The sequence below is a fragment of the Lycorma delicatula genome, chromosome 10 (genome assembly GCF_047948215.1).
Source record: "Lycorma delicatula isolate Av1 chromosome 10, ASM4794821v1, whole genome shotgun sequence".
In the NCBI taxonomy this organism is placed as follows: Eukaryota; Metazoa; Arthropoda; class Insecta; order Hemiptera; family Fulgoridae; genus Lycorma; species Lycorma delicatula.
In genome coordinates this window covers 48,662,057-48,734,145 of record NC_134464.1, presented here as the reverse complement: position 1 = coordinate 48,734,145, position 72,089 = coordinate 48,662,057, and positions in this window count along the sequence as shown.

Genomic DNA, 72,089 nt, shown 5'->3' with positions numbered 1-72,089 from the left:
TAATAACACTGTTGATTTTTGCTGATTGGAAGGAAGTTTTAAATGTGAATGTAATAATACTAATATATATATATATATATATATATATATATATACACGTAAAGTGAAAAGAAGAAATATGATAAAGGAAGCTATGGCGGATTACATGACGTGTTATTTTATGTAAATTTTATTTTAATAATAATATAGTGGTAAATGTAAATATATGAACATTTGTTTAAGTCGCTCATTTAGTTTAAATTATTAACAGCATTAAAGTTTTAAAAAATATTAACAGAATAAAAATACACAGGAACTAGTTAGTTAATAAATGAACGAAATATTGTCTGTTTTATATATGTATACATGCATACATATATACACATACGAGTATCTATTTTTTTAAACGTTTAACAGAATAATATTACCTTTTAAAAACAACTTAACTGATTACCGTGTAAACTGAATATATATTTTTCATTTAAGCTTTTTTTAATGAGGTTAAAAGAAATAAAATTAATATCTAATGCACCTATTTGTGTTTGCGCGCGTGTGTGTGTTATAAACACTAACAGCAAAACCTTACACACACATATATATATATATATATATATATATATATATATAAATTTATGCTTTTTATAAGTAATTTCAATTGCTTTATAATAATAAAGAAAAGTTAATGATGTCAATACATTAAAATATTCATTTAATTTTAATTGTTTATAATGCTACAAACAAATTAACGTAATTTCCGGTTTGAAATCTTAACTAATTTTATGTTATTTTAACAAATCCAGAATTAAATTAAAAAAAAAAAAAAAAAAATTATTTGTAAGGAATGAAGTAAGTTAATTAAAGGTAACAGCAAATATATATATATATATATATTATTTGTTATCTTTTTTTATTATTCACTTCACATGAACATTTATTAGATATAAATCAATTATAACCCTGCTGAGATTTTATAAAAGAATATAATGTAACGTATATAAAGTTAACTTTAAATAAATAATCTATTTGTTACTATAGCGATTTGTATATAGAAGATGCAATGAAAATAAAATTTAATTTAAATGCATAACTTGTTTCCCTTTGATTATAATACGTATTACTTGTTTACGTTATTTTAATATTCAATCCCACCGGATGGTTTCTTTAATTACCAAAATAAACGATACTCTACCAGGTTTAAGAAATATATATCGAATGTTTCGTAATTCAATTGTTTATTTTTTTTACTGTATTTCATACATATTTCATAAAGATCATATCTTTACCGATAAAAATATTAGTTTTTCTGACTATAAAAATAATTACTAGGAAAATGGCTAATCAGCGAAAACTATCAACTAATCAACACTGCCCTTAAAATGTAGTAACAATATAAAAAGGATTAATATTCAGTTAACAGAATATATTTTTAGACCATTTGTACGCTTCTTGATGTCTAAAATATAAAGAAGGAACGATTTCAACTTTTAGCACACACACACACACATATATATATATATATATATATATATATATAATTCGCATAACAATTGTAGTCGTTAGTGACATAACAGTGTAATGTAACTGTTCTGGTAAACCTAAAGTCTTGAAAAGGCCGAACTGAGACTTACTGAGACTTGTGGTTAACCCAACCACCAAAGTAAGACTCAAGAAAAGTAAGACCGTGGTCCCGGTGAGGGAACACTTTGGGGTTCCTCATTAGAGATGTGGCGTAAAGACCGGAGTTCCGGTGGAGAGATCCCTTTGGAGGTCTGCTTATTAGAGACATAAAAGACCGAGTCCTGGCTATCTGGGGAAACATTAGTTCTCGTCTAGGTAGTTTGAGGCGATGGTACCCACTGGAACTGTGTAAATGCTTAGTATTGGTCCGGATCCAGGGCGGGGGGATAACAAATTATGAACTCAAAAAAAAAACAACACCAAAGAACATCGGTTTCCACGATCTAGTAATCAAATCCGAATATAATCACCGAGTTACTTTTTTACACTTTAAATATTATTCATTTAATTAATTATACCGCTCACCTGTGACTTCACAACATAGTAAACGACTACAACATCATTTTTGCGTGTGGGGGTGCGATTTTGCAACAAACATTTTTTGCAGTTATTTCATTTTCAATTGTTAACAAATGAGCCTCAGAAAAATATGACTATAATTAGGCGAAATCTTTGAGCTACTGAGGGTGATCTTGCTCTAAAACCTCACTCCGTTGACCTTTTAAGTTGAAAATTTAATGGCATCAAGCTCCATATGTAGAAGTAATCTGACCAAGTTTGGTCAAAATCGGTCCAATAGTCTGGATATATAAGGTGACCAGAGGCCATCACCGAACACACACACGTACATAAGAACTTTAACATCCAAAAAATTTCAACGGTTTTTTTGTTTTTTGAGTTCTTAGGTGTCAAAACAACAAGATCCAGTGAAAACCCATATGCCAAAATTGGACCGATTACAATACTTTCCCTTCTAGAACTATAGCTCTGCTTGTAGCACTATCTAGATAGGAAAGTAAAAAATGTGGAAAGAGTTTTCTTTTAATTAATTTGTGTGTGTATATATATACACACACGAATTATATTTGGAATCAACTTGATTTATATAGATCTTCTTTTTTTTTTAAATAAAGAACTAAAATATTTTCTCTGTTATTTGAACCTATAAAGCAGTCATATGAACCTACAACCGACTTATTCATCAACCACCAACAAAAATATTGATGACAAAATGATAAAAATTTGTATTCATGTTTTTCTTACCGTGTCAGTGCACGGTATGAAAGGATTACGTTAAATTTGTAGTTTAAAGTGTTAAAATGGATTTTGAATTTGTTGTGTAATTGGGCTATATTTTTAATTTCTAGGTAAAAAATGAAGCTTTCAACTTGATTTTTGGTATGTTTAATTTTCATGTAAATATCTAAAAACTTATTTCTACATTTTTCGAACGAAAAACACATTTTAACAATGATATCGAATCGTTCTTATTTCCGACTATACTAAAGGAGATGTTCACTAGATTTGGGCTTGCAAATACTACGCATACAAATTATTTTTGGGTTTTTTGAATGTCGATTTTTTTAAGGGATGTGACGTTGTATAGCGCGGCGCCTCAACAATACAGCCACTTCCACTATTGTATGTGCAACATGACTGGCTGCACCTGCATCCGGTTACTTGACTAAAAAATATAACCTACGGGAAATGCATATAACCACATTGTGCGGACGAAGCCGCAACGGTGCTCATGTATAATATTTAATTGTTTATATTTAATACTTTTTACTTTTTTCCAATATTCCTTCATTATTTCAATGTGCTATTTATTTCTTCTTTCGGTTACTGAATCTTAATTTACAGTTTCTTGATTTTGGTTTGAAAATCTTCCAGTTTTTTGAAATGTTAGAAAACGTTTCCCACTGATGGATTTCCACTTCAAAGATCTGTTATCTTTCAACTGTTTTCTGATAACCAAATTAGTCCAGTTATTCTGGTATTAAAAATTTCGAAAACTTTTTTTTTATTTTTGTCTATTTTTGAAATATCTCCCATAAAACAATAACATTTTTTACTTTCCTGGTAATTATAGCTGTAGAGTTATGATGCAAGAAGTAATAATGTCAGTTACGGTTTTTTTTTGCGTTTCTCGACGTTTTATAACAGGAACCTCGAAAAAAAAGGGAATAGTATTGATACCTACGTACATACGTGGGTTTTAATGCTTAATAACATTTAATTGGATAAACTGATTTTCATAAATTTTATACAGAGACTCATGTATGTAGGGAAATTTGTTGGTAACATTTTAATGTCAATATCTCCAGGAGATGAGGGGTGTATTTCTGGGGGTCGATTTTACTATATTTTTGCCAACATAACCCCATTTACATTAAGCTCAGTACATGCATGCATGCTTATCTTACCATTTCTATAAACATTTTGCTTCAAAATTTCCCCTTCCCCAAAAATCGTTGAACAGTTTTTTATTTATTCCATACTTTTTAACCAAATTTATTTTAATATCGTCCTTGACGTAGTAGTAGTGTAAGTGGCCCCCCCCAAAAAAAAAATATTGGGGGAATTTCAACTTCCTAATATCGTTAAAAATTTAAATAATATACTTTTTAGTAATAATATTAGAATAAAATTTCGTGATAGTTCACCCCCACTCTCAAGAAAAACTTACGTAACTTTTTTCTGTAGTATATTTTTTAGTTAAAAATAAATTCTTCTATTTAACATAAGTAATGTAGAAAAATCAAAAGTACGTTTTGGAAGGTGAATTTGGAGTTGCCGACACAGAAATAAAAACAAATACAATTTTTTTTTTTAATTTTAAAACTTTTTTTGTTTATTTTAACATATAAGTTTTAAATAAAATTTCATCATAAGTTACCCCAATCCAAAAAAAAATCTTAAGTAACTTTTTCATATATAATTATTTTCCTGTATATAATAATAAATAACCAATGCCAGGACAGTATTAAAACTTTGTTGTCAGATTTTCCTAGAGTCGTTTGTCTCATTGATTATTAAACCATCTTTGTATATACATAAAATAAAATTTGTTTAAAAGATATAATTTAATATTACTTGGGTATTTGGAATTTTCTTTTGTTCTGGGAAATAAATTTGATATTACAAGTCAAAGAAATATCGGAAGACACAAATATTTTATATAAAAATTTATTACTTTCGTTTAAAAGCAGTTATTTTATAATAAATTTAAATGTATTATTTATACATATTACTGTTCATTTTAAACTAGGAGATTTTACCCTAAGGTTTAATCCATTATAATTCTATTACTATTATAATTAACAAGAAGTCTTATATTACATGTTAATTTTCTGGAGTAAGAAAATAATTTAAATAATAAAAATCATTTAACGTAAAACAAAAAATAAACGCTTATTATATAAATATATTTATATAGTTTTCTTATTTAAGTGTCGGATCTTTTAATATTAAAACTACTAAATAACAATCCACTAAACTACAACAACCACGGCCACATAATTATAACATAGACTATAGTACTACGAAGACTGTAGTTATTCTATTCCGCCACTTCAAACTGAGTTATGTTCAGTTATAACGTATAGACTAAGTATGAGTTTTAAAAAAAGATAAAGTAGAAATTAATATTATAATAAATTGAAATAAAATGAAGCTTACAAGTTTTTAACAGTATACTTACTTATCTTATCCAGTTTATTAATGTTCAATAATAATTAATATACAGTTATCGAATTATCTCTTATAGTAACTTCAGTTATTAAACTCCATTAGCAGAGTAATAGAGCTGTCAATTCATCATTGCAAACTTAAATTAATGGATTCTATATCGTGTATTATCTTTTAGAATCCTTAAGGTTACGATACAAATCTAAGGAATTTACACATCACCATAATATCTATATATACTATATTTTATAAAGGTATTATATACTAATTTTTTTCTCTGATTATCCTTAGTTTTCTAATAAGCAGTCGTTATTAAATAATAATAATTTGCAATAATATGTTATATGGAAGCTATAAAGTTGTAAAAAAAAAGTTGTGATACATATAATATTATTTAAATATATCTATGTATGTTTATCTTATTAAAAAATCGGAAACAGCGTTGTTAAATTTTCCCAGTGAATATTTTTTAATTTTCATTAACATAGAAATATTTCAGCGTAAATTTAATATATTTTGATTTAATGTCTTTAATATTTTTCATTCCAACTGTTAGTCATTTTGAGATATTTTTAGGTATTTATATTAACCACAATAAAGATTTTATGTATACATGAACAATTGTTCTATGATATAGAACAATGTTTATATCTCCGTTTGTCTTTTATTCAGATTTATAGTTTTAATTAATTCATTTTAACAAAATTAAATTATGCCGGGTAACCGAGATAGTATTCTACAAAAATAAAGGGATTGAAAATTGTTATAAATTTATAAATAATATTTTAAATGAAAAAGAGTAGATTCAAATAAATAAAAAAATAATATGTGGACATCACATGACTTTCTTGTACGCCTATTAAATTACATATACAAATTTTTAAAAGTACATAAAATTTTATTTCCTTAATAACTTTTTAATTTTTTTATTGTAATTATTGAATTATTATTTATCGTAAAATTCTTTTTTACAATCAGAGGTTAATAATCATTAATAAATCAATATATTTAAATTAGAAAAAAATATTAAAAAAAGAAGGAAGAAAGGAGGAAGTCTGCTTCAAACCGGTGTACCTTCCCCTTGTAAGATTCAAAAATTTCAATAATTAAAATTTGATTTTAACTCTGGAACCAATGAAAATAAGTACTACTTATGACATATCGTTGAAAATCTCTCAATTAAAAAAAAAGGTAAAAAAAGGAGATGAAGTCTGATTTAACCGATGTGCCTTCCCCTTACAAATCAGCGGGCAGGATATAGCCGGTAGGCGAGGAGGCCTGTTTGAGTATATGGACAATCTCCTGGGTTGCGTTGTACTTAATTGTCCAGCCCTAGGGACATGGGAGAAAAAAAATAATTTTCATTAAATTTTCACATGCACACAACTTCAAATAGGCTACTACAGCATTTCTGAATTTCAATGAAATTGAATAGTGTTGGAGCCACAAAATGTAACATATATGTACATGTGTATATAAATAAACATATATGTTTTATATGACGGATATATGACATGAAATGACATTTATATATGTATAAGGAAACCCGAATTTCAGTGAATGATATTTTCGTACTCATACATCAAAACGTAAAGAAAATGCATTTTCATCCCCCAAACCCACTGTGCGACCGAAAGTAATACCGTACTTTTCTTAAAACCCCCAGTAAAAATGTATGATTTCAAACACTGAATTTTGGAGTACTTAAACGGTTAATGTGGTGAGTAAGTGAAGCAATGTCTTCTTTTTTTTATTTACTTATTATGCACCATGTTATAACTTTTACATTTCCTCATTCTGTTGTTTCATCTTTTCCTAATATTCCTTCATCATCTCACCTTGCCTTTTCTTTCTTTCTTCCGACCACTGGATCTCAGTTCGTGATGTTTTTTTATTTTGGCTTGGAAAAAATTTCAAATTTTTCAATTTGTTTTTTAAATTCCATTATATTGGATTTTCTCTTCAGTGGTCTGCTTTTCCCTTATTTTTTTTTTCATGAAAGTTAAACTAATTCAGTTAATTTATTTTTAAAGAACTGGAATACTTTTTTTTGTTCATTCTTGAATAGTATTTTTTTAATTTTTTTTTTTAATACTTTTATTTATAGTCGCATCAAAAATTAAAATTATTAGCGACTTATCAGTGAAATGTAACTATACCGTTAAATCTGTAGTCTAGAATAAACTCAGGTCGACTACTCCTGAGACGTGTAATTAATTGAAACCTAACCATCAAAGAACACCTACCGGGTTGGTCTAGGGGTGAACGCAAATCAGCTGATTTAGAAGAGTCGAGAGTTCTAAGGTTCAAATTCTAGTAAAGGCTTTACACGGCTTTTATACTGGTAAAGACTTTTATATGTATTTGAATAATAGATCGTGGATATTGGTGTTCTTTGGTGGTTGGGTTTCAATTAACCACACATCTCAGAAATGGTCCATCTGAGATTGTACAAGACTACACTCATATATATCATCCTCATTCATCTTCTGAAATATCCTGACGCTGGTTGCAGAGGCTAAACAGAAAAAGAAAACCACCAAAGAACAACGGTATCCACGATTTAGTATTCAAATCCGAATAAAAGTAACTTTATTAGGATTTGAACCTGAGAACCTCGTCTTTGAAATCAGCTGATTTACGACGACAAGTTTACTTCTAGACCAACCCCATGTGTTTCAAAGGTATTATTAGTTTTCTTTCTTATTGAATTTTCCGACATTCTTCTTATATTTTGGAATTACATTTTTATTCTCATTTTCTTTATCTTTTCTTATAATTTTTCTACTTCTTTTTTGCTGTTTAGGTTTAAAAATTCTGTTGCATAACGAAAGTTAATTTGTTTTAAAAAAAAGTACGATTTACAATTTTTTCATTGTTTGGTAGAAACACTCTTTTCTCATGTAAAACTAACCTAATTCCTTAATTTTAATTTCTTATAAGAAATAAAAATTATAAATAAAAAAAAAATGTCCAGCTTGTCTGGAATATAAACTCAGATCGTTTCAGATTAAAGGAAAAGATGACACCACTCTGTTGGAGTTATTATAATTATCCACATTTTATAATTAAAAATATTTTTCAATATAATATTATAATAAGAGATTGATATAATTTTACATATACATATTATTTTGTTCATAAAATTAGTATAAGTTTGCAATACTTTAATTTGTAGTTGCATTTTTACACTAAACTTTTGGTAAAATATTTTAGAAAATGTAACTAAAATTAAGTAATGTTTTTTTCGGTGAGATGCCGTTTTTAAAAAAAAGTTTTTTGTGTAATTTCATCCGTAAAAATCCGTTTCTCAAAGTAATAGAAATATTTTGGGATAAGACTGAACATAAATATAAGTTTAATTTTTTTTTTTTAATTACTGAACGGGAATATAGTAAGTAAAATAAAATTTTAATTATTATTAGGTTAATTAAAGCGATGTTTTAATTACTGAACGGAATAAAAGTTATCGAATAAAAAATGATAAAAATGTATGTAAGACAATATATCATTACACACAATTCTCCAACTGTGTAGTAAAATAAGGGGATGTGAGAAATTATATAAAGAGAGAGATATAACAAAGTGAATGGATTGGATGGGTAATGGTTGACATAAAATCTGCTAGTCTGGCGCCAGACAAGCTTTCTTCTTTGCTCACTGCCTCTTTCTCTAACTCATTTTCTGAATCACACTCTCTTACTTTTTATCATTCATTTACTATCTTTATCATTTATTATTATTATTTCTTTCATTCTTTTTGTCTCCCGCGCGAACATGTAACTTCCTGGGACAATATATCCTATCTACCCAACAGATAAATAAATCTCAAGTCTCGACAGATGCTGACTTGAGAAGTAAAAGAAAAAGTAGATATAATATTTACACGTGAAAGCCCCTTCAATACATATATCCAGTAGATCACGTAATATTGTGTGTTGTCGTCTGATGACATTTATTGAATTCCAATAACTTTTTTAAGCGATTCGTACTTTCAATAGAGAAATTATTTCTTATGTTACATGGAAATCAATTTTCGTAGTTCCTTTTTATTAGTATTATGTTATTGAAGTTTAAAAATTGAAATATGTTATACATTAATTACGTACAACATTGATTAAAGTATTTGATTTCTACGATTTCTTTTTAGTATTTTAAATAACTTAAGAGCTAAATTCTCATGAGCATAAAAATATTACCTCAATAACGAGAAAAACTTAAAAAGTCTGCTTTTTATCTCCTCTTAATTAATGAAAAGCTACATTCATTATGGATAAAAAAAAACAAAATGTCTTTAAAATTTGACTATGAAGTTTCTCTCTGAATGAAAACAAAACAAAAAAAATAATAATAATTAAAGCATATCTTTGTGATATAAAATGAAAATGTTCCTATGTTAATTAATATTTTTATTTATTTATTTTTTTTTATAAAACATTCAACAAGAGTAGCTAACGTTTTTTTTTTCAATTCATACTCATAATGTACTAAAGAACTGAAATATTATAGAAAAACATTTTTAAACTTTTATGTTTACGAAAAATAATAAATAAAAATTATTCTCTCCGGCAAAAGATACGAGTAATATAACTTAACTTTTTTTTTCAAGTCGGTGAATAATTTCATTATTCATTCGTTATGCCGGCAGTTAAATAAACTAAATAAAACTTATAGTACATCATTTATATTTATTTAAGCTAATAACTTATTATCATTGCAATCTAAGATAATTTAATACGTAAAAGGAATTATTTTACAGTCTGAATATCATCTATGCATGCATACATAACAGTAGATAATTAAGATAGATTTGTTATCTTAACATGAAATCTTATCTATTTTATAAGATTATAAAGAGTCTATCTTAATTAAGATTGACTGTTAATATTTAATATAATATCATTCCTATAATAGATTCATTATTAAATACCACGTCTATTAAAATTAATAGAGAATAATAATTTATGAAAAATAATAAACATGAATAAATAAAATTATATTATAATGAATAATTAAATCGAAATAAAAAAATATTCAAGGGAAATATATTTTTGCTATCTTAAAAATAAATGATAATGATTTAGGAGAAGTCGGTAAATTAATTTATGTTCCGTGCAACAGATTGCAGAAATCAGAGTCAGTTGAGATGTTTTAATAAAGAAGGATTAACTATTTGAATTTAATAAGCTATCGTAAAATATACGCAGTTAAATATACTAAAATTATTTCTAATTGGTACGCAAAGAATATTTTTATTACGGTATTTATTTTTAAACGAAGCTAAAAATAGTTTTTACAATTATATTTTTATTAAATGAAAATATATAAAAAGAAATAAATATATATGTGTAAATGTAAATGTGTACATGTATAAATGCAATTAATTATCGTATGCAAATGCATTATTTCGCTTATAAATATTTTATTTTTTTGAATAATAAATTAGAGAAAGACGTGTGGTTAATTTTTTTTCTTTGATTTTCCATCGGAGGAAAAAGATGCCCGCAACCAGCATATATATATAACATTCATATATGTTGTGATCTAGAACGTTTCTACTGAACTATATTGGTGTAAACCACTTATTAATTTTACGAAAAATATTCTGAAAACAGTGATTTTGAGTTTTCCACATTTCACTATTATTTACCACTATTTCACTATTTTCTTTACATATTTTTATTTTTTTCCATTAATATAAACATTAAAAAATAATATTTTGTTTGTTATTCTGTAAGCTAAATCTTACATGGATTTCTTAAATATAATTCAATGCAAGTTATTTGAACAGTTAAAAAAATATAAAATCATATAATAAATTACGGAGTTAATGACTAACATCAAAGATTCTCCCTAAATAAAATACGTGAGCTGAAAGTTTGCCTCTCGCCAACTGCTACACTGTTATTCAGTTAGCTTGTAGAGTGAAAATAAAACAAACGTTGCGATTGTGTTAGTGATTAAGTCATGTATTTGCGAGTCATCCATTGCATCTTTTTTTTAATTTTCTGTTTAACCTCCGAAACCACCGTAAAGTATTACTTCAGATGATAAAGAGGATGATATGTATGAGTGTAAATGAAGTGTAGTCTCGTACAGTCTCAGGTCTATCATTTATGAGATGTGTGGTTAATTGAAACGCAACCACCAAAGAACACCGGTATCCACGATTTAGTATTCAAATCCGTATAAAAGTAACTGCCTTTACTAGGATTTGAACCTTAGAACTCTCGACTTCAAAATCAGCTGATTTGCAAAGAGGAGTTCACCACTAAACCAACCCAGTGGGTTCACGTCCCTTGTATTAGTTTCTTGTATCATTCAACAACGCGGCCGTATCTATATATACCACAATAATCATTACTCTCATTAGTCACTGTATAATTTATTTATTTAAATTGAAAATATATGAATAATTTTTATAAAATATAATAGCGCGTGTTTACTGAATATTACCGCGGGCGTAATTTCTTTTATATGCATCAGGATTTAAAGGAGATGCTTGTGAATCGGCTGCCAGAACACTCGTACGCGCACCTTTTTTATTTCATATCTACAAGTTAACTGAATTTGGTATAGTTATATTGTACTAGTATGTTGTGATTGCATTTTGTATACAAATGTGTCTTGTTATTAATAATCGGATGATGTCAACAGGTTAGATATTGCAACAAACCCCACTCGCCCATCCCGCTAAAGCCAGCCGACATTTCGGTTGACAAACACAGTGGCAAACTTTCAGCTCACTTATTGTACGAAAGAGGAAAAATTCAAGAAATTTAAATTTGGAAGAAATAATCTAAATCAATGTTTAGATAAAACAGTGAATCAAACAAGAACGAGAGAAATGGAACTGACCTGCCAACTCTCAAAAGATATTTGCAACAAACGAATATTTTAGTAAAAGTCAAAATCAGATATTACAACACACTAATAAAATTTAACCAAGAAGCCTGTATGCATCAGAATGCATCTTCAGTTAAAATCAGGTGAAATAAATATAATAGGAATAAAAGAAAGAAAAATCTTGAGATAAATGCTAGGAATAATAAAGATAAGTAAAAAGTAATTCTCGTGAATACTGGTGTTCTATGGTGGATTTTTTTTATTTTATTTGTTTAACCTCCGAGTCCACAAAGGATGAGATGAATGTTTTGTAGCGAATGTGAAAAATGCCATGCCTTACCGGGATTCGAACCCAGAAAGGTCGAGACGCTACTACTCGCGCCATGGAGGCCGGCATTCTATGGTGGTTGGAGTTTCAATTAACCACACATCTCAGGAATGGTCGACCTGAGACTGTACAAAACTACACTTCATTTACACTTATACATATTATCCTTATTCATCCTCCGACGTAATACCTGAAAGGTAATTCCCGGAGGCTAAACAGGAAAGATAAAAAGTAATTCAAATTTAGAAACAATAAATATCCTTTATAAGTACATTGAAAGAGATAAAATTATAGATTTAATCGGAAAAATAAGAGCCTCTTCGGCCAGGATTCGAACCCAGAACCTGGTGAAAGGTCGAGACGCTACTACTCGCGCCACGGAGGCCGGCATTCTATGGTGGTTGGAGTTTCAATTAACCACACATCTCAGGAATGGTCGACCTGAGACTGCACAAAACTACACTTCATTTACACTTATACATATTATCCTTATTCATCCTCCGAAGTAATACCTGAAAGGTAATTCCCGGAGGCTAAACAGGAAAGATGAAAAGTAATTCAAATTTAGAAACAATAAATATCCTTTATAAGTACATTGAAAGAGATAAAATTATAGATTTAATCGGAAAAATAAGAGCCTCTTCGGCCAGGATTCGAACCCAGAACCTGGTGAAAGGTCGAGACGCTACTACTCGCGCCACGGAGGCCGGCATTCTATGGTGGTTGGAGTTTCAATTAACCACACATCTCAGGAATGGTCGACCTGAGACTGCACAAAACTACACTTCATTTACACTTATACATATTATCCTTATTCATCCTCCGAAGTAATACCTGAAAGATAATTCCCGGAGGCTAAACAGGAAAGATAAAAAGTAATTCAAATTTAGAAACAATAAATATCCTTTATAAGTACATTGATGAGATAAAATTATAAATTTATAGATTTAATCGGAAAAATAAGAGCCAAATTCTTCGGCCACCTTATGAGATTGGATGACAGGCTTACAAAACAATTCTTCAACCATATTTAAAACAAAAAAAATGGAAATACATGGACCTCAGTGGTTTAAAAAGAACTATGAAAATGAAAATATCCGAAAAAACAGTTCGAGACAATGTTCAGAAAACTGAATATTTTCTATGTCTGTGACATATTTTACACCGTTGGTATAAAATTTCATGTGTTTCGATGAGAAGGAATAAAAAAAAAGTAACATCCGTTAAAAAGAGAGAAAGAATAAAACGAAGCGAAAGAATAAAGAACTACTGAAAGACCAGGGAAGAAAACGCTTACAAGAAAAATAAATAAATGGAAAATGATGTTGCAGGTGCTTCTCAGCCAGCTAAACTCAGGAATGATAATGATGTTTAGTTTTAGGAAAAAAAACAAACAATTTACTTTGTTAGTTGTATATGGTTTTAGCTGTATTTGTACATGTATCATGAATAATTTGTATTGTGTTTTGTACTGACTATTTAATGATCACATGTGAGAATATGTTTTGTGTTTGTAACTTAAGATCTGTACTTTAGTATGATATGACGTATGACTGTGTGTGTGTGGGCGATCTCCCCCTACCGGATGGAATACGTTATTAACTATGCCAGGAAGGGTGGATAGCCAGGGGTGGAGGTTTAGTCGGCAGTGCGCAGGTATACATACGCTCTTCCTAAAACCTAGCGGGACCTGTTAGCAACCCCGAAACTGCTTCGGCATCTATAAAATGGGTTCCCCATCTCTACAAAACAAAAACTAAACTCAGGAAAAAAGGAAAAAAACAATACTTTTAGCCCTTCAGTACTACATCTACTTCTCAAAGTAAAATCATGTACCATGATTTTAATGGAAATCGTGGTACCTTAGTGTTTTACCTTTTAAACCAGAAAAAGGGGGACCATTTTTAACTGGGTTGTAACATAAAAAAAAATTATGTAATAGTTCAAAAAATTTAAAGTCATTTGTTTAAAAGTCTTTACCGGTACCTTTTGTTATATCATAATCAAGATTTTACCCAATGATTTGAATAATATTATTATTTTAACAGAACAAAAATCTTCTTTCTTACTGTTTTAATCACATCTTTTTTTTTTCAATTTATTTTTTAAGTCAAGTTAGTATGCTAAACCTTGTGTTTCTTTTATAATTGATTTTGTTTATAACAATTATTCTTAGGGTTAAATTTTTGCAGTCGATGCCCGCAAATCTCATTAAAAAAAAAAAAAAAAAAAAAATAGATTTAGTCCTTCATAATTCGAATAGTTTTCTAAATTTAACTAATATTTTTCAGAAAATATGACAAAAAATTAATAATAAAAATTACTTAAAAAAAATTATATAATAAGTAGGAAATATACCAGAACTATTGCTGTTCCAAGTTATAAAAAATATAAATTAAAGTTCTGAATATTTTCAGAAGGAAGAATTAATATCAAACGCAGAAAAACAAATTGGTACGAGTATTGTTAAATAAATTTGGGAATATGAAATATTTTTTCTTTAAATCATAAAGTCGTTAAATTAAATAAATAAAAACTTTAGTTTTTGTATGAAGAATAACATCATGTGGGTGGGTGTGAAACATAAACAGCAGCAAAACCCAAATAAAGAGTATCCTTTTAAAATATAATAGCGCTGAAAAATCGTAGAAAAACCCACTTGTCGGATGAATTTTTTTGTTAGTAAATTATTTTTATTTACAATCAGTTCCGATTAATCATAACCGTAAGTAAATTTGATTACAAAAAATAAATGATATGAAAAGAAAGGTTTCCATTGAAATTTCACCCAGAATCACATACTTGTTTGCATATATATATATATGTATCTTATACAGTACACGTAAATATATAATAATAAAGATAGTACTACAAAGATGAGTCCGAAGAATACTGATCAACTCGAGAACATACAAAGAAGAAAACAAAGGAAACACCAAGAAATATTCCATTAAGTCATACAAAGAATCACAAAAACAAAGCAAAAGAGTGAAAAAAAAGAGCCAACAAAATTAAATCACGAAACGAAACATTTTGACGATTCATAACATCCTGTGGTAGCTGATTCACTACAACTCTCGAAGAACCTCATAGATCTAAAATGTACAGTTACTTTAAGCACTAACGTCCTAACTGGTATTCAGAAGCTTAACTGTGAGCCAGTTCACATGTCTGTTGACTCACTATTTCTGTTTAGTACCGAATTGCCGTATCTCCTGTTCAACGCTTGGTACTCACAGATAATCATGTATATCAATGTTTTTCACGAATCACGGGGCTTCTGGTATATATTTCAACAATTTGTTTTGGTAATCGCTGTACGATGTCAGTATTATTCTCGTTTGTTATTTCCTACAGCTGGATGCCGTAGGTCGGCTTCAGGATTTTTGTGTACAAGAATTGGTTATTGAATAATGGTAGTTGCAACTCGTTGCCTACCAACCAGTACATTTCCCTGAACTTAATGTTGAGCAGTTTTTGTAAGTATGCTGATGATCGAAGTAAAATGTTTTGTAAAAATTACAGAAAATAAAAGTTGTGATAAAATATAGTGAAAAGTTCGAGTTGAATTAGTTGAAAACTGATAAAAAGTAAAACACTGGAATACAGAAAATATTTACACGTAGTATACGAGTATTAAATATATATTGAAAGTAAATGGTTTGTTATAAGATAAAGTTGTTGAAAAAAATATTTTTTTAAACATTAAAATTACAGGTGAGAAATAAATAATGGCAATATAAAATGAATTTATATTGACTTGAATCCTCTTTCCATGAAAACCAATATTCTATTCGGAATTTTTAAACTATAACTAATGTTAAAACTTCAATTATTAAGAAAAAACTTAATCTTATATCGCATACGGTATATACGTTCAAAAATTGACGCTGGATTAAAAAACATTTATATAATTTCCACTTACCGACATTCATTAATAGTAACTATGTTCGAGCGCTTTCGGAGATTATTACTTTATTCTCAGGCACAATGATGTAATAAAATATCACATCACAACAATTGTAATAAAATAAATATAACAATTGATTGTCAAAGAGGTAAATTAAATTCAACGTTATACATCAAGTGAATAAGAAGATCACAATTATCTGATATGACGAATAACATCGACTTTATTTTACCTCTTTCACAATCAATTGTTATATTTATTTTAACATTTATTTTATTAAAATTATTGATACGTGAAGGAATTATTTATAATATATATTACATCATTGTTCCTGAGGATGGAGTAATATTCTCCGAAAGCGCTCGAACATAGTTACTATTAATGAATGTCGGTAAGTGGAAATTATATAAATAATTTATTTATTATTACCAACGGATTAAGTTTATCAAAATTTATTTATTTGTAAAGAAAACTATTTAGATGTACGGAAGTGAAATAGTTGGATGCCAAGCATACCCACGCTGGACGCGTTTTCCCAAATCAGCTGACTTGGAAGTCAAGATTTCCAGCGTCCAAGTCCTAGTGGACTTGGACCCCATGGAGAAACGGATCACCCAGTTCATGAAGGGACATGGGTGCTTCAATGGTTATCTCCATAAGGTGGGAAAAAGGAATGAGCCCACGTGCATGTACTGCGAAGAGAATGACGATTATGAACATACCTTTTTAATATGTAATAAATGGCTAAGGCAAAGACATGACGTGGGTATTCATAGTAAAACACCGAAAGAGGCTATGGACTTCATGCTTAGCAGTGAGGAAAACTGGAGGAAGGTTGCTGAATACATAAAGACAGTGTTAACACAAAAGAATGTAGATGAAAAAAGGTTTGGGTTATTAGTATGTTAGGTTGGGTGGACAGCCTCAGCGGTGAGAGCCAGCATGCTTAGGTCTGCCGGTTTCGATGATCCGCTGAGGACTCCATGGGGTATGTTGTTAGGATAAGAGAGTATTACAAAAGATCCAGGGGCCACATCACGACTTGTAGGTATGATGTGGTTCCGTAAAGGACAAAATAGTGAATAAAAAATCTCAAAAGAGCCACCGGTAGGCCTGACCTGCCATGCCGGTATATAGATGGTAGGTGGGAGGGCCTATTAGAGTAACGGACACTCCCCTGGGTGGCGTAATACCACCAAGTTGGTCCGGCCCAGGGGAGTAGAGATAAAAAAAAAAGAAGAAAAAAAAAGACCTTGTAAAGTCAGTTATTTTTACACAGATTTGAAACTAGATCAGAATACTGGTGTTCTTTGGTGGTTGGGTTTCAACTAACCACATATCTCAGTAATGGTCGAACTGAGACTGTGCAAGACTACACTCTTCATTTAGACTCATACATATCATCCTTAGTCATCCTCTGAAGTATTATTTGAATGGTAATTAATGAAGGCTAAACAGAAAAAAGAAAAGGCATACCCGCGCGCGATCACACACACACACACACACACACACACACACACACACACACACACACACACACACACACACACACACACACACACACACACACACACACACACACACACACACACACACACACACACACACACACACACACACATACACAAATACCAGTAACTATACCAGTTATTTTATATTAAAATTTTTTTAATGTATAAATTTTTTTAAATTTATATATTAAAAAATATATAATATTTTTTAATAACAAAAAAAAAAAATAATAAATTCTATAATTAAAACCAATAAGATACCACAAAATGAAATACACATTTCGAAAGGTTCATTTTAAAAATTCCGTCGACAATTTGAATGCACAACAAATGGCTGTCATTTTAAACCGCCAATCGTCAACTTTAAATGAAAATCAACATAAACTTTTGATATGAATAATAAAACACTCAAGATTTATTATGACGTCCTCAAAAGATAGCAAACAAGCTACTGAAGAGGAGACACATTAGATATTTTAATAAAACTACATAAAAATTTGTTTTACTTTTTCTTACACTAGTATAGAAAATTCTTTTTTGTGAAGTATCCTCGTTGTAAACCGCTCAAAAGATTTAGATTTTTGTTCACTTTTGCTAGTTATTAACAAACGTAATATACTAGTATCTAGTCAAATTAGACTATTTCAAAACGGAACTACTTTAACACAATCATTAACTACACTGCTGTGGAATGAACTGAATAATATTTCCGAAAAGATTTTCTGAAAGCGGGTTTCTTTGTTTAAAAGTTAAATATGATTTACTATAGTTTAATATTTTATAAAAAATCTAATTCTTTTTTTTATTTTTTGTAACTTTTGTTGAGCAAACATCCTGCTCCAATTATTATCAATATATCAATCAATTATTAATTATAAAATTCATCATTACTTAAAATAAATAATAAATAAAATAAATTATTCCACGAACAGATGAAGTTCGGCGCTGATTCGTATATAATTAGCCATAAGTTGATGTTATTATCAATTCTTTATTATATTTGAAAATAGTTTAATATTATGTAAATAATTCATTTAATATTTGAATCAAGGGAGCAGATAATGGATAAAATTGAAGGTACAACAGTGAAGGCAGATAGATGCGTGCGGCGAGTCCATTTGTTTATAAAGAACGTCGACGCCCATACCAAGGAGGAGGAATTGGTGAATGACATGCGAAAGATCTTTGGGAACTCAGTACCGATCGATGTCCTCTCCCTGAGGTCGTCCCTATGGAGAGACGAAGATGGTGACGGTGGCGGTTCCGCCTCTGTTGGCTGATAAGCCGCAAAGGTTGGGCGAATTCGCATGGGTTGAGTGTTCTGTCGAGTGTCGAAGAGATCTAACGAAGAGCAATGTTATCGATGTTGGGGTAGGGCACCCGGGTGGTTCCTGCAGTGGTCCCAACAAAATGGGTTATTTCTTTAACTGTAGGGCTGGGCGGCATCTTCGGAAAGACTGTCAAATTGAGGTTAAATGCTCCTTATGTAAGGTTCGAGGGCATTCATTTGGCCGTGGCTATAAGACCAGCAGTAAGAAATGAGAGACGTTCGCTTTTGCTTTTGGGGACAACATTGGGTTGAAACAGCTTCGTCCAGGAGGGGTGGGACTCTCAGGTGTCCCACTTTCGATGACTGGACGGGGACTCCGTTTGGAACTTCACGACAGGGAATAAAGTAAGACCGTAGTCCCGGTGGGGGATTCCTCTGGGGTTCCCCATTAGAGACGTGGCGTCAAGACAGGAGTCCCGGCGGGGATCCCCTTGGGTCCCCTAATTACAGGCATGGCGAAGGATTAAAGACCGAGTCCCGGCTACCTGGGAGGAAATCTTAATTCCTGCCGAGATAGTTTGAGGCGATGGCACTTTCTTGAGCTGTGTACCAACATAGTTGCGGATCCGGCTTCAAGGAGGGGGGATAAACAAAGGGAACGATAAAAATAAAAGAAATATTTCAAGTATATTAAACATTCAATTTATACTTTCAAAATTATTTTCAAATATAATAAAGAATTGATAAAAACATCTACTTTTGACATTAATTATTTAAGAATTGCGTCGAATTAATTCTGTTCGTAGATCAAATTTTTGAGCAGCCAAATGCATACGAAAGGAGCCGTGTGTTTTTTCAGGAGTCGAGTGATATGTAACGAGCTGCTGAATCGTCAGCAGCCGAATGTATACGAAAGGATCCGAGTGTACTGAAAATATCCGAATCAATCCGACCGAAGCCGAAAATATTAAAATGTAAAAATCATATTAAATACATTAAAGCTTCAACATTTAAACGATAATAACAAAATATAAATATGTAAAGAGTATTCAAAAATTAATGTAACCTAACTCCGAACAAATACTATTTACAAAATAATTCGTTAATTTTCATATTAATAATATCATACACGAGGTTTATATGGAGTATAAACTAACTCTTTTCTTTACCATTTATAAATGATTATCAAGTAAAGAAAAAAATGTTAATTAAGTAAATAAACTTAAAAGGAATTACACACAATTTATGTATTTAGGAAAATATTATTTTAGAATACTATAAAATTATAGCAAAAGAAGAGGCGACATTTTAGAAATTTATCATAATCCCATTTTCATGGTTACTTGTAAGTCTTAGCTTAATTATTTGATTTAAAGTAATGACAAAAATCAATTATTCTTTTCTTCAACATTTTTTTATCAAATTATGTTAATCGAGAAAAACGACGAAAAAAATTCGTCCTTAATTAATTATTTCTCATTTATATACCAAACCAGGATATTTTTCAACCAACTGTATTCCAATTGGCTATCTTTCAAGTGGAAGCCTATTTATCTTGTATCTTCATCTTTAAAATTACTTTAAAAAAAGTTATCGACTCTAAATAAAAGAAAGAAAAATCAGTGCAGATAAGTAGATGTCATATTAACAGATCATTTCAAAACAAATAAAAATAAAAACAAAAAAATATAAATGGCAAAGGGAATAGAAATAAAAGGTTATTATAGTAAAAGAGTATAGTAAAAGAGTAATAGTTGGAGATTGGAATGCAAGCATTGGAAAAGGCAAGGAAGGAAATATAGTGGGTGAATACGGGCCGGGCAAAAGGAATGAAAGAGGGGACCGACTTATAGACTTTTGCACGAAGTATAATTTAGTCATTGCCAACACCCAATTTAAAAATCATAATAGAAGAATATACACTTGGAAAAAGCCAGGCAATACTGCAAGGTATCAGATTGATTATATCATGGTTAAGCAAAGATTTAGAAATCAACTCGTGGACTGCAAAACTTACTCTGGATCAGACATTGATAGCGACCATAATTTGGTTATAATGAAATGTAGATTGGGGTTTAAAAACCTGAAGAAAAGGTGTCAGATGAATCGGTGGAATTTAGAGAAGCTTGAGGAAGAGGAGGTAAAGAAGATTTTTGAGGAGGACCTCGCAAGAGGTCTGGGTAAAAAAGATAAGGTAGAAAATTTAGATGAAGAATAGGAGAATGTTAAAAAGGAAATTCTTAAATCAGCAGAAGCAAACTTAGGCGGAATAAAAAGAACTGGTAGAAAGCAGGGGCAGATAAATGTGAAGAATACAGAACAATTAGTTTAACTAGTCATGCATCAAAAATCTTAACTAGAATTCTATACAGAAGAATTGAGAGGAGAGTGGAGGAAGTGTTAGGAGAAGACCAATTTGGTTTCAGGAAAAGTATAGGGACAAGAGAAGCAATTTTAGGCGTCAGATTAATAGTAGAAGGAAGATTAAAGAAAAACAAACCAACATATTTGGCGTTTATAGACCTAGAAAAGGCATTCGATAACGTAGACTGGAATAAAATGTTCAGCATTTTAAAAAAATTAGGGTTCAAATACAGAGATAGAAAAACAATTGCTAACATGTACAGGAACCAAACAGCAACAGTAACAATTGAAGAACATATGAAAGAAGCCGTAATAAGAAAGGGAGTCCGACAAGGATGTTCCCTATCTCCGTTCTTTTTAATCTTTACATGGAACTAGCAGTTAATGATGTTAAAGAACAATTTAGATTCGGAGTAACAGTACAAGATGAAAAGATAAAGATGCTACGATTTTCTGATGATATAGTAATTCTAGCCGAGAGTAAAAAGGATTTAGAAGAAACAATGAACGGCATAGATGAAGTCCTACGCAAGAACTGTCGCATGAAAATAAATAAGAACAAAACAAAAGTAATGAAATGTAGTAGAAATAACAAAGACGGACCACTGAATGTGAAAATAGGAGGAGAAAAGATTACGGAGGTAGAAGAATTTTGTTATTTGGGAAGTAGAATTACTAAAGATGGACGAAGCAGGAGCGATATAAAATGCCGAATAGCACGAGCTAAACGAGCCTTCAGTAAGAAATATAATTTGTTTACATCAAAAATTAATTTAAATGTCAGGAAAAGATTTTTGAAAGTGTACGTTTGGAGTGTCGCTTTATATGGAAGTGAAACTTGGACGATCGGAGTATCTGAGAAGAAACGATTAGAAGTTTTTGAAATGTGGTGCTATAGGAGAATGTTAAAAATTAGATGGGTGGATAAAGTGACAAATGAAGAGGTATTGCGGCAAATAGATAAAGTAAGAAGCATATGGAAAAATATAGTTAAAAGAAGAGACAGACTTATAGGCCACATACTAAGGCATCCTGGAATATTCGCTTTAATATTGGAAGGACAGGTAGAAGGGAAAAATTGTGTAGGCAGGCCACGTTTGGAATATGTAAAACAAATTGTTAGGGATGTAGGATGTAGAAGGTATACTGAAATGAAACGAGTAGCACTAGATAGGGAATCTTGGAGAGCTGCATCAAACCAATCAAATGAGTGTAGACAAAAATAAATAACAGTTGATAAACAAAAATGATTAATTTAATTAGAATTGCCAAGTTTTAAAAATACTATTAAGAACAACTGACGAAATCATTTGAGCCTTTTACAGGGACGACCATAGTTATCATTTTATTATATGTATAGATTTTATTTTGATACCATTATATACCTACATCTGTTTCCTTGAAATAATAAATAGATATGTTGAATATCAATAATTAATTTAAATGAGAGAAAGCCCAACAACAATTAACTCCTGTATATTCCGTTTTAGAGGGTATACTGAAATGAAACGAGTAGCACTAGATAGGGAATCTTGGAGAGCTGCATCAAACCAGTCAAATGACTGAAGACAAAAAAAAAAAAAATTATAGTAAAAAAGAATTAAACTTGAAAAATCAACTTGTCAATTATTACACTTGGAGGGTACTTTTTTGGATGTACGAGTAATACATGAGTACTAAAAAACAATAAAAACCTTATGTTACACGGTACGTTAAACACAAGGAATGGTAGAAATTCAATAAGATTAAATAGCTAAACCGAGTGAAAAACTAAACTAATGAGACGACAGAACGATTAGAAGTTTAATCAGAACAATTCGAACAATAATTGGATGGAATACGTTACCAACATGGGTTAAAACAGACTTTAGAAGCAAAACGGGAAATATCAGAAAATAGAAAATATTATAGAAGTTCTGAAAGGCGCAGGGAGATATCAGAAACTCAAAGGTTTAACCAAACATTAAGGAAAACAGAGATGGTAATAATGCGAGGGATCCACCTCAGGGTAGATAACCGTAAGGGTGAATGATCTATAATGTTAATTATGGTAGGCTGACAGATGTATACAAAAACATGTCTATTTATAGAAGCGTACCGAGCCAATTTAAACTATTTCTGTACTGTTAAAAACTTTTTCTTAGGTAAATTTTTCAATAATTATTAAATTTATCTGATTAAGCTGGAAAAATCTACTTGATTCCTTAATACTGAGGTATTTGTATAATGATCCCCCAATCCAGGAAACTAAAGACATTGTAAAAAACGTAAAATCTGTATATTTTTTCGTAGACTTTCTTAAAAAGTCAATTGAATCGGTAATAGTTGAAGCTTTCCAGTTCATTTATACAAAATTACATTTCTGTTATAAATTTTATGAATTTCCTTTTTTGTACATCAGTTAATCTTAACATTTCATCAAAACTCACATTCACTCTTATTCAGTGCTAGTCCAGTAGCAACCTTCTGTTCTATCACTTCCCCGATTCTTAAGAAGAATAAATACAAAAAAATAAATAAAATTGTAAATATAAAAAAATATTTCAATATTTATGAGTTATTGATTAGTAAATAATTATATAATATAAAAAATGGACACTAATATATAATAAAAAAAAGAAATTCATAATTTTAAACCAATAAAAAACAAAATAAAACTTAAAAACCAAAAATGAAATAATAAAATATCTAAAAAAAAAGTGGAAAAAGCGATCCACGTCCCTTTTTCTGGGAGGAAGGAATTACAGTCAGTTAGATTTAAAACTAACTAAAACTAACAGTTTTAGTTAGATTTCATAAGAAAGCTACCTATTTTAATGGGTACTATTATTCGGCTTCCGGAAAATTTCGACATATCTTCGCGTTTCACATCTCCCAGACCCCAAACCACCATCAGCTCAAAAGTTTATATATATATATATATATATATATATATTTCACTTTCTTGTGGACACGATAACTGCCGCAATTTTGCGTCATCACTTTCAAGTTGTTCCTGAAAATAACCCCTTCCAAAATTTTGGACGAGTGCGTTAATGGCCAAAATCGGTCCATGGGGGTAAAAATGGGAGGAGTTTTTTAGAAAAAAACAAAATATCACTATAACTTTCTTATTAAGTAAACTATCGAATTCGTTTAAAGTTCCTACTATTCTTTGGATAATGCCTCAAACTGTTGTGAGTAAAGTTTTTTGATATCACCAACCAGTGGCTCAGGGGGTGGAAAAAATTAGATTTCGAAGACAAAAAAAATCATACTTCCCTTAATAAGCAAACTATCGGAACGATTTAAAGTGGTTTTTAGTCCTCTAAACATTACCTAAAACTTTTGTCTGAATGATTTGATTTGAATGGTTGTTATGACCATCACTTACGGCAAAGGATGAACAAAATGATGCTGGAATTTTAAGAAGAAGTGGTCGTCTGCTAAAAATGTAGAACTTTTTTTTTATATGCAACTACTGTCGCAATGAGTAAATTTGAAATTTTTCTTAAGTTTAATGTAGAAATCTTTTTTAACCTTTACTTAGAACCGGTGAAATCTATCTCCGCCTTCCGGTGTGCAAAAGGAATTTTTCCGAGTCTGTTATTATATTTTCTTAAGGTACTATTTTGTAATTAATTATTAAATTTTTTATTTCATATTCTTCATGAAGTACAGCAACGCTCGAAATTAATATATTAGGAAGCGTATTCAAACCAACAAAAATTCACAATTGTAGAGAAATAATGTCTATGTTAATAGGTTTTTATTTGAGTTCTGGCTTAGTCATTTGGATCTGTTTTATATGGTACGGTAAAACCTACCATTATATTTAATTCCTTAGAAGTCTTCTTTATATTCCACTACGTTATCAATCTGTACTAGACTCAATCTGTAGATCTGTACTGATGGTGAGAATACTTCTTTTTCACTTTTCAACAATTTATGTTATTTTATAATCAAATACATGTATTAAATGCGAAAGTTTATAGACCGTTTCTCTGTTTGCAACAGCTTTAAGCGAGAACCACATGTCCGATTGATTTTAAGTGTTCAGGATATATTTTTGTTTTCCCAGGGAAGGTTTTAGTCATAGATCGAGGCCCTTGCCACCGACCTGTTGAAGTTGTAAACTTTTCCTCGTCAAAAGTCTATGTAATTAATTACTGTCTTTTTTAATTTAGTTTCTTTTTCAGGTATTTATAAAGAAAGATTTTCAAGGTTTGTTATTTATCAGTATTATTCTCACAACGATGAGGATAACGAAAACAGAGGGGTCCCCAGGGGTTGGAGTCTCCTGGCTGGACAAGGAGTGTAACAAGCCCTGACGGTTACTGATAATAAATAATAGATTTATTTTATTTAAATATCTCTGCATTCCAATTAACATTACAAAATAAGGATAATTTTTAATTATTGTAGATATGATTTAAATCAGTTTATAAAAACGAACAAAAAAAAAATTATTACTGATGAATCGATGTAAATGAGATTTAAACAATTAATGAAAAACTTTTGTTATAAAAACTGTATTCAACTAGGTAGCATAATTATTAGAAAAAGATTAATTATTTTGCATTAAGTGGGTATATTTTTAGAAATCTTTCGTGTGTTTCACATGGTTTAAAATTTAATTTACTTAAACAGTAAAAGGGATTAATTTCTTAATTTAAAAAAAGAAAAAAAAAACAAGAATTTCAATGATAAAAAAAAATTATAATAATTTGACAATTTATATAATAAAAATTATAATAAGTGCCGTAGCTTAATTTACTATATTTTTGGAACGAATTAAGTTTTAAATTTAAAAGAATATCGAGTCAAGTACATATTGACATGTTGTGGACTACAATGGAGACTTCTACGGAATGAAATGTAACGGTAGGTTCTATCGTATAAAACAAGAATCAAATGACTAAGCCAGTTAACTCGCATAAAATCCTTCAGGTTGCGCCACATTACAGTAAAGTTAACCTTGTAACTGATATGTAGCGCGATCTGCTCTACTTTCTTGTATACCAAATGTTTAAGATTAACCGCCAATAAAAATATCTTTTTAAATGTATATTTTTTATTAGTCATTTATTACAATACCTAACATTTATAAAATTATAAATTATGTTAATTGTGTTAGCAACTTTAGTGAAGATGAGTCTGCTAATAGTATTATTACATTATAACTACAAGACAGTGGCTTAGTAGTTTGTTGTTGTCCATGGCATATATACCTTATTTAGAATAAAATTTTATTATTTATTATTAACGGTTTTAAATTACTCAGTACAAAAATTTTTAAAAAAGAAAACATCAAAAATTTTTAATTACAAAAGTTTTTACAGTTTATTATCGTTCCTTTTTTTATTATTTATTTATTTTTTATAAGAGTTTAGCAGTACGATCTGTAGGGAATAAATTAAAATTTTATTTTCAAAACATAAAAAATGTACTAATAAAAAAAAAAAAAATATTACGTAATTATTTATTTTTTTATTTAAAAGAAAAGATACATATTTTTTTTAACAAGATCATTTGAATTTTGACAATAGAATTTTTCTGTATAAAGTTTGCTTTTAAGAAAAATAATTATTAAATGGTTATTTAATAATGTGAAAAATTAGAACAGATATATTTAGTCACGTTTTTTCCGTGCTTTAATAATTAAAAAACCTACGCATTTTGAAAAAATCTTTTCTTTTATATGGGTTACCAAGACTTTATCCGGAAACCATTTCTTTACTATATCATCAATAAATCTAAACATTTAATTTGTGCATCGTAGTTTCTATTATTCATATTTTTTTTTTAAGTACTTATAATAATTATAATTTGTTTACATCAAAAATTAATTTGAATGTCAGAAAATGATTTTTGAAAGTATATGTTTAGAGCTTCGCTTTATATGGAAGTGAAACTTGGACGATCGGAGTATCTGAGAAGAAAAGATTAGAAGCTTTTGAAATGTGGTGCTATAGGAGAATGTTAAAAATCAGATGTGTGGATAAAGTGACAAATGAAGAGATGTTGCGGCAAATCGATGAAGAAAGAAGCATTTGGAAAAATATAATTAAAAGAAGGGACAGACTTATAGGCCACATATTAAGAAATCCTGGAATAGTCGCTTTAATATTAGAGAGTTAGGTAGAAGGAAAAAAATTGTACAGGCAGGCAATGTATGGAATATGTAAAACAAATTGTTAGGGATGTAGGATGTAGGGGGTATACCGAAATGAAAAGACTAGCACTAGATAGGGAATATTAGAGAGCTGCATCAAAACAATCAAATGAGTGAAGACAAAAATAAATAACAGTTGATAAACAAAAATGATTAATTTAATTAGAATTGCCTAGTTTTTAAAATACTATTAAGAACAACTGACGAAATCATTTGAGCCTTTTACTGGGACGATCCTAGTTATCATTTTATTATGTATAGATTTTATTTTGATACCATTATATATCTACTTCTGTTTCCTTGAAATAATAAATAGATATGTTGAATATCAATAATTAATTTAAATGAGAGAAAGCCCAACAACAATTAACTCCTCTATATTCCGTTTTATCTTGGCTAGAAATCTATAGGAGCTGCCTACAGATCATGAAATGAATCTTTTGTAGCACCTGAGAAAAAGTTATGCCTGACCTGGATTCGAACACAGAAACTCCGGATAAGAGGCAGAAATTCTGCCACTACGTCACGGAGATCGGCACGCATTCTAATAAAACATGAAAATTTTTTATATAATTTTAATAGGACAGGTTAACACGTCTGCCACGGCCGCCAAAATGCATAGGTTTTTATTAGCCGTAGTTATTTACACGTACACTTACAAAAATTCAGAAATTTTCTTTTTATTTATGTAGTTTATATTTGATAACATATATATGAAATAAAAAACATTTCAAAGAAATAAAACTACAATCTTTGTTTTCTTTACTTTATTGCGTGTCCCCTATCGGGTACACGACGCGCCATTTTTATGATATAATTCCTGGGTGTCATGCACCCGCACGGGTACACGAGCTTTCTTATTCCTCTGGGCCTGCCGCTAGCCGCTCTACTAGTTGTATTTACTGTATTTCATTTTAAAACTTTAGAATTTTTATTACGCAAAGTTTGAAATATTTATCTGAATAAAATAATTATTTGTTAACTTGTATTATATACTCGTAGTTGTTTTCATGACACTTCTAATATGCCGTTGTATGATTCTAAACACCTACGGTATAGCTAGACTAAAAATAAATGCTATAAGATACCTGTGGAAACGTGTATCCCGTTAGAAGCACGCACTTCACTAATGTGCAGAGTGCACCCCTACAGTTGCACGACGTTATTTAAAAAAGAATTCGTGTACCCGTACGGGCAAACGACGTCGTGAACTTGTTACATTAAAAAAAAAATAAAATAATTTTCCTTGAAGTACATGATTCGTTAGAAAGAGAGATTAAATGTGAATACGAATGTCAAAATAAATTTTAAATTATCCACTAGCATTTTAGGCTTTTGCCAAATACGAATAAAACCTATTTCATGGTACGTAGAATTAAATATTATAAATCTTTCAACTACAAAAATATTTCATTCGAAATATAATCAACAGGTATATTAAAACATATATAAAAGTATGTTATAAATGTAACCGTGTACAGGTCATGTTTTTAAGTGCAGGTAATTTATTTACCGCCAGATTTGTCAGAAACCTTGAACGGACACAAAAGAATAATTTTAAAAATCATTTGCTGAAAAATATCAGCTTATATGTAAACTAATAAAAAGGTAACTGTAATTAATCAACGATGACTTAATCAGTACCGTGTTACTTTCATAAACTTAAATGTAGCCTGGTACCCAGTGGGATTCTGAATTGAATGGGAAACCGATTTTTTAGTTTTCATCAGTGAACGGTTACTGTTATCCTAATCCAGTTCTTCCAGAGAAAGAAACTTGATCTCTTACAATACAGTTATATTACTTTATCCTTAATCATTTATTCCCTTTCTTTCGTTTCTGTAGGTACAGATATGACTCTCCATTCTGAAGACGGAAAGACAACAAATAAATGTGCATCTTAAGTATGATCAAGTAAGGAAAAATGCCTGAATACGACGATTTTTATTTACTTTTCATGCCAGAACAATAAGCCTAACAGCTGAAGAATATGTCAAGTATAAAACTTTATTAATTTTTCATAAAATAAAAGTTTTCAACAAAATCAGAATTTTGAATTCAAGCGATGAATTTTTATATAAATTTTATCAAATACCAATTTTCTTTATTTTCTGAAAGTACATTTAAAAATTTTCCTTGAATTTTTATGTGATGAAAATTGCAGGAATATTTTTTAATATCAAGAAAATGAATAATTGAATGGAATGAAATTTCAATAACTCGGGGATGATTGATGGTAATATCTGAATATAAAAATTTCTGATTTGGATAGGAAAAAATTTACAGTATTTACAATTTCAACTGTTTCTATATAAAGTTTGGTTGAAGATACAAAATATCTGAGTTTCAATACCCGGTCTTTTGTTTAATATAATGTCCATGCTACATATCTATATTTATAGCAATACCAAATGCTGCATGATAAAAGAACATATTTGTTTTCTTACTTTTCTTTATTTAACGTCGCTTTTTTTGGTTGTTTATTACTTTGGTGATAATAGGCTTCTAATTAATCTAATGCACCATAATGCGTTCCCAATACTAACATATCTTACTGAATGAAATGTTTGTTCAATGCAGACAAAAGGATATCTCAAAAAAGAGAACTGTTATCAGACATAACAAATTTTCTACGTTATAGCAGAAAAAACATTTTAACTTCGTATATGAATTTAGTAATAAAGGGAACAGAATAAATAAATACGTTATACATTTAACTACACGAAATTACACTAGTTCTAAAAAAATATACAAAATATATATATTTTTTTTGTCTTCAGTTATTTGACTGATTTGATGCAGCTCTCCAAGATTCCCTATTTAGTGATAGTTGTTTAATTTCGGTATACCCGCCTACATCCTACATCCCTAACAATTTGTTTTACATATTCCAAACATTGCCTGCCTGCACAATTTTTTCCGTCTACCTTTCCCTCTAATATTAAAGCGATTATTCCAGGATGCCTTAATATGATGCCTATAACTCTGTCCCTTCTTTTAACTATATTTTTCCAAATGCTTCTTTCTTCATCAATTTGCTGCAACACCTCTTCATTTGTCAATTTATCCACCCATCTGATTTTCCTGTAGGACCACATTTCAAAAGCTTCTAATCTTTTCTTCTCAGGTACTTCGATCGTCCAAGTTTCACTTCTATATAAAACTACACTCCAAACATATACTTTCAAAAATATTTTCCTGAAGTTTAAATAAATTTTTTATGTAAACAAATTATATCTCTGACTGAAGGCTCGTTTCGATGTGCGGAACGGATCGCAAGAATGGCGGGAGTTTCAATATTTCTCCCTACAGATCGCAGAGCCTGGAGAATGTCCATTGCTGCTGTATCTTTCTATTATCGGGCGGATTTCATAGGTTATTTGGTGGCGGTTAAAAAATTTAAGTTTTATTTATGGACGGATTTGGTAATTTGCGTTCCTATCCGTATGGACCAGCGTAAAATTTATTTACTGGTTCTCACCGTGAGAGACTAAACTTTTGAGCCTAGTAATCCCGGCGTGATTCCCCTTCTCCATCCGCTCAAGTCATTTCGTTACCAGCACCTATGGGCTAACAGGAGTGCCCCTAACGGGGCCCTAGTTATTTGAAGGGAGAAATGCGCGCCGTTCTCCGGAGGGAGTCGCATTTGCTGATTAATGAAATTGTGGTCTCTTCGTGGGACGATGTGGGGTGTTGTCCAGCTTTTTATAGTTTTAACAAAATTTAATTGCGAAAACTGTCACTATCGCGGCGGGATTTTCGCGCGGTTTCCATTTATAGGTTACGCGATATAGAGGCTTCTAAGCCTGATTTATAATTTTTTTACTCTCGTACCGCCTCTTCGGTGGTTCGTTTAAAACGGCATGAGGCCGTTTTCTTATACCCTGTGGAGTGCGGTACTCTCGGCAGATGTCCCGGAGACGGCCGTGTTCGGACACGGCCACTCTCCCGAACAGTCTGCGTGCCTACGCCATCCGCACGTCGGATACGGTGTGTAGTCCTGCATCGTAGCGAAGCGTGACGTTTCTGACGAACTACGGTGCTCCAAATTTCGTCAGCAACGCTATGTTTTGGACGGCTTCTAATTTCTTTTGATGCGTGGAGTTCAACAAAGCTCCCCGTGCCGGGTGAGTATATGTTAGAATCGGCAGGACGTATAGCCGAAAAATGAGCAATTTGGTCGCCAGTGGATATGGGCTGGCACTGTTCAGTACTGGGTATAGTGAGGCCCTGACAGTCTTTGCCCTTCGGGTCACATATTTAACATGTCGTTTCGCCAGTGCTATTCGGCATTTTATATCGCTACTGCTTCGTCCATCTTTAGTAATTCTACTTCCCAAATAACAAAATCCTTCTTCTACCTTCATAATATTTTCTCTTCCTATTTTTACACTGAGAGGTTCATATTCGTTATTTCTACTACATTTCATACTTTCGTTTTGTTCTTTTTTATTTTCATGCGGTAGTTTTCGTGTAGGACTTCATCCATGCCGTACATTGTTTCTTCTAAATCTATTTTATTTTCTTCTAGAAAAATATACAAAATTTAGCCAAATAAAAAATTACAAAAAAAGAGAAATATTCAAATAAAATCTATAAAAAAGATTAATTTAAGAAAAAAAAGACTCCAAGCAAAAAAAAAATCTTTCATAAATCTATTAACTTATTTACTGTAACTTTGTATTGTTTACAAAATAAAAAATTCAATTATTTTTATAAAAAAATAATGGAACTAGTTTTTACGTATCTCAAGTATCTTAAAATTAAATAACATAAAAAAATTTTGTCTTTATAACAAAGGAGCATTAAAATATTCATGTCTTTATTTTAAAAATAAGAAAAAAAAATGAGACAATTTTTTTCAATAAATTTGAATTTTTATCCAATTTCTACAAATGTGTAAGGAACTTTATTTTTAAAAAAATAAAAGTCAAAAAATTAAAAGTCAAAGTTATTTTTAAATTAAATTCATCGAAATCCATGGAGTTGGTATGGCGACGGGTAAACTTGTCGCCATAAATCAACTGATTACGAAATCGAAAGCTGTAGCTCCAAATCCTAATAAAAGTAGTTACTTCTATTCGGATTTTAATACTAAATTGTGAATACTGATGTTATTTGGTGGTTGGGGTTCAATAAACATCTCATAATCATCTGTTCAATAAACATCATAAACATCTCATAAACATCTCATAAACATCTCATAATAATCTCATAAATATCTCTTCAATAAACATCTGAGACATCTCTCAGGAATGTTCAGCCTCATTTTGTTCAGAACTACATATTTACCGGAACAGTTACATTACATTGATAAGTCGCTAATGAATTGTTGATGCAACTATAAGCAAAGGTATTAAAAAAAATTAATTTCCAAAGCAATATAGTTAAAAAATCTCATGTAGACTGTACATGGCTTCCTTGTCCGCCTATTAAATTTTATATACACATTTTATGCTGCACTTCACTTAAAGTTATCTCATTTGTAAGTAAATACGATCCTCCAATTCTTTCATAAAGCAGACAGTTACACAATTAATATAATATTAGTTTTTATTAATATCAAATATTTATACAATTATTAATTCAAGAATATTACCTGAAATATTAGGTTAGAGTAAAAATCCCTTTATTATTCTTATAATCTATAGTCTTATATCTATCTATTACTATGTTTTTTAAATTATTTTGATGTAACGAACCATAAAATGAAAACAAAAACTAAATAGGAAAAGGTTAATAAATTTTATGGTGATATTTATTATCAATTAGACTGAAATAAATACGTAAATAAAAATAATACGATTCTAAATTATAATTTTCAATTAATATTAAATAATCAGATGTTTCACCAAATCTGTGAGGACACTACATGACTTCCTTGTATGCCTATTAAATTACATTTATACATTTTTAAAAGTACATAAAATTTTATTTCACTAATTACTTTTTTTAATTTTATTTTATTGCTATTATTGAATTATTATTTATTTTTAAAAAAATGTACAATCAGAGGATAATAATTATTAATAAATCAATATATTTAAAATAAATAAAAAAGTCGGAAATGAAGTCAGATTCGAACCGATGTGCCTTCCGCTTGTAAGATCCAAATATTTCATTAATTAAAATTTTATTTGGCTATATCTCTGGAATAAATGAAAATAAGTACCACTTTGTATATATCTTGCAAAGCTCTCAATGAGGGCTTAATAACGTCAAAACTCCAATTTTTGGGGGGATTTTGGCTTTTTTGAACATTTTTGGTCCAGTCGATTGCAATCAAAAGGGGAGGTGCACAACTAGATGTTACGACAGTTCTAAATCCAAAATTTCAACATCCTACGGCTAATCGTTTTTGAGTTATGCGAGATACATACGTACGTACATACAGACGTCACGACAAAAATAGTCAAATTGGATTCAGGGATGGTCAAAATGGATACTTCTGTTGAAATATGAAAACCGACATTTTTCGCGATCACAATACTTCCTTTACTTGGTACAAGGAAGTAAAGATTATATGTATACATTTAACAAACTGATTATAAAAGGAAAAAAAAATGAGATTAAAATATTATTTACTAAATCATTTTATGCAGCTGGAATATATTGTGTAACCCTTAAAGGCAAACACTTTATCTTCTTGTTTTTTCTTTTGTTTTTATTTTTTAAACTTAATATCTCATGAATTTAATATTATATCAACACGAAATTATTACTTTTTTTTATAACCAAGTATATATATATATTTTTATAACCAAATATACTCGTATATATACAGACAATATTTCTAAAGAGTATTAATTTAATTGGATAAATACCATTTAAGAAAAAAAATTACATGATATTTACTTAAAAATAACTGTTATTTTTCATCGTTTATAGTTACTGGATATTATAAGTGTATGTAATATTAAGACATCTTCTTCACTATATATTTTGTTTTCTTTTTATGAAAGATAAAATACAGAACTACGAAACATATCTTTATAAAGGCCCGTGTGAAAAAACAAAAAAGATGATGTTGTAAGAAAAGTACACCTGTATATATAGAGTAAATAATATATTCTACCTGGGTGGTTAAAGCATAATACGAAGATATTGCTTGCTGTTTCATTTTTTAAACGAAAAATATTTTTAACAATGTTACAGCTTACATGGCTTATAAAGTGTACTACATTAAATAGATTAGATTTATAAAATAAAATTACAAAATATATTGTAAACATATGAAATCAGACAGAGTAGATAAAAGTCTGGTGTTGTAAATGACAACGCTACAAATTACTTCATCTTTATTAACTTTGCATTATCAAATATTACTCTAAGAAAAAGCAAAAAACAAAAAGACGACTTTGCTGCTTATATCTCATATAATTACTCGTGTTACTAGTAACAGCCATAATAAATGACTAGAACAGATAGATGAAGCAAAAAATTCATCTATTTTTACTTTCCCGGAAAATGTAGCCAGCATATCTAAATTAAAAGGGTAACTATAGCAGTTATGTCCAAAATTGAATACCGGATTTTTTTTTAATTAAAATTTTGACGTTGTAGGTTCCAACTACTTCATTTCATCTAAACCAAAAAATTCATATGAATCTATATGCAGTACGTATGTGTGTGTGTGTGTGTGTGTGTGTGTGTGTGTGTGTGCAAACAGTTTTTGGCTTTCTATCTCAAGATTGACGGAACCGATTTTCTTCAAATTTGGCTCAAATATTTGAAAATATGAGGCATTGATCATATTAATAATTTTGTCAAAATTCGTTAAGGAATAGGGGATATCGCGAAAAACCCCATTTCGGCTTTCTTCAGAGGCATTTTAAGGAAAAAATTATTAAAATAGCTCTGTTGCTTACAAAATGTATGCAAATAATAATAATAAAAAATGAATAAAATTCAAAACAGACAGAAATATTTGTTTAAATATTTCAAGTTGAAATATTTGTTATTTTGTTCTTTTTCTCCTTCCCTTCAAATATTTTTCAAAACTTTTTTGAAAGTTTATCCTTCATATATAAAACTATCAAAAAATATATACATTTTCTTGAAATGATAGACCCAGGACCCTTTTTTTCCTATTTAGCGTCCGGTAATTACCTTTCAGATAATACTTCAGAGGGTGATATGTATGAGTGTAAATGAAGTGTAGTCTTGTACAGTCTCAGTTCGACCATTCCTCAAACGTATGGTTAATGGAAACCCAACCACCAAAGAACACCGGTATCCACGATCTAGTATTCAAATCCGTGTAAAATCACGAATTTCCTGGGTCTTCCTAGTAAAATCAGTTGATTTTACTAGGAAGACTCAGGGCCCAAAATGCAGAAAAGTTAAAAAAAATTTATTTTTCTTATTCTTTATTGAATATATATGAATAGTTCTTTATTCATATATATATGAATAGTTTCAGTAAAACTTTTCTTAAGATTTATTAACCACCTCTAAAAGTATATATCTGATTTTATTTTGGTTTTAATTCTTTTTATTTTTTAATATTAATCGCATGGAATGTCAAAGAAATACTAGAAAGCTTTTCTTTTTGTAGGAAACAATATATCAGTACATTATTCTACTAGTAAAATAGGTAAATCAAGGATTTAATTATTTTACAGAATTTTCTTATTTATTTTAGAAAAATAATTAAAACAAATTTTTTATCTTTAAAGATTATCTTTCTTAACAAAAGTAACAATTATAATACTTGAAAATTAACAAAAAATATATGAAAAACTATTTATTTTTAAAAAGGAGAAAAAAGTCCAAAATGTGAAGGAAAATATTAGAAAGAACTAGTCAATAAGTTGTCTGAGTGAATAATGGAAATATTAAAATCTCATAGAGAAGAATTGCAAAGATAAAAGAAGGTATAATATTGTATCTGAATCAGAAAAAGGTTATGAAAATAATTGTTACTAAAACTGATTGGTTTCACTAAAAAAGTAATGCAAGAGAAATTTCTTTCTTTTCTGTTTAGCCTCCGGGAATTACCGTTCAGGTATTACTTCAGAGGATGAATGAGAATTATATGTATGAGTGTAAATGTAGTCTTTTACCTCAGTTCGACCATTCCTGAGATGTGTGGTTAATTGAAACCCAACCACCAAAAAAACACCGGTATCAACGATCTAGTATTCAAATCCATATAAAATAACTGTCTTTACTAAGACTTGAAAGCTGGAACGGTCGACTTCCAAATCAGCTGATTTGGGAAGACGCGTTCACTACTAGACCAACCCGGTGGGTTCATGCAAGAGCACTGAACATCATTACCAACCTTGTTTAATATGAATCTTAAATAAAAAAATGTTGTAGAAGAAGATGAAGAAATCGTAGGATTGAAAAGAAAAAATGTAATCTGAAAACCTTCTATTTTCAGCACAGGATATTCAACAAATATAATTTCTTTTTTTTTATTGATGAGGTGGGGAATGCCACTTACGGACTAAGTGTCGGACTCGCAACAGGTTTCGCTAGGTGTTATTAAAGTGGGTATGTGTACCTTCTCCCTACCGACCAAACCTAAACACCTCACCCTCCCAGGGTCGGACCAGAACAAAACTAATGAGTAACGAATATAACCTTTTTTTATTAACCTCCGGGACCCCTTTAGGATGACAATTTTTGTAACGTGTGAAAATGCCATGCCTGATCGGGATTCGAATCCGGGACCTCAGGATGAAAGGCCGAGACATTACCACTCGCGCCACGGAGGCCGGCAATGAATATAATATTCTTTTTCTTTTAAATCTTCGGATCCACCGTTATGTATTGCTTCAGAGATTAAGATGAATGATTTATAGCCTGTGGGAAAATGTTATGCCTATCCGGGATTCAAACCCGATAACTACGGATGAAAAACCGAGACGCTACCACTCGTGCCACGAAGACCGGTGCCTCCGTGATGATGAATATAACCTGTGACAATAAAACTTAATCAAAACAATAAAATTAAAATTAAAATTAAATAACAATATGACAGAATATGGTGGGTAATGAATGTTGGGAAAACTAAATTAATGAGGATAGGAGGCAAAAAACTAACGAATATCTGCAGAAAACAAGGAAGTAAAACAGTATAGATACTCTGATACCAGTTATTAGAAAATTGTGAAATTAGAAAAGGAATAAACATCAATTTAAAAGAAATAAATATTATTATTTAGTAAAATGAAATTAGAGAAGCATGTAGTGAAATGTTAAATTTGAGTTAAATATCAGATGGATGAAAAACATGAAATTTAAGAAAAACAGGGAAAAAACACATTGTAGGCATTTGAAATATGGGAATAGAGAAGATAAAAAGGAGAGACATTATGAAAAATGGAGACTTAATAAGGATTATTAATCAGAATAGAACAGTAATTAGAAAAATTCAAAACAGGAAATCAGTTGGGTTGGATTGATTAAAACAGTAATAGAGTGTTCAATAAATAAAATTAAATGAATAAAAGAAAAGCTGGTAAACTATAACATAACATTATACGTGAAGAAAAGAAAATGGAGATGAATATAGTGCAAAAGACGTAAGTCAGGGCAATCATAGAGTGACGAACAATTGGGGTTTATTTAAATTTTTTCTTGGATTTCATAAAAATGATTTTTTTTAAGTTTTTTTTTTAGATAAATTTCATTAATTAAACTAAGTTAATATAGAATTTAAGCGGTTAAGAAATAACAGAAGAACACCATGTTACATTTCTGTAGTCTTATGTAATGAATCATTAATCTTTATTACAAAACAAAATGTTATCAATTCCGGTTTAGACACCAACTCTAGGATTTAAAAATTAAATAAATAAATAAAATCAACGTATTCATTGGCTCTATAATATTTTAAACGTATGATTTTTGTTTGTTTGTAAATTTGGAACTGTTATATCAAATGAGGTTATGTTAATTTATTAAAGTCAATAGATTATAAAATTTATCCTTTCTAAATCACTGATAAATGGTGATTTATGATATTTTAAAGCCAAATTAATTTAAGAAGATTTTTTTTTTTAATGGTTTAAAAATATATACATTATTTTACATCTATTTAACTTGACATTTTTTCTTTTTAATTGTTTTGGATTTTGTTGTTTTTTTTTTTGTTTTATTGCAGATGTTTCAATAGCTGTACTACTATGTATGTTGAATTCTCTTAAGTAAATATTCACCAAAGTATGCAAAAGATGTAACTAACCAAGACAGTTAGAAATATTCAGGACGGCTCGCGCCGTGATTCCAACTTTCCTTTTTGTTCAACAAGCTACCTTCGACAGATACATAGACGAAGTTTAATTCGGTGCCAACTAGATGACGGGTACACAAATGCGGTACATGTCTTCACAGGAATTATGTCTTATCCGTATTATAAATAAATAAATAAACGAAATAGTTGTCAATTTAAAACAATCGTTATTTTTTATTTTTAGAATATACTAATGAGCTTTATGTTAAGCCATAATGTTTTTCTACTTGTTTGAATCTAAACTCTGTTTAATGTATTATAGGGTCAGGACGTGTTCGAACTTTTATTTATTGTTATGTTTTAAAAAATGTACGAAATTATAGGTTTTGATGACATACAATAAAAACAAATAAATTAGATATAAATATATTAAAATTTATTGTAATTAGCTGGGTTGTTTTATTAGTAAATCTCTTATAGTTTTCTTATGTATGGAAGGCGTATAATATCTTATAAATTACAATACACAGTAGTACGTAGAAAATTGTACCTCGTAATCTAGAAAAAAATTTAAAGTTAGAATTAAGTGCATCAACCTTTTTTACAGTTGGACAAAAAAATTGTACTTAATAAAGGATACAAACAACAAAGCACGATTATGTAATTTAAATGTAATGTAAATAAAATAAATAATTTTTTCTTTAAATATGACATTAAAGAACATGTCGGAAATATTGTTCTTTTAAAATCGTACCTTTGCTCGATTTTGGATAATTGGCATAAAAAGTGCAAGTATTTCTTTGAATGAAGAGAATATATTTTTCACATTGCATTTCTCAGATGAAAAAATTGCAATAGTGGAACAATTTGAGATATATGATTCGTAAGCTTAAAGATGAGTATGGTGTAAGTGTGAATATTTGGCTGTTGGAACGGAGAGGCAGGATGATATGTTGGTAGATGAAGAGAGATTTCTCGTATGGAAAAAGCAAAATATTTCTAGGTATAATTTAATAAGTTTAGGAACAGTCGGGATTAAGTTTGGGAAAGAGTCAATAAAGGTAGGAACTTGAATTATATTTAAAACAATACATTCAGTCATATGGAATGGTTAAATGAGATTACGGGTGAAGATTATTGTTACTATCGGTAGTGTTCTACTGCGTCGCCGCGATGTTCAGATGTTGGACGAGACCATTTCAGTAACGAGTAGGGGTGTAGGCTTGACTTTTGAAATTTCATGGATGAGTGATTGATGGGTTGCGTTTTATATGGGACACCCTTAGATATTGATGCAGAGTATAGTATTGTATGGTTCAGAGGTTTAGATGTGATGAAAAGATCAGTTGTTGGCAACTTAAGTAGAATTTATGAGAATTAGTATTCAAAGGACGAGAATGAAGAACTCCATGATACAAGAAAAAATGGAAATGGAGGAAGAGATTTTAGATGATATTCAGAGAAGTCGGTTGGTTTAATTTGGGCTTGTCAATAAAATGGAGGAGGAACGTATCCCGAAGAAAATTTTGGAATAGGTACAACCAGGCAGAAGAAAAAAGGTGATAGCCAAGACGTACGCGGATGGACTGCATAATACAGACGGTGGTAGCAGGAGGTTTGAACGTGGGGGACTGCCAAGACCCAGCTTCGATGGGATCTGGAAACGGAGAAGCCGTGGCAGCCGTAGAAATCCCCGTAAAGAAAACTAAGTAAAAACATGTTTCATTAACTATTAAAAACTAAGCCTTTTTCACGAACGAGTAATGTAAAGCATGACTCAGTGCAGTACAAATATTTTATTAGTAATTATTAACTTGTGTATTAGACAATATATACAATCTATTTTTATAAATAGAAGAGGGCTATTTATGTAATTTTACTAGAATAAATAAGGGTCAACGAGTAGTACAACGTTTCCGGGTTTACCATTAAAAATTATAATATATTAATTCTTAAATAACAAAAGAATTAGTGATAATCAACATTGTTGAAGTTCGTTATTTTTAATTTCTGGTGGAAGGGAAGTTTAATGAAAAGAAGATTTCTCATGCATTTTATTTGTATTAAAAAAACGTTTGGAAATTTGTATCGATATAAGACATCCATTGAATATTTTTATCTCTCTTTGACAGGAATATTATGTAAATTTCTCGATGAATTTTTCCAAAATTTAAATGATATCAATTATTTGTAAAGTTCGGAGTGTTAATAAAACTCATTACTTCTTCCCTCTTATTAAAAAATATTTATCAAAGTACAATAAATTAGTAAAAAACATACTCACTGATATTCATTTATTTGAAATATTAAAAAAAAAACAAAAAAAAACTTACTTTATACGATTAATTCATTTAAAACGGCAAAAAAAAAAAAAAAAAAAAAAAAAAATAGTTAATAAAAAACAAATTACACTACAGATATTTATACCAGCATCAGTATAAGTACTACTTCTAGACCTTCTCACCATCAAAATGATCTTTTCAAAGATTTAAAGACATTAATACCCCAATTTATAAAACTCATCTGACCAAACATTAAGTCTTTACATCATTCTCTTCTGAGATATTTTAACGCAAATGTACATACATTTGTATATATACATACATTTTTTAAGTTATTTTTCATCGGAACTTGACGTTTGATGGACGTCTGAATAGGAAAAAAAATATATTTTATATGTTTGTATATGTATATTTAGTGGTTTTATATGAAATCTGACCTGAAGAATATAAGAAATAAACAAACAAAAACATTGCGTAAAAACGGATAAGAATTTTTTTAAATTTTTTATAAGATTTAAGTTTTTAACGCTAAAAAATGCCGTTTGAGCATATTTTATATTATTATTGTTAAATTAAGCTGTTATTCGACAATAGTCTATAGTAACAAAAAAAAAAAATTATAAATATATTCAAAATATTAAAAATTTATCTATTATTGTTGTTTACAGACATTTTATATATATGTTACTGTACTACAGGATTAGTGATAGCGATGGAAGAACGTGGTATGTATTTATATTTACGCTGCATATATTATTAGTATTACTATTGTTATTCAGTTTTTCTAGCTGTAAAAATAAAATAACTTTATAACTTAAATGCTGATTAAACATTATAACATTTTTACATATTTAATTTCTTTGTAAACCAGCAATAAATATATAATATATAAAATATGACTTGAACGTAGGACTGAAGTTCATAAAATGAATATTATTAAGTTAAATATTTCATATATATCAAATTATAATTATTTTTACTATGCATTTATATATATATATTTATTTATTACCATTTAAAAAAAAAATATTTATTATTCTTTGCTTTGTAGGTAATATTCATAATAATATGAAATATTTGTTCATGTAAATAAAAATATTTGTATATAACATTTATTCAAATATTATTAATTATGTTACAAAAAAAAAATTAATGGTTAATTTCATTTCTTAATACATGAATTGTATAGCATTACAAGTTCATATATCCACTAAGATTGAAAAGATCACTACACGCTGTTACATAAAGTTGAAATACTTAAACAAGATGATAATTATCAAACACAATTAATAATACAGAGTGATTCACTTTACGAAAGATGTACCAAAATTTCAGAACATGTTGTACTGGTGAAAATAAAGAAAAAAGTTCATATAAACTTTCGTAATCGTTTGGAAACGATTTATTAGCTAGTGTCAGATGGTAAAAGATTTCACCCTAATTTCTACGGCAAACTTTTAGGAAAATTAAGACAGGCTCTTATTTTTGTGACCCAAATTAAGTAGTGAATTTAGTATTTTTATACGAAATTTAATCTGAAAAATTAAAACAAAAAATTAGACCCAGAACTCTGTATTATTACTTATTTGAGAAAGCTAGAGAAAAATACTAAAGATTGGGTTCGAAAAACACACTATTTTATGTTTAACTTTATTAAATAGAAAATAGTTGTATAAAAGTTGTTAACAAAACTTGTGAAGAATTTGATTCTAAGAAAAATATTACGAATAAAGTTTACAGAAATTAAATACAAATGTAAAAATTTCGACGTTTTTAAAAGCAAAATATATCAAAATGTGTCAACTTTAACTAACAATAAAATTACTTGTGGGGAACTTGAAATCATTAGTATATGAAAAAAAGAGTAATACAAGCGAAGGATTAATCATTAGGATTCTCAGTATGGTACAACTAATACGAAACAACGTTGTTAAAGTATGGAAAACCACGAAAAAAAAGATTGTTCGTTGAGTGCTATTATATCCACTAAGGCGGAGGATATTTTCAGCAGTTTATATTTAATTACTTGTAGGTTGGTTTTATTGTTTGTTTTTATATTAGTTATTTTTCTAAAATATTTAATTCTCTTGTAAATTTAAGAATTTTGTTTTGTATAATACCCAGTTAAAATCTTATTTCTTATCAGTTGCTGGCATTTCTTATTGAAATTTACATCAACTGCAAACCAAATCATCAAATGGTCATTGACTTCTTTTTGGTCATTTTTCTATGAGAATGTAAATTTCAAACGTATGAAAAATGCCATGCCTGACCGGGATTCAAACCCAGGACCTCCGGATAAAAGGCTGACACGCTACCACTCTGCCATGGAGATCGTCAAAGTTATTTTACGCCGAACATAGAGAAGTGTGTTTTTATTCCCCAATCTATTATCTTTTACCCAGGATTTCTTAAAACTACTTAAATTACAGTTGTGGAAAATATATTTTTTCAATACTACCCAAAATATTTTGTATAAAATCACTAAATTTATTTGTTAATTTTGTATAAAGAATTACAGTCTGGCTTAATTCAATCACAGACACAATGATTTGGGCGAAATTTTGCGAGCCAACATTCGCTGACAAAGAGTTTCCGAACCTAAATTTATATGAACTTCCCTTTTTATTTTTACCATTTGAACATGTCCTGAAAGATCAGTCTGTATATACTCAATATGTGAATATATATATATAAATGTGTATGTGTTTTTAATCAAGGATTTAATAAACTTTAAATCAAGGATTTGATTTAATAAACTTTAATCTATTGATCGTTTCTGCTGGAGTACAAACAACTGGCTAAATTATTTGTGTTTCTTCTGCTACTGTTTCCTACAAAAGTATATCAAAATTTTGCTTGACATTATTTTTACGAAAGAAATTTTTTTTTAATACTGTATAATAAAAAAAAATTCTCTCAGTGAATGTGATTTAAAACCTAGATAACTACGAGCTCAAAATGAAGGAATTTGAATTGAAAAAATTTCCATAATTGCATATGAATCAATCAATCTGTAAAATGTTAATATAAATTAAATATTTTATGTATAAATTTCTATTATTTTGGTTACATTTAACAGTTTCACGTAACGAATTTAAAAAGGTAACAGTAAATAGCTTATTTTTTAAAGTAATTATGTTCGATAAAAATAAAATGTAAAAAGTAAATAAAGTTGCATGTTAACGTACTAGGAAATATTGAAAATGTATTTTTTATCATATATCTCAAAATAAAAAATCTAATAAAAATATAAGAACAATAAGGTAGAAAGTTGAGAATAAAGTAAAATATACCCTAACAATGAAAATAAAATCAAAACTAGGATGTAAAAAATGTACAAACTTTTATGTTGTACAATGTACATACAGTATCTGTATAATGACCTAAATAGTTTTATTAACTTTAAAAAAATACAAAAAAATCAGTTATTTATATATTAATTTAACTATGAAAAGAGAAACATAAATATTCCTGCAGTTTTATCAATTACGTAATCTAAGGTATATAAAAGAATCTGTTTGTTTATAGTATTAGTTTGAATCGGTATATAATATCGTTTTTTTTCTTACTTGTACAGAACAGAAAGAAATAGATTATTGTAGAAAAACGATCTCCTCTGAGTGGAATTAAATATGTTAGATTCGAGGCTAAAATATAAAAGTACTTGTTTAAACAATACTTTACTTTGAATGAACTTAGTCATCTCTTTAGATATTTATGTAATACTATAAAACGTTCATAGTGATTTGATAGTACGATAAGATAAACCTGGTATACTGATTCCAAACAAGGTTTATATATATATATATATATATATATATATATATATATATATATGTATATAATTCTTTCTGTTCAACGGACCATGTCATAAGAAAGAAAATAATATAATTGTATATATTTAAAATATTTGCATTCATATTCCAGATTAGGATACAGTCTTTATAAATAATAATTTTTTGTTAAATTTTGCTAATAATATCTTCATCCAAATTCATTTTAAAAAATCCTTGAAATAAAATATATATCAGTACGTATAGAGCGGCAATAAAAAAGAGAAGAAAAAATTAAATAAATAACACACCCTGAAAAAAAAAATATCTACACTAAAATAACCTCTCAAAAAAGGCTATAGGGGATAAGACCTGTGGTATTATCCGGAATTGAAACTTACAACTTACCAACCAGGAACCGTTAAGGTAAATGTGAGAAGAACATTGGGAACAATCCTAGGCCCCAAGTAAATAGAAGGATATAGACTGAAATCCAATCAAGAACTGTAGGTAGAATAGTAGAGGATGTCGAAAAACTATTAGAAGAAGGAAACTTAGATTCCTGAGCTATTTTTAGATGTATGAACAGAAACAAATAAAAGAGTAACTACGGATACTAAAGAATAAAGGAATTATACAAGCTGGGTATCCAAGAACAGAAAAATGCTTCACGTAATCATCGCTCGGATACGATACATTTATTGTAAATAAATAAATGTTAAAAACTGACTATTTAAAGTTAACTAAAAACTAAAACCCAGCAACGTAGAAATACATCTTAAAAGGAAAATACCTGTAAGGTATGCGTAAATCAAATCAAAAACACAAAGATATATCATATTATATATCTCAAAGTAATAAAAAGACACTTATAAAGGTTGTCTGCGCTCTTTCTATCAGGTGTGGTCGTGAATTACCACGAACTAAAAGGAGGCAGTCATCGGCGAAAGCCTAGGCCGTCACCCCTTCTGGGAATGTCAATCCCAGAAATCCGTCAAAAACCAGGTTCCCAGCAGAGAACCGAGAACGGAATCCTGGGGGCTTCCCCTAGTCACAGACCTTTCCACAACTAGGCGCTCATCTTTGAAGCTGTGCGGTTAGACAAATAGTCACGCACAACAGCCTGTGGGATTTGGATATAATGCGGCATTCCAGCTCATAGTGGACAGAACTCCAACACAAGGAAGGAAATGCTGCCTCTATGATAATAAAAATAGCCAAAACATATTTACAATCGGCGCGTCCCACCCCGACAAGGGCAGTTAAGATACAATCCTCGGTGCCAACCCCTGTCATAAAGCCTTATTGGGCTTGATTTAGAAAACCGTTCATCTCAATGCTTTCCTGGAGCTGTTTCCACAACCAGCCTTCCTGCGACTGGGTAGATAACTGCCGATCTCATTCAAATCCTTTTCATGTTTTAAGAGCATCCTCACCAAGGCAATCTTCCAACAAGTCGGAAAGAAAACCCAGCTTAGGGACCCCTAGAATAGTTCGCATGTTAGCACCTGGTTTAAACTTGGGACGGAATGCTGCATAACAGATACAACACACAAGGATGTGATGCACTGTTGGTAGTCGCAGCGAGCACAAAAGGTTGCAGCTGTTTGAGTCATCATATATCCACGAGTAAGCCTAATTTTCCCTATACACAAACGATATATAATAACTTTTTCTAGACGGTTATTTCTGCATGAGGAGCTCCATGGTGACACAGTGTTGTTAATTGGGCGAAGTCTATTTTTGATGGAAGCATTCCATTCACTTTGCCACTTATCCTGAACCACCTTCTTCAGAAAACAGAGAAAATCGTTTGGAACAACGCGATTGGTGAAAGAAGGCTGGAAACGAGCATCTTTTTCCGTTCTATCAACGCGCTCATTGCCTGGAATTCCAATTTGGCTGGGGATCCACCAGAAGCTCACAGTTTCAGTTCGTTAAGTCATATGCGAAATAACACACTGAATCTCACAGACAATAGGGTGTCTGGAGTTCACGTCACTATGCGCATGTAAAGTACTCTTGGAATCTGAGAAAATACGTACATGTCGAAATGTTGGACTAATTATATTTAGGGCCTTTTTAATAGCATATCCTCCTAAAGGAAAATACTGACGATGCTGGGAAGGTCAAATACGTATGTTCTCTTGCCAACCACAAAAGCACAACGAACAGAATTATCTTTTTCAGAGCCGTTCGTATAAACTATAGCATCAGGATTCACGATATTTATAATATAATAAATTTTTTTTGTAATATAACCAGATTTGTCTTCTTTTTGTGATACTAACAAAGACAAAAGCAGTAATTAACGAGAAAAAGTCACTAAGAGTGGTAATAATATGGAGTAACAAGGACTGGAGGTAATTGTATATTTAGAGCTGAGAAAAGGCAATGAGCTCCGGTATCTAGTAGATCATTAGATCTCGGCTGTTCATGGTATCGAATCAGATTTTGATTAGAGAACACCGCATCAAAGGTTAAATGATTTCGTTGAGCTTTAACGAGCTACGTAAGTGCAGATAATTTGATTCCGTCTATTCCAAAGGGATGGCTGACAACTTTCCACCAGTGGACATATCACAGGGATTAAACGAAATGTATTGGAGGAAGACGGATGAATAAATTATGGACTGAATCTACATTCTAAGAGGGATGGACCGAGCAGACGAATAAGTCACGCACCAGTAATCCAAGCGGAAACGGACTGGAGCTCGGCAGAAGCGCAACATGCATACACAATTAGCTTCCCAACGAGTATTAGATAAAACTCTCAGCATGTTACCTTTAAATGTGTTATCCACTTTAATTGTTAAAGATAGAAAGCTAATCAAATAAAAAATACACGAAGTTGATTATGAAACGTTATGAAATGGTCGGAAAGAGAAAGGGCGAACACGCGGAATTAATGAAGGGTATAGGGCGAAAACAAAAAAAAAACACGAAGAAATTGTATTTGTGTGGTCAAGAATTGGAATAATTGCAAAAAATAAATAAATAATGAAGGAATCAAAACAAGTTGTTATATATATATAAATTAATGAAACTAATTATTCCATTAAAAAACAAATTTTTTATTAAAAAATATATTATTTTAACACTCATTTTAAGGAGAAAAATATTTTTGCTCTATGAAGAAGAGAAGGGAAAACTTCTGAAAAAGTTAATCAAATCTTTATGACCAGTTTGACTAACGTGAACAAATTATTATGAAGTGAAAATAAATTATAAACATATTTATAAATTCTGTAACATGTATCTATTCTAGTGATTTCTTTCGTTTTACATAAAACGCATTATAGACTCAACCAAACAATAAAAAAAATTTACTATAGTTTACTTACAAAACATACATCGACAAAAAAATGGATTAGTTAAATACATTTACCAGTAAAATTGGTTAACTAAGTTACTAATTAACTCACCGGGTTGGTCTAGTGGTAAACTAGTTGTAATATAAATCAGCTGATTTCGAAGTCGAAGTTTTCAGGTTCAAATCCTAATACAGGTAGAAATTTTATTCGGATTTGAAAACTAGATGCTATATACCGGTCTTCTTTGGTTGGTTTTTTCTGTTTAGCCTCCGGAACCACCGAAAGATATTACTTCAGAGGACGAATGAGAGGATATGTATGAATGTAATTGAAATGTAGTCTTGTACAGTCTCAGGTCGACCGTTCCTGAGATGTGTGGTTAATTGACAATCCAACCACCAAAGAACTTCGGTATCCACGAGCTAGTATTCAAATCCGTATAAAAGTAACTGAATAAATCTGGTAATACTACCTTCACTAGGATTTGAATCTTAGAAATATCGACTTCAAAATCAGCTGATTTGCGATGACGAGTTCACCACTAGACCAACCCGGTGGGTCTCTTTGGTGGTTTTTTTTTTTTTTCCTGTTTAGCCTACGGTAACTACCGTTTAGATAATACTTCAGAGGATGATATGATAATGAGGATGATATGTATGAGTGTGAATGAAGTGTAGTCTTGTACATTCTCAGTTCGACCATACCTGAGATGTGTGGTTAATTGAAACCCAACCATCAAAGAACACCGGTATCCACGATCTAGTATTCAAGTCCGTGTAAAAATACCCTTTGGTGGTTAGGTTTCAATTACCACACGTCTCAGAAGTAGTTGACATGAGTCCTAACCACCAAAACTACAAATTTAACGGTACAGTTACACTACACTGATAAGTCGCTAATGAAATTAATTGTGATGCGACCATAAATAAAAGTATTAAAAAAAATATTTAAAAAATACTAATTAAAATTTTGTCGTTTTATTTTTAAATTTTCATATATTAATTATTTTTAACTGTCATTAGATTCATTAGTTCAATCCACCGGGTTGGTCTAGTGGTGAACGCATCTTACCAAATCAGTTGATTTAGAAGTCAAGAGTTCCAGCGTTTAAGTCCTAGTATAAAGTCAGTTATTTTTACACGTATTTGAATACTAGATCGCGGATGCCGGTGTTCTTTGGTGGTTGGGTTTCAATTAACCACACGTCTCACGATTGGTCGAACTGAGACTGTACAATACTACACTTCATTTACACTCATACATATCATCCTCATTCATTCTCTGAGATATTATCTGAAAGGTAAATACCGGAGGCTAAACGGAAAAAGAAAGAAAGATTCATTACTTTTAAATTAGATTCGGATTTCTTAGTTTGGGTGTTGTTTAAATTAAATTTAGCTTTTTTTCTTTTTTTTATTAAATTACTATAACTATAAATATCTTTCAAATAAATTATAAACGGTTGGAAAATGCAAATATCAAATTGTTTATCGTACATGACAAATCTTCTGATATGAGAGCCAGATCAAATCAGTAAATAGACCTGATGATATTGGATCAACCCTACACAAAAATGAAAATATTGTACAATTCTTCTAAGTCAGTAAAAAATATATTATACTTTATATATCTAGAATTTTTGTATTTTATTAATAATTTTCTTTACTGATACCTTCATTGATATAAATTTAAAATAATTAAATAATTATTTCCCTATAGAAAAATTATTATTATTTGTATAAAAAAATGTGTTCCATTAATTTATTTAATTTGATTTGATTTAAAAGGCAAATAATAATAATTATTTCTAATGAATAATAAATAAATAAGATAAAATGCCATTATTAAGGTAATAAATAAATAAATATAAGATATGAAATATTGATAAATAAATAGGAAGTTTACATTCTTAACCTCTCAGCATGTAGGTATAAAAAATATATAAAAAAAAGTGTTGCCGTCAAAGATTTTGTAGTAGGTTTTACAGTTAACATCGTGTCAAAGATTTATTTAATATTTATGGGTATCACAGATTGCAGAAATGTTAAGAATTTCCGTCGGTGTTTAATAAAATAAAAAATTGTTACATAAAAAAAAAATATACATGTATAATAAACAGATATGTTAATCAAAGGGATATTTTACAGTATTTAACAATTTTCACCCAAAGTTAATCGGAAAATATCTCGGACAAAAACCCATGATTATGTTTATTTTTTTTTTTAGTAATGACATCAAATTTGAAAAACTGGTAATTACAATCTAATTTAAATATAGTAGTTATCTAGATAAGTAATCTAGATAAAATAGGTATAATAGTACTATATAATGACTTGGTGCTTTTTTTTTTTTTTTTTATAATAAAATACATAGTTTTATAAATCTTTTCCAAGGAATTTTACGGGCACATAATAACCTAAATAAATAGAATTCTAACAGTTGAATTAATCAAACTAAACCACTGTTACTAACTTTAAATATTTAATTATTCTAGATTTTCGTGGTTGATAGAATGATACAACAAATAACAGTAAATTTATATCTGTCGATTCACATATAATATAAACTAACGACCGACGTTAACCGATTTACATAAAAAGATGTTGACCCATTTTTTGTATTTTTGTTTTGTATTTAATTTTTTTATTCATCAAAAATTTCCTGCATAAATAGAGGTATTATATCAGATTTATGTAATCGATAACATAAAATAGTTTAGTTTTATAGATTTTATTGCTACCTTGATATTTTAAAATGAGTTGAAACGGTGTTTTATCTGATTAACCGCGACATCAGCTTCAATAGATATCTAACCATTTGTAAATGCATATATAAAATCTATTTACATAAGTATATATATTTACTAATTAAAGATACAATATAATCAGATAATGAAACTGATTAATTAATCTTATATCTGTCAGAATAGTAATTATATATTATTTTAGCCTATTTTTATAAAGTAAAATATAGCCTAAATACAGTATGTTGTCTGTAGAAAATGAATAAAGCTGAAACTATAAAATGAAAAATAATTTAAGAACGAGAAGATTTACATATATTTCATTTATTGAAAAATTAGTCAGCAGGTTAAAAATAATTGTATAATCCTGGGAAATATTAATTAACTTATACAATATTGCTTACAAGAATATAAAAATAAAAGTATTTATCAACTCAATTTAAGGTAAAAATGTTTCAGATATCTAACTAAGTCTATAAAATATCAAATTTTATGTAATTTAGCAATGATAAATCAAAATCACTTTCACTAGATTAGTCTAGTGTCAAATCTAATTATTATCTTATAGTTTTTAAAAGAATTAAAAGATAATATTTTGAATATTTATATTTAAACTATCTTAAACCTCTCAGGATGGTCGCTGTTTGCTTCCAAAAATTTAAATTTCCTCCTCAACGGATAATAGAATGTTATTTTCTTATCTAACTACTCGTGTACACACACACGCGCGCGAGCGCGCGCGCACATACACAAAAGTGGAAAACTGCGATCTTACTTCTACAGATTTAAGATAAAGGATAAAATAAACAGTACTTGCAACAATACTGAATAAACAGTCATGTAATCTATGAATACACTACGTTAAATGCTGACATATTAAAGTTTGCAAGTGTGATAATTCATGGAGAAAGATGACTTTTACAAGAAAATGAGATATCTGGAAAGTTCATAAATAATTTCTAAAATTTGTATCACTGACTTTGAAAAGTTATGATATTACTCAACTAAAAATATGGCTCAATAAGAATGCAGAAAACCAAAGTTTTTACATTATAAAAAGAATTGAATTCAAAGATGCTATGCAATATTATTTATTTTTTTGTGTTAAAATCTAGACTGTGGTGGTTAGTTTTGATGCGATATACTAATCTTATTTTGTAAAGCATTTACGAGTTAGACTGTTCTTGTAAATTGAAAAAAAAACAAAAAACAATTATACATATTAATTAGTTATTCTACTTAATAAGTCATGTGTCAATATTATTTTTATGAAAGTAGCCGGTAAAACAATGTTTTTATTTCTATTTAACACGGTGTATTTCTTTCCTACGTATTAAAAAAAAAAGTACAACAAGATAAGTTATATTAAACTGTTATTTTCCGTACTAAGAATTGGTTGTAAGAAACGCTTAGAAAGTAGTAAACATATTCTAATAGAATATATGCATAAATAAAGGTTATTTATATTAAAAAGCATGCCCTCTCGCGCGCAAACTCACACAAAAAAACACACAGAGTAGCGCGCGCACGCGCACGCACGTATAGGTGTCCCATTTAAAATGCCTTATATTTATTTAACTATATCTCCCAGAATATTGTGCATACCGAAATGAAACAAAAATTAAAGCCTCTCTGTACCAAAAACTCACATTACATTACATCAGTTCCAGTTGTGCCCCATGTCACACGAAGAAAATCCAGTCGGTAAGCAATCTTTTACCATGTTCATTGAAGCATTTCTAGTGTAATAGTTGAAATGGAATTCCGAACGCTCTCACGCAGCTGCCGAGAGACTTTTGTCTTAAACATAATTCAGAAGAAGAAATCCAGAGGGGTTATGTGTGGCAGTCTGGATGGCCAGGGAATCGTAACCTCTTCTAATCCACCTATCAGGAAACGTCTCATCCAGCCTTTTTCTTATTTCAAAGAGCCAGTGCAGAGGAGACCCATCTTGCTGGAAGAGGTTATTAGGATGCCTATGCTCAATATTTGGGAACGCAAACTGCTCAAACGTGCCATGATTCCTGGTTGGCGGATTGGAAGATGTAGTTCACATTCTCTGGCCAAACAGATAGCAAGATATACAGTATTTGTTTCGCGCGGTTGTGGCGGGACTAGCGGCGACGGTCGACACTAACTAATCTAATATAATTTCACAAGTTACATAGAACAAATTTCACTTGTATAAACCGGGAGATAGAATTCGAAACCCAGCCCGACCAAGTTTTTTTTTTACACTTTAAATATTATTCATTATTTAATTCTACCGCTCACTTGTTACGCCAGCAGTAGTTAGCGCATTTTTTAGGTTGGCATTCGATTTTGCAAAATTGTTATTTTTTTTAAATTCCTAAGAAAAATATGACCTAATTAGATGAAATCTCTTGATACTGAGGTTGACCTTGTTGTACAGCCTCACCCCCTTGGCCTTTTAAGTTGAAAATCTAATGGAATCAATGCCTCACACATAGAAGTAATCTGACCAAGTTTGTTCAAAATCGGTTTGGTAGTTCTGGAGATATAAGGTAATATAGAAGCCAACACCGAAAACACACACACACACGCACATACAAACATTAACATCCGGATAATTTCCATCCTGTTGTTTAGTTTTTTGGGTTCCGTTGGCGTCAAAACTACAAGATCCGGTAAAAACCGGCAAATTAGAACGATTACAATCCTTTCCCTTCTAGATCTATAGCTATGCTATAGCGCTATCTAGACTGGAAAGTAAAAGTTTGATTCAGTATGGCGGACAAAAATTTCAAACACGCTATAAAATAGTAATTTTGTAACTACGTAGATCTGTACTTGTTTCTACCTCCCAGTATCCCTCACTTTTGATATATGAAGCGAGTTCCATACTTTATAAAACAGCTTTTATAAAACGCAGATAAAACTAAAGAAAAGTGAAAAAAATTTATATACTAAAAGATAATAATGGCCATTATTCTACCACATATTTGAGTCATCAATGATTGATTTATTTAATGCTAGGTCATTATCCGTTCTCTTTTGATTGACTCTTTTTTGTTTGCTACTCTTTTGTTCATATTTTGAAGTTAATACATTAACCTCAAAATACGAGTCTGTACTCCATCCTATAGCCTCAGTTGTTCTTTCATAAATTCCAGATTTAATATTCCGAAGTATTTACCTCTTTTCCTATCTATTTTCAGTTTTTATGTAAGTCTTTCTAACATTCCATCATAAAGAATAAATGTTATCAAAAACTTACATTTTATACATGTTATTTAGACATGTTATTTTATAGATAATATGCATATATAAATTTACCGCAACATAAAGGAAATGTTCATTAAATATTACAAATTTGTTTTTAATTTCTATGTTTAGTACTTCTTACGTTTCTTAGCTTCATTCTTTTATATCTTTCTGACGGTTTCGAAAATATGGAATGGTTCCGAAACGCGTGCTAAAGAAGTTAAGAAGTATTAAACATAGAAGCTCTAGTGATCTTAGCTGAAAAATAATAGTAAATATTATCTTAACAACAACAATTTGTCTATAACAACTAAAACGTTTCTGTAGCAACCTCATTTATTTTGATTAATACATCGTGTTTTCTATGTTTTTGTAATAATAATCTTAATTATAAAATTTATAATAAAATTTATTTAATTTCGGTAAATGAAATATCACATTAGTTTTTTAGATAGGGAATAAAATTTAATTATACAAATGTTAAGAAAGGCCGAATTAATTATTCTTTTAATTTTTTATTAATAAACTATAAAAAAGAGAAATTAAAATGAAAAAAGAAATATGAATGTTCATGAATTTAAAAATTTTTTTATGAATTTGAAAATTTTGAATATTTTAAAAGTATTGTATAAAATGAAATGTTAACTATATTTAAAAAAAGTCTAGTAATATATTTATTTTCTTGCTCTTAGTAATAATAACTAAGATAAACCACATGCTATTAATAAAAATAACGAATATAGAGGTGAGTCTTAGTTAAATAAAGATAAAGTAGTAGAAGCTGTAAAAAGAAGAAGAGACAGAAAAAGAAAAGGAAGGTAAAATGTCTTGTTAGTAACCAAACAAGTAACAAGATCAATCGGGCCACAAAATGAATAAGAATTGATGCTTCATTTCATCTCCCACTCTTTATAATGGACCGTATATAAAATCAACAGAGAAAACTAAGCGATCTGTCGGTCAATCTTATATTATTATTGAAAGGTATCTTCCTATCTCTTTTCTTTATAGATTCTATCTCACTCATTATATTATTGTCCATGTTTTGATATGTAACGTTCTATAACTAACTGCCTGTTAACAACCCAAAAGTAGTCTATTGTATTATATTGTCTATTATTGTAACTGACAGTTGTAAGGAAGTTTATTTTAACATTTACAGGATAATAACTTTGTTAGAAGTAATTTATTTTTATGCCAAATTCCTTTTAACTATTTTTTAATATAATAAATCGTTTATTTTAAGGAACATTTAATTTAACGGTCTTCCCAAATCCTGACTCCGTCAGACTGCTCCTGAAAGTAATATTAGTATCCTTCAAATAATGAACGTTATGATTTAAATTTAAGAATTTCTTATAATTGAATCTGTTTCAATTAAAAAATAACGTAAATTTTTATAAATACTAATCCTTTATTTTAAATTATTACGTAGTTATCTGTTTTATTATACAAAATATATAGGATATATGTAATGTTCCGGTACGTATTAGCCGAACTTCAGAAACTGATACAGGACACCAAAACGAGCAAAAACTTTCATATCAACATAAGTCCTATTTTGTTTAGTTTTCCTTATGGACGCCATTTTGTGATTTTCAACAAATAAATGAAAAATGAATCTCTGATGGTTTTTTTCGTTCTTTCATTTCTGGTTAAATATAAAACCACTAATTTAGTTCAATAATTTCTAATTGTGAAGCTAATGTTTAACATTACTTTAATTTTTACTGCAGAAATTTGGATTAAATATATTGGTATGCGTAAATAAAAATGAAAGCATTGTCAGCATTATGTTTATATCTATACTTTATACTTTACATTTTGTTAATCTGTAAAAATTTTAAGATATTGACAAATAATGTGAAAAATTTCTTTAACGAGTAAATTCATTCTGCGATACGCAGAATAAATTTATACGGGAGTAAAAGAGCAACATTTTGAGGAAAATAAAAAATAATCAACTAAATCAGTGCGTTTGATTAAATTACACGACATTCTTATGAATATTTAAATAAATGAATAAAAAGTAATTGTATTTTTTTATGTAACCCTTTTTTTGGGTTTTTCATTTTTTTTTTCCATATTTTTTATACTGACCAAAGGAAATACGATTTTTTTTTTATTTTTAATTTATTTTTCTCGTCTGGTAACACTAGTCAATTATAAAACACTTTAAACCTTAGACCTGTATATATAAACAACAATCTTAAGAACAAGCGGTATGTTTGAGTTAGTGTGAAATATGGTTAGAAAAAAAAATAAGGTACAACGTGCTTATTAAATTACCTAAAATAATTGGGTAGATAATTAAATAAATAATTAAAGGACTGTGAGATATAAATTTACTTATTGCACTAATTATGTTAAATTAAAGAAGAAGATTAAATCAAAATGGATATAAGATAAACTTGATGAATTGATGAACAGGTAGGATAAAGATTGTGGTGTGATAATGGCAGTTAGATATAACTTATAAGTAAAATTAAACTGGCGTTACACGATCCGAAATTAGAAAAAGAATAATAGGAAACCGGCCAGATCGATAGGACGAGAGTTCATTTTTTTCGATTAGGTTTTAAATAACTTCTAAGTGACCAATTACTGTTATAGAAAATTTAAAATGCAAATGTTTTTACTGTCTTAAATCAGGATGTTGACGCCATTTGAGCATCTTATCTTGTAGTTTGATCGGACGATATTTATTGGTTAGGAAGATAGTGTGAAGGGGTTCAAGAAAGAATTAGTGTTTTAAGAGATCAAGCCAATGATTTTAAGCAGTTAAACTAGTTAAATAACGTAGATTATTTTTTTTTTTGATAATTTTATAATGATAAAACGAAATGAAATTTAGGCATATATAATTTTTTAGTGGGTTTGAAATATTTATCTGCGATGAAGATATGTAATCTTAACATTGTTTTTTTTTTTTTTTTTTTTACTGATTATTTTTATGCGATTTGCAATCGGTTAATAAAATAACTATATGAAAAATTTTCATATATAATCTAAAGGAAAAGAAAATTACCTATTGGAGCTACCACCACTTATTAAATTTAAAAATAAATAAGTTTACTAATATTGCGATAAAAGTAAATTATTAATAACAACTAAATACATTATACAAATCTTTAGAAAAAGAAAATTAAAGATGAAGGATAGAAAAAATAATCTTGCTAAAAATTAGGAAGTAACATTTTTAATTATTTTAATTTTGATTTTTTTTAGTCGTTAGCAATAAAATATTTGTAAGTACAATTTTTTAATTTTTAACGTGTTTATATAAGTCAGTTTTTACTCCAGTTAATTTTATTATTATCATCGTTCATTCTTTTTATTCTAAAATATAGTTTCCGTAGAAATAAAACCTTTTTATATCATTCTGTATTAATTTAAATGCATAATCTAACAATAATAATTTTAAAAATAATCTGTTGTAACAGATGATTACACATATAGAATTTCCAAAGCGAACATTTTATAAATTAAAAATCATTTGTTTTCTTTATATTTTTTTGAAGGGAAAACGTTTTTAGTTTACCTATTTTTAATGTAAACACAAGTGCAATCTAAAAATACATATATATAAATTAATAAATTTGTATAAATTTTTAATACTGCTAATGTAGAAATATCATATTCATATTCTATCAGGTATTTTGTAAATAAATTGCAAAGGTTTTACCTAATTGGAACCTTAATTATTAGTAAAAACATTATCGATATAATGTAGAAACTGGTATAAAATTTTCTCATATATTAGTAGTGTGTATTTTGAATTTTTCATTTATTTTTCGACCTTTTGAATTAAATTTAAAATGTTTTTATTAAAATTGCTTAGCTCTGCTTGACAAGGTAGGATGTAGTCTACAAATATTGCTGTTATAAATCACTTGAGAACACATAAAATTGGTACAAGAAAATTTCCTTATTGTACACCGTTGTTTAGCTGTATATACATACTTCTTATTGAAAATAATCTAAAATTTCTTTTAGTAGGCAAGTTCAAAATTATAGTAAAAAAATAATAATGAAGCATTTCGTTATTACTTTCCCGGCTATATCTGTATCTATAAAGGATAAATATTAGATTGGTAAAAAAATAAAATAAAATAATTAGACGGTTTTTTTAAGTTTTGTACCTTAAGGAGACATAAATGTGTGAACAAAGTTTTTATTCCCATGTTCCAAAAATTATTTTTTTTAAGCGAAATTTTTCCGTATGTATGTGCGTAAGTATGTTAGCTTGTATTTGGTCTTATAACTCTGGACATTATAGTTAAACTTTCTTCAAACTTGGTAGGTAGGTACTACCTTCGAAGGGAAACAACGTAGTAAAATTTTTGCAATAATTAGAAAAAGGGTTGAGTAAAATAAGATATCTAATCATTTCGGGGGGATTTTAGTAAAAAGCCTTTTTTATTAAAATCACAAATTACCAAATATTTTTATTTAATGTTCAACTACTCTAAAAAAGATTACTATGTACGTTTTTTAAATTTTTTAGCTATATCTTGCTTCAGAAACGGAGTTAATGAGAGTTTGTTAGCTCTATATTTTCTACATCAATATGCCTTCAAAGTTCTATACATCGCCTTTAAGGTTTTTGGCCTTTAAATGGCTATAAAAGAATTTTACCTATCCCAATCTAGTGGACTATGGTAACAAAAAAAAATAATTGTGTGTGCTTAAGACAAGACCAAAGTGAAAATAACTAATATTCAAAAATGTTATTGATGTAAAAAAAAATCTTAAAATTATTAATCAATCTAAAAATAAATAGTTGATAATAATAATAATAAAAAATTTTTAATTATATTTTTATTTAATATTAAAAATATATTTATATTATGTACGGTGTGCACGAAATTAGTTTGTGCGTAATGAAAAACATGTTTTCAAATATTATTCTGTCAAACCCAGATATTTATGAGAAATACATAATTTACTTACTTATACAATGACTGAATTACTCTTCAATAATATTTTTCAGTATTAGAACGACGATGCACTAACGTACTGTATACACTGAAAGATAGGCATAATAGTTACACGAACAGTTATACGCACTCCAAGTAACTATAAATGTTATTAATGTAAAACGAAACACAGACAAGTACAAAATCCACGCACAACTGACAAGTCTCTCTCGTTCGGATAAACTCGGCCCTCCCGAGTCTATCCGAATGAGCGTTCATCATGCTGCTTGAGGTCAGACTTGTTCACTACCCAGCAGTTGTGTGTCTACCACGCTCTACTAAACTAGGTTCGTCGGAGTTTAAACGAACGAGTGTTTCACTTCAGAATCTGACTGATCAGATTTTTCAATCCCCGTCCAAAAGGCCCAGTTAAAGGGGTTTTCATTAAAAATATTTTTTTAATTAAACAAAAAAAAGTTAATTAATTTTAATTTTAAATTCATCTACTAAATTACTACTGCATTTAAAATAAATAAAAAAATTCCATTTTCAATAACACAAAAGAATATCTTCCCGTTCAAATTTCATTACGTCCACCACAAATATAGAAATTAACAATTTTTTTGTAGCCTATTTATTTATTTATTTAACTGTGTATCTTATAATTATAAATATATTTTTACATAAAAATATGAGAAATGAGTTCATAATTTTGGTTATTGTTTTTCAATAACAAGAAATTATAGACACAAATAGGATTTAAAATGATTGAGTGGAAAAATTATTTGGATAACTTAACCCACGTTACAGGGAATATTATGCAATTCATTGCCGGCTTTCTTTTAAAAACAACAAAATTCCTAATTTATAAGTGAAAGCAAATCTATGATCGTAATTATTGTAAGTAAGAGTGTTTCTGCTAGCTAATTTATGTATAACAGTTTATATTGTAATAAATATAAATGAAGAGATTTTTTGAAAGGGTTTCCAAGCTTAGAAATAGAAATTCTAGTATTTTAGAAATTTTTTATTTGTTTTATTGTTAATGTACTTGATTGGTAACAATTTTATTATGGTGTTTACCAATCACAGGGATTTTATTAGGGTAGTTATTTTTATTTCAGTACTTTTACCATAAGTAGGTTTTAGAAATATGATTTTTACCGACATTTCGAAGAAAAATACAGTATTACTTTCGGTCGCATGATGTTAGTGGGAGGGGAAAATAAATTTTCGTTACGTTTGAAGTTTAAGAAATACGAAAATACTTAAATTTGGGTTTTCTTATTCGTATATATACACGCAAAAAGGCGTGTACATATACTATAAAGGCGTATGTACAAATATACAAAGTTTTTTGCCCCAAAATTCTCCAAAACTACCCAATCAATTTCATTGAAATTTAGATATGTTGTAGTAGTTTTATCTAAAGTTTAAAATTCCTACTACTGTTTAGATAAGGGCCTAAAACTTATCTAAGTAAATTTTTTTTATATCACCAACCACTGGTCCAGGGGATACAAAAAATGGGGTTTCCAAGACAAAAAAATAATACCTCCCTTAATGGGCGCAGTATCGAATCGGTTTAAAGTGGTCGTTAGTTCTCTAAACATTGCATAAAATATTTGTCTGAAAAATTTTTTGATATGACCAACCCTTACGGCAAGGGATGACCAAAATATTGCTGGAATTGTAATAAGATGGGGCTTGTCGTAACATGTGAATATGTTTGGGCATTATTTTTTCACATACAACCATTGTATTGAGTAAATTTGAAGTTTTTCTTAACTTTAAGGTGGAATTCATTTTATCCCCTACTTAGCATCGGTGAAATCTACCTTCGCTTTCCGGCGTGCTGAAAGGGATTTTTTTTTTATATATCAATCAAAATTGAAAGAAAATGTATTTTAACATTTTACTCAGGGTATACATTCATTCTCTTACCCTGAGTAAAATGTATAGAAAGAAAGAGTGAATGTATAGAAAGAAATATATAAGTAATATTTAAAGGAATTGAAACAGATGCTTTTTTTATATTTAACGTTTTTATATCAAGTAAATAAAAAGCAGCTAATTCGTTAATAGTAGATAAAAAAATTTAAAATTCTGTTATGAATTAATCTTTTGATATTAAAACTGTGAAATATACACCTGCATAAAATATTTGTTATTTTTAATGTTTAATTATAGAGATCGAAAAGACTTTTACAGTTTAATTAATATTTAAAAATGTAAAAAATAAATTAGTTAAATGATGTAGCAAGCAAATTTCATTAAAATTAACTTACATAGAAATTTCCAATCTGAACTAAAATAAAAAAAAAGCCTAACGTAAAATTAATGCCAACGGTAAGATTTTCACAAAATTAACTGCGTTTTATAGATGGCCTCAGTTTTAAAAAACAACGCATTTTACGGTGGACTTTTATGGTGGCTACTTTTGAGAACATTTATAAACTCCCAATTAAAGTGTAGTATTGCATCATCCTCTTAGTATATAACCTGACTATATTATTTATCAATTTCATTTCTTTATTAGAAAGAAAAAGTCTTAAAAATGTTTAAATATTTGTTGTTCCTTTCGATAATATTCTGAGAAAAAAAACGTGGTGCTATCATTTTTTTTTTTTTTTTTTTTTTGTATTATCAGTCCAAACAAAATTTTATTTTATAAGAATCTCTGATAACTTCATTTATCTATCTGGCTGCTTCGTTTTCCAAATTTGGCAGTTACAGTAATTTACATAACCATTGACATAAAAAATTTCCTCTCTGGGAAATAACATATTCAAAATATTTGTATATAATGATTAACATAACATTTCAACGTTCATCATGTATTGAACGATTATCTAGTTTGATTTTTAGTGTTAATTGAATACTGTATATGTGTAACGGTAACACGTTCGTATAAATCTAATGTACAATGGATTACTAACACCAAATTTCTAACTATTAGGGTAATTTATTTTTTTTGTCATTTCTTAATGCAAGACCATCGTAGATGTTTAGTATCTTCTTTACTAATGATGTTTAAAAACCTTAAACAAAATTTATTTTTTTTAATTAATGTTATTTATTTATTATTTTAAAATTACATATTTGGAACGGAACGCAAGAATGGCGGGAGCTTCAATATTTCTCCCTACAGATCGCAGACCCTGGACAATGTCCCTTGCTACTGTATCCTTCTACCATCGGGTGGATTTCATCGGTTATTTAGTGGCGGTTAAAAAATTTTAAGTTTTAAAAAATTTATTTACCGTTTCTGACCGTGATATAATAAGCTTTTGAAGCCTCGTAATCCCGGCGTGATTCCCCTTCAATCCATATGCTGACTAAATGAAATTGTAGTCTTTTCGTGGGACGGTGTAGAGTGATGTCTAGCTTTTTATAGTTTTAACAAAATTTAATTGCGAAAACGGTCACTTTCGCGGCCGGATTTTTTATGCGGTTTCCATTTATAGGTTACGCAATATAGAGGCTCCTAAGCCTGGTTTGTCATTTTTTGACTCCCGTACTGCCTCTTCACGGTGGTTTGTTTAATACAGCATGAGGCCGTTTTCTTATACCCTGTGGAGTACGGTCCTCTTAGCAGATGTCCCGGAGATGGCCGTGTTCGGACACTGCCGCTCTCCCGAACAGTCTGCGTGCCTGCGCCACTCCCACCTCGGATACTGTGTATACTCCCGCATCGTAGCGAAAAGTGACGTTTCTGACGAACCACGGTGCTCCAAATATCGTCCTCAACGCCATGTTTTGGACGGCTTCTACTTTCTTTTGAAGCGTGGTGTTAAACAAAGCTTCCCATGCCGGGTAAGCATATGTTAGAATTGGCAGGACGTATAGCCGAAAAATGAGCAATTTGGTCGCCAGTGGATATGGGCTGGCACTGTTCATTACTGGGTATAGTGAGGCCCTGACGGCCTTTGCCCTTTGGGACACATATTTAACATGTTCTCCTAAGGTAAGCCGTTTATCCAGGACTACTGCCAGGTACTTGACTGTTTTCCCAAAGGGGATTTTCTCTCCTGAGATTTCCAGCTGCCTGGCTGGAGCACGTGTCTTGTATGTGAACATCACTACCACCGATTTTTCACCGTTGACCTTGATTCTCCACATATCGAGCCACGGCTCTAATAGATCCAATTGCCGTTGGAGTCTCTCGATCGCGTAATCTACACTTACGGATTCATAATAGTATGCCGTGTCGTCTGCGTATAGAGCTGTTTTGACTCCTTCCGACAGCGGCATATCGTTGACGTAGGCCGTGTACAAGAACGGCGAAAGCACTGCTCCTTGGAAGACTTCAGCGGCTACGTCTCTGGTGGGGGAGATTGTTCTCCCTACGCGTACAATAAATTGTCGGTCTAGTAAATAAGACCGTATCAATGTGACATAGCGACAGGGAATCGTCGTATGTGCGAGTTTATACAGCAAGTCGCTATGCCAAACTTTGTCAAAGACTTTAGCCACATCTAGAAAAACGGTTGCAGTTACCGCTTTTCTATTTAGGCCTCCGACAAGACTACTACATATTTATAAATTGATCAGTGGTATATAATTATACTGTAAGATTATCTAAATTTCAAATCATACTTTAAACAATAAAAAAAAAAAAAAAACTAAAATTCAAGTATTACATGTTTTATGTAAGCTACAAGGCACGGCTGATATATTTTGCACATATAAGCATGGAAATGGAAAAAAATATTGTAATGAAATAAAAAAGGAATAAAAGTATACGACCTTAGCTACAAACTGCATTATTTATTTTTCAATATAATCCCCGTTTACACTGATACACTTTTCTCAATTTTTGACAAGTGTTTGCATTCCGTCACTGAAAAATTCTGGCGTACTTTTTCGGATCCAAGTAGCCACAGCTTCCTTCACCTAATCGTCGGGGTTGTAATGATTACCTTTGAGATCCCTCTTGAGATGAGGGAAGAAGTGGAAGTCAGACGGAGCTACCCATCGTGCACAGATCTTACGAAACCAGTTGCTCAATAATATGGCCTACTCTTTCTTTAGTTCTTCAGTTAGGCACATAACTGAATAGTTATGTGCCTAACTGAATAATGATGCGTTGTTTGGTGATTCGCCGGTCACTTTGAAGTAAATCGTCCACCTCCTTTCGATGTCTTTCGTCAGTCACAGAAACTGGTTGTCCGCTGCTAGATGCATCCTCAATTTTCGCTTTACCAGCTTCACATTTGTGAAATTTCAACGCTCACCTACTCACAGTACTCCTGTCAACAGTTTTACTACCGTAAATCGCTTTTAAACGATGATAAATAGTGGTAGAATTCACATTTTTTGCTGTATTAACTGTGTTGACATATTGGCCGTACTCGACTTCATTCTAACTGCTACTGAAAACAAACCGGTAAACCTGTTCCAACGCATTATCGCAGATTTGTAGAGGGGGATTTTAGCTATAATGTACTGCCACACACAACTCGATAGAACCTTTTTTCTCTGTGTAGCACGATAGTGTGCAAAATTTTTCAGCCGATCCTCGAATCTCACCGGGACGGAAAAGTATCAAAAAATATAATTATCCCCCTATTTAACTAAGAACTTGGACTTCAGTCCCTTGGAGCTGTATATTTTTAATTATCAAGCGGGTATTTGAGTTTTAATGGCGGTGATGTATTTTTTTGTTTTAAAGTGGACAGTATATATGGGATTGCACTCCAGTACTTTGCAAATCGGGTTTTGAAATCTATCTTTATCTGGGAGACTAGCAAAATATTTGCGTCTTTCCCCTGGCGCGATTCCCCTTCAATTCGTCTTGTGATAGCCTTTTGGTCTACAAGGAATGCGCCTAATGGAACCCTAGATTTTTTTTGGTGTAAGCGTCCTTTCACGGAGGAGTCGTATGTACTGCCGGTTGAATAATAATTGTATGATGAAGGAAAGAAGATGACTGGTGAACATAGGTTTTCTACATACCTCTTTAATCTGTTAATCTTTTTCATCTTGTTTCATCCTAGTCGAGGTTAAGTTCACTATGGCCACGTTACCACTGAACTAGCAAAATGTTATTTGAATAATATTCGATTCTGCCAATATAACAGGATAATTTCCCTTTACTATGAATAAAACTTTTACCTTCCTAGGTCTATTGACTAGTAACTATTAGGTTATTGATTGTTGTGATTTACTTCTAGAAATCCTGTACATAATTACATACAGAAAAATGTTTTTCATATCTGAATGTCACTCTGAACGAACTCGCTTAACTACCGAATATTGTTACTAAAGAACACCCACTCATTTTCTAATCTCATAAGATGTAGTAATATTTAAACCAATATTTCGTGTACGGCAACTGATTCTCGTAATAAAAAAAACTGAAATCATAGCCTTCATAATACATTCTCTATATAAATAAACTGTTTGTAATTTTTTCTTCTTGTTATTTCACGACAAAAGTATTATTGTATCGTTAAACGAATATTTTATAATGTCTTGAAGAGAAAAAAAAACAAACGTTATTTAAAGATGTTAAACATTTATCAAGAATGATTGGTAGGATATTTTAGATATTTCCAAGATCACAAAATAAGATATTATTGAATAAAATTAAGTAATAAAAATACGGAGTAGCATTTATAGTTCCACATTAAAATGGACAGAATAAAGTTATAGCTTCCAGTGAAGACAGAAGTTTTATAATATATTAATTTAATTTATATATGCAAGATATTAAGACAAAAAAAAATTGATGTTTAAATAAAAGAATAATAAAAAAATCTTAAACTGAATTAAGCAACATGTTTACGAAAACTACCTTTTGAAATAGCGTTATAAAAAGACATTAAAATAGTATCTACATAGCCTGATTAGTGACAAAACAGAATGGTTATTAAATTGTAATAATACAATATAATTAATACGTTTATAACTATAAAATAACAATTTTTTTTTTGGAAACGAAATATATTTGGAATTTTTAACAACATTATGTAATAAAAACTGTTGAAATTTTAATAAATTTTATTCGTTTATCAAAATAAGAATTTTGTTTTTAATTCTAAAAGTTTTTTGACACTTTTTTGTTAAATAAAATAGTTTAATACAGCAAAAAAAAAAAATAATAATAAAAATAATTCTTTCTGAATTAAATTCTGGAAGGTTTTAGCAATCGAAAATTTTAACACCATAAACAGCTTAAATTATGTAAGTATAAGACACTATCTCCATTTTACTCTGTCTCCTCTGCTCTTTGTTCGCTATTAAGAATACTTATCGATAATATCAATATTGAGATGTTATCGCAGAAATCTGAAATTATTCATGTACATCCACTTCGTAAAATAAATACAATAAAAAGAATGAATAAGCTATGTATAAATTTCTTCTTTAAGTATATATCAATATGTATATACTCACTTGGACATACCAACACATAAAACATTTAAAGTGATTAATCCAATTATTTATACCATAAATAAAAAAAAAAAAACATTCCAAGAAAAAAAAGCCTTTTAGCAGTTAGTCCACCACTTTCTGTTTATTAAATCGAAATTTATAACTCCAGAACGGATTAATTTATTTTAATGGAATTTATCATAATATCATTTAAAACAAATATTCTCTCTGAAATAAATATATATGGCAATTTTATGTCCGTAAATATCAAAATGGTTACTTTTTAAATTTTTTTGCTTTAAAGTAGTTCAAGAACTATAAATACATAGAAATTAATTTTGTATTAAATAAAATTTTAATTGTAAAAAATTAAACGTTGTAAATAAACATTCATCTTTTGTCTTTTCTAAATGAACGACAAACAGTATCATTATAATGGATAATCTTTGTGGGATCTATGCTAAAATTGCAAAAAAAATCTGTTGGGGACACCACATGACTCCCTTGTACGCCTTTTAAATTACATATATACATTACATAAAATTGAATTTTACTAATAACGTCTGATTTGTTTTACATTTTTTGTTTTTATTCCTATTATTGAATTATGATTGGTTAAAAAACCTTTTTACAATCAGAAGTTAATAATTATTAATAAATCAATATATATAAATTAAAAAAAAAAGTTAAAAAAAAAAGAAGGAAATGAAGTCTGATTCGAACCGATGTGCCTTCTCCGTGTAAGATTCAAATATTTCATTAATAAAAATTTTAACTCTAAAACCAATGAAAACAAGTGCCACTTATAATATATCGTTGAAAAGCTCTCAATAAGGGTTTATTCCTACAGTTAATAAAAAGACCAAAATCCAAATTGTTTGGATTTTGGGCTTTTTTTTGGAGACTTTCGGTCCAGTCGACCGCAATAAAAAGTGGAGGTACACAAATATATGTTACAACAGTCCTAAATCTAAAATTTCAACATTCTACAGCTAATTTTTTTGGGGTATGCGAGATACATACGTACGTACATGTGTCACGCCAAAAGTAGTCAAAATGGATTCAGGGATGGTCAAAATGGTTATTTCCGTTAAAATGTGAAAACTGGCATTTTTCGCTATTACAATACTTCCTTTACTTCGTACAAGGAAGAAAAAATGTATCATTTTTCATCAATTTCATTACGTGATAAAATTAGTCAATACCATTCAAATATTTAATTTTTTTTTTTTTTTTTTTGTTTAATCTCCGGGTCCACCGTTAGGCATATTTCAAAGGATGAAATGAATGATTTGTAGCGTGTGTGAAAATGCCATGCCTGACCGGGATTCCAACCCGGGACCTCCGGATGAAAGGCCGAGATGCTACCACTCGCGCCACGGAAGCCGGAAAATATATTTAATACCGTTCAATTATAACTACACAAGTAATTTTATTTCTTCCGGATTTTATATCCTCCACCCAGTCAAAATAAATCATTTGAAAATTAGAATAAAATTTATGATAAATTAATTTATATATTTCTTTTTTCAAAATTCTTAAAATTAAAACAATAACACACACACACGCACGCACACACACACACACACACACACACACACACACACACACACACACACACACACACACACACAACTTAATTTAATATTTTTTCGTGTAATCCAATGTTTCTTAATAAAGCGCGCGCGCATACCGTATTTAATTCGCACGGATGTTGTGGTACTAGCGGCAACGGTCAGCACTAATTAAACTAATGTAATTTCACAACTTATAAACAACAGATTTTACTTGTACGGTTGTCAGACTTGGTGTAGCCGTAAGGCTTAACAAAGCCTTGCGGCTACACTCGATACTGGTATGTTTACCAGGTATCAGTCAACCGGGCGATTGAATTCGAGACCCAGACCGAGTTACTTTTTTGGGTCGGGGTTCGTTTTTACTAAAACATTTTTTGCAAATATTGTTATTTTTTTATCGTTAAAAAATAAGTCTAAGAAAAATATAATCATAATTACATGAAACCTCGTGATATCGAGGGTGACTTTGCTGTACAACCTCATCCCCTTGGCTTTTTAAGTTTAAAATCTCTTTAAATCGATGGCTCACATATAGAAGTAATCTGACCAAGTATGGTTAAAATCGGTTCAATAATTCTGGAGATATAAGGTGATATAGAGACCAACACCGAACACACACACACACACACACACACACACACACACACACACACGTACATACGAACATTAACATCCGGAAAATTTCCATCCGAGTGTTTGGTTTTTTGGATTCCTTAGGTATCAAAACGACAAGATACGGTGAAAACCGCATATGCCCCCAAATTGGACCGATTACAATACTTCCTCTCTAGAACTAGAGCTCTGCTATAGCGCTATCTAGAAGGCAAAGTAAAATTTAAAATATTTTTAGTTTAAAATAAAAAGTAATATTAAAAGATATGCATGCATTTTCTTTAATGACGCAAATAGAAATAAAAGAGCTCAACCAAAAATTATACCATAAATTTATTACAAAAGTTAATTACTAGGAAGTGATGAATAAATCAACCGGGATTAATTAAAAATTATTACCATGTATAGACATAAAATTACTATTGTTTTAAATAGAATGTTTAATACTTAAAATAAAGATTATATAAATTTAGAAATTTGCAGAAATAAGTATTATGAATAGAGATAAATATTGCATAAGTATCCGGAGAAAACATTATTAGACATGGTAAAGTCCTTAGTAGTAACTAAAACAGGTAAAATTAAGGATAAAAACATAATAATAACAATAATCCTAATTTTAAATTTGATATAATCATTCTAATTTATATTTCTTAGGATTAAAATAATTATAATATTTATATATCTTATAAAGTGTAATATGGTGTATATATATTTTTGTACATGTTAGTCATAGTAAAAAAAAAATGATATTTTAACAAATGGTAATAATTTACTGTTAAATGGTTAATCATAAATCTATTCAGTCTAAGTTATACGACCGTTATAACTTTCATATATAAAAATATTATAAAAAAAAAAATAAATAAATACTATTTGATAATAGGAATTTTGAAACCCAGCCCACAAAAGATTTGGTCTTATGGATTCGTGAGAGAAAGCTTTTTTACATACATCCTTTAATAATCATAAAAACCATACATTAAATACGTACAATTCTACGAAGTAAGAGTTCAGGAGAGAAAAAAAAGAGGACTCACGTTTGGACTACGCGAACGATGCCTGGAGCAGCAAATATGAACTGTGACTGGAACCACACACGTATATTAAAAAAAAAACCAACCGAATTATCTTCAGATTATTACACCATAAAATAATTATTTCAGATAAGATTTTGATATAGTCTATAATAATTACGTATTCATCTCATTAAGATAGATTATAATTGGAATAAATCTCTCTTGTTGGATTTTTCCATTTATTATATATTTATAACGTTTATTATTTTTATTCGATCAGATAAAGTATTTTTTAACGTAAAAAAAAGACAAAAAATTTCTAAAAAAATTGGATATAATAAAATTTAGTACTTCCTTGATAGTAAAATCCTGTTAAAATTATATGGTGTCCTTATAAAATGTTAAATAAGAAACAAAGAAACATAAGAAAGTCATAAATATATATTTTTAAATAAATAATTTCTGGAAAAATGAAGAAAAAAGAATGTTTAATAGTTATTTAATAGCGTTAACGGAAAATAATGAACCCGCTACATAAAAAAAGTAACCTAATTCATTTAATAACAGTAAAAGCGTAAAATATTCCACATATAAATCTACTTAGAAGAAAAATGTTTAATAGAATTTATTACTATCCAGACCACCCAGATATAATAAAATAATTTTATTTACAGAGAACTCCTCTTGTTCTATAATATTCTTTTTTTGTTTATTTGTTAAAAAAGAAGTGATGTAATAGTTCGCCAATAAATCAGCTGATTATACAGATTATTCTTAAAGAGGGAGGTATTTAATTTAAAGTATATGAATTTTTAAGTTTTAAGTATTGTTAAATTTAATTTACACAGCATATCCTACGAAGAGGTGTACACTTTTGATTTAGTATTCCTCACCGATTTTACCACTGATTCTATTGAAACTTTAAACACCTTTTAATGAAGATTCTAAAAATGTTCTGTGAACATTTCTGTTGTCTGAGAGTTATAAAAATAAAATGGTAGCTTTGAAATTAAAACATCAGTTTCAGATAAACCACATTTTTATTCATTACAAAATAGCTGGTAAAAATTATTAAAACCAGATAATGTATTGTTTAATAACTGTTCAAATGGAAAAAAAAGTATTAATCGTAACCATTATTGTTTTACATTTAATTGTTTCACCATTTTGTTTCCGTAAGTCTCAGACGGTTGAAATGTTCACAAAACATTTTTAGAACCTTTATTAAAATGTCTTTAAAATTTTAATAGAATCGCTGGGGAAATAGACAAGTGATACTAAATCAAAAGTGTATACCTCATCGTGCGACAAACGTATTTAAAAAATTAAGAAATCTATAGAAATTAATCAACCGTACAAAAATACGTTTGAGCAATAAAGTTTTTATAAATACATTTACCTGAAAATATTAGATAAACAGAAGGATACTGTGAAAAACTGTTAAAAAAATATGTTATAATAGAGTTTATACAGTATATTTTTAAAATGGTTGGCTGGCTATACTTGTAAAATTCTACTTGTAAAATTAAACAAAAAATATCCTCAGGAAAAACGGCCATTTCTCATTCGTCCTCCCCCTGTCTACCTTTTGTTATATTTATATCTTAAGTTCGGATGAATGAATCACATTAATATTTGTTAAGCATCTTGGTAATAAAGTTTTAAATTTAGCAAAAAATCAGGACCTTCGCAAATTACAAAATGACGGCCATAATTATTTTTCAATCCGTTATATTTCCATAAATATTAGTTTTACCAAAATTTATGTTATTTTCTAAAATATTAAGTCTTTTATTTTGAACAAAATAACATTTTATTTTTTAAAATTAGCTCACAAATAGTCGAGTTATGGGAGAAAACTGATGTGCATCAGTTTTGGCGCACAACATTAGTTTTCAATATCTTGATGCGTGCGCGCGTGATTCACGAAGAATGTAAAAAAATTTAAAGCGAAATATTTCGCCTTAATTCCTTGACTGTAATTGTTTGGACCGAATTTAAGGGATAAATTTAGTAGTTATATATGAAATCTGACCTGAAAAACTAAAAAAATAATCGACCATATGTTTTGTGTTTAATAAATCTCGAAGATTTTACATAAATATTTAGTTTCTACAGGTTTTATTCTATCCATTTTACTCGAATCAAATTTTGTACAAGTTCTATTAAAACATTTATTTATTCTCAATTTAACTAAGTTGTTGTGTTTTTCGAATCCAATCTTTTGCCTTCTAGCTCAGATTTCCAATAAACTATTAAAAATACAAATCTTGAATCTATGTTTTATTTCTATTTTTGAGGTCAGATTAATCCGAGGTCCTTAATCCATCTTCGGATTACAGTCGAGGCTTAAATCTACCGAAGACGTAGAAATTAGGGCGAAATCTTTCATCAGCCAACCTCATTAACGAAGCGTTTCCAATTCTATACTTATAAGATTTTTCTCCTTTATTTTCAACAGTAAAAAATGAAGTTCTAAAATTCGTT